Consider the following 72,089-nt stretch of genomic DNA (forward strand, 5'->3'; position numbering starts at 1 on the left):
AGAGATGTAAGAGTTGAGATAATAACCTCTTCAAGCTGGAGAAGAGAATCGGAGCAGCCAAGCAAAGGTGCTCTGAAAAAAAATGAAGAACCAGTTCACAGCTGATGACCCATCTTCCATATGGAAAGGCAAGCAAGTACTCACAAGCTACAAAAGAAGGCCACCTGCTCCAGGAACTGCTGTCTGTTAGCTAACAACAGAGTCTACTGTAGATGTGGTAGGTGTACAGTAATGCTACTCCCCTCCCCATCTCCCCCTGGGTCTGCAGATGATGCATTTATGTGTCATCATTACATCTTGCACCACCAGCATCTTATCAGGTATCCTGTCCGTCGATTTCAGTTCTTCATTCAGTGCGATACTCTGTGATTCCTTCATAGAAAGGTCTCAGCTTACTGTTCTTCAGAGCTACTTTTGTATATTACTATAGGCAACAAATGTTTGAAATATCATTTAGCATCTGATAAGGTAGCAACAGTTGATTGTAATTATATAAGGTGGAGATATCTTCTTTGGTAGTAAATGCAATTTTTAAAACAGGGTTTTGCTCCTCTTCAAAAGTTCAGTGTGCATTGCTTTTCTGGTGGTACATTCTTTATACTGCCAGTAATATATTTAATCTCAGGGCTAATATTTGCCTGTACCTTTCAGGGGCAAATGAGCATTAGAAGAAATATTGACATCCATCGTCCAAGATCAGCCCAACAACTTTATAAAAATATATCTGGAAAGAATTTCCACCAGGCAACTATGTGTTTGATAACTGTTACTTTAAATAAACATGAAATAAAATAAGTACATTTTCACATTTTCATCACACACACTATGTGGTCTGTAGCCATTTTTACAATTATTTTTCACAAAGGATGTTTATGATAGGGGTGGCATGGTGGTGCAGTGGTTAGCACTGTTGCCTCACACCTCTGGGAGCCGGGTTCGAGTCTCCGTCTAGGTCACATGTGTGTGGAGTTTGCATGTTCTCCCCATGTCGTTGTGGGGTTTTCTCCAGGTACTCCGGTGTCCCCCCACAGTCCAAAAACATGCAGAGGCTAATTGGACTTGCTAAATTGCCCATAGGTGTGCATGTGTGAGTGAATGGTGTGCGAGTGTGCCCTGCGATGGGCTGGCCCCCCATCCTGGGTTGTTCCCTGCCTTGTGCCCATTGCTTCTGGGATAGGCTCCGGACCCCCCGCGACCCAGTAGGATAAGCGGTTTGGAAAATGGATGGATGGATGTTTATGATGTTTCAGCAAAGAATCCTGCTATTAGATGTGTCATTTACAAGTGAAACCATCTCATAAGAAATGAATCCCAAATCAGTATTGAGCCATCAAAATCCTTTCTAGTCGACCAATAAGAGTGTTTTGGTGAACATAATGAAATATGACACCTCAAAATGAATCATATTCATCTGCATCTGTAACGCTGGACATAATGGATGATTTGTTCACAGCAGGTTAATTATGACATTTATCTCTTGCATAGGCTGTAGTGCTCTAAACTCTTAATTATTTCAATTATTTCAATTCAATTATTTCCAGATTAGGTCATTTACTCTGGAAATGTTTTCTTTTATAAATAAATAAAAGCTAAAGTATAATGAAACCCAGAGGGTCAGTTTTACCCCCCCATAACCAAAGTGTTGGTAATAGGCCATCATCATGCGACAGACTACAGTGAAGCACTAGTAAAAAGATCACAAGCTGTAAAAACGTACACCCTGCAATCTTCATTATTGTGAGTGTAGGCGAGCCAGATATTTTAATGCCTATTTTTATCTTTATTATTATATTTGTACTCTCATCTGTTTAAATGCCAAACATGCTGCCACTCAAAAAATCTGTTAGGAAAAATATATACACAGAAAAAATTTGTATCCACACAATGATATGAGTATCCATCTAAAAGGAAATATTAGTCCTAGTTGCAGCTACTCCCAAGCGGTCATATAGTTATGAAGGAATAAAAATGAAATACTAATACTATTTCAATGCAAACGGCATTTTGTCATTTATATGATAACCGTATCGCTTCAGCAGTAGTGCAGAAACCAACTGATCCACTTGATTTCTGGACATTCTGTTCATGAGTCATTGTAGCCTTCAGTTTAATACATATTAAAAGGCAAAGCCAAACTGTTTGTGTTTATTGGTACCTATTCACTCATCTGTTCTTTTTTCATACCTGCTAATCCCACCCAGGACTGTGCTAAGCCCTTAATTTAACCAGGAAGCAGAGGGAATCGGGCATCTTAGAGACATGCTGGTTGTCGGATCACAGCAGAACATACACATTCACAATCACACAGTTCGTGTGAATTAGAGACACCTTCTCACATTTCTAGAACATGTCTAGGGGCACAAATAACACCCTCCATCCTGTAGATCTGAAGTCGCCATGCAGTCCCTCGTTTGACTGCATTTATTCATGCCTTAACCCTGGAGAGAATCTGAATTTTAAGAGATGAAGTTAGTATATGCTTTGTAGAATTCAAACTGATTAAAATCAGAGAACCCTGTTTACAGCTATTATCTGGAGAGTGAGAGAATTAGCAATTAATTGTCAAATAATAAAAATAAAATAATAATAAAAAATAATAAAATAAGACTGAAGAACTTATCTATGAATATGGAAGAGCTTCAGCCTGCAGCCTGATATTCTCTTTTGCGTAGGGCTGGGCAACTACCTCAGCAGCAACTGTAGGCTTAATATCTCTTTGGACTCACAAGTAAAATACGAAGCATGGTTTCCAGATATCATAATATATACGGAATCATCATTCGCACGTGGTATGTAAGTGTAATGCAAGGAAAGCCGTATGGCTTCTAGCACTTCGCCTTCACCAGCAATTATTGGATTTCATTCTCGTAGTAAACAGGGAAATGCAGAAACATAGCCCAGCACCACAGTCAGCTTCCGTTTAAGTAACCATTAACGGGAAAAAAAAATCAGTTCCTTTTTCCTCAGTAGTATTCTGTCATAATAGCAGCTGCATTACTTACATCTAACTCTCAATTCCACATCCTCTGAGGACATAGCAGAGTTTGAGGCCATCACTGAATGATAAGCAGCGCATCCTCATTCAGTCATTCTTTGATGGAGTTCTCGTTTCCCATGGTAACAGTATTACCATCATCACTGGTGGCCTGCTGCAGAGCAATGGCCTTGTTTCCAATAGTTACGATATTACCATCACTGCTGGCTTGCGGAAGTGCAGAGGTTTGTTTTTCCCTGGCCCCTTACAGTCATACTATTACCAAAGGATTGTCGTGATATACAGCCCTGGGTCATCATGGCCATGTAATCACATGTTGTGGATGGTCTATCCACCGCCACACAACTACTGTATAATATAATTTACCAGAAGTAAAACTGATTGCCTGCTATGCATGATTCTTGGCCTAAACACAGTGGATGAGACAGTCATAAAGCCCCTGGCCTTCATGTAACTTTGAAATTCCATGGTAAATGATGAATAGCCGGGCTGTGTGCTTGGAGAAGCCGAGAAACCCTATTGAAGCAGACCTGAAAGTCAAGCACAACTACTGCATTTCTGAATTTTACCAGTTAACTGATGCCATGCGTCCCCCAGAAGTAAAAATTGTGGAAATGTATCACCTTGAAACACCTCAGAGACAAACCACACGTTCATAAAAAAAAAGGAACAATTGTTTTTGTTTTACATGCCTATTTCGAGTAGCACAAAGCAGTCGCCCCATTTGTTATTCTGTGTTACAGTCCTTTTACAGCAGGGGATCACACTTCCTGACAATGGACTGATTTCCCTTTGACACAGTCTTCATGGATTTGTCTTTAGCTGCAATGATTGTGAGATTGATTACCTTATAGCCTCTCTTTCATAGCATTGTAAAGGTTACCAGGGGTGCCACCGGCTTGGTGACATCAGTCTGACAGTAGATTTGGTCCTTATTTGGATTATCTGACTGGTTGTGTGTTTTTAGGAATATTTATGTGCGCCTTCCCACAATTTAGTCCAATTAGCTTTAAGCTATCTGCCTTTAAATGCTTGATATGTCAGGTCAGCAAGTTAAGGTCACGGAAATATAAAAGCAGAGCAGTCGATTCTCGCATGAAAAGCCAAAAAAAGTGTTTAAGAAGTTCTGTGCCTTTGTCTTAAGCATATTCTGCCCTCATCAGCATGGACACGCCCACAGCACTTAACCGGAAAACAGAGGCCAGAGAAGCGCATCTATCCCATTAACCATAGAATGGTTACTAATTAGGCAGTGTTCTGCTCAGGTAGTTCCATTGGGGACCCCTGACTTACTGCATGAAGTGTATGTATGTGTGCGAAAAGACGGCCCACACACGGCCCGTACTGGTGCAAAACAGAGAGGAAACATGCGATACACACAGTGCATGTCACTTTAAGAGGAAGACATCCCTGGCTGACCCTCTGTGGGCGGAGCACGAGGACATGCTCTGCGGCTTAGGTTGGCGGGGACGCACTGTTTCCTTTGAACCTATTCTTTGTTCATTTTAATTGAGAGAATTATTTTTAATATACCACTTGTTTAGCTTAATTGATTCGCCTACTAGACATGATGACAAGGCAGAAGTCACTTGAATTCTGCCTAATGGTGATATGCCTGAATATAAGCTGTTGTGTTATTTAATTCTTATATGATTATATGTATTATACACATTCCTTTTGGATCGTAGCATTTATTCGAAATATATAATGGATGTAAAGTTTTGTTACATGTTTTGCTTCCTGAAATCTGCAATATGGCATTTCGCCATGTAGAGGCACATAACTTAATACAGCCCTCCAGAGCACATCGGGAAAAATGCAATTAAAAGCACTTAAGTCAGTGGCAGAAGGTGCAAAGGGGTCATTTACATGCCAGATGTCCATATTTTGGTGTTTCTAAGCCCAGTGTTTAGCTAGCCTAAGTACAATCAAACTGCAGGTTTAAATCTATGGGAGAATATGCTTGGGGGCTAGCATGTGGTTCAGTGGGTTACGACTGTGTCCGGGATCAGACGGTCACCAGTTGTACAGCTGCAGCCCCCCCCCCCACAGCTCCCTGGGTACCGCTGTGGGTTGCTTCCTTTCACTGCCAAGTTTGCTCTCACCTCTGGAGAACATAATGGGGAGTGGGGGGGGGGCACAAAATTTCCTTAAGTGCATGTAAACCCCAGACATTACTTGATAGGCAAATAGGCTTAAGTGAAAAAGTGCACTGCTAAATGCTTTTTAAACGTACAAACATGGGAGAATCAAGCCCAAAGTGTGCATATCATAGCAGCTTCCTCAAAGCTAACTGACAAGGACACAGAACCACTCCAAAACCGTTTATACACTCCCACATGCTATATACATACCGTATGCACGCAGAAACACACGTTTACCGTATTGCTTGTGTTCTTACGTTATATATGTGTGTCGCTTAATATGCAGAGCTATGCTAGTGTTGTGTTGAATCTCTTTCAGGGGACACACCTGATTTTGTTGTACATTTGTGCAATGAAAATCAAAAACGCATTCTATTATATTCTATTCTATTACTCCCCCCACCTAAATCTTTGGGTACTTACTAAAACTCAGAACATCTCCATATATAAGTCCATTACTAAGGCTGTATTGATCATAAATGATTTGTTCTACCTAAAGTGAACAAAATGATCTTGGTGACTGCGCCAATTCCTTATTTTCATTGTTTATTCAACGAAAGAGTCACCTGTCAGTTCATTCCTGACAATTGATATCCTTTCTTTCATCATCCACTGATAATTATGACATTGTAATAAATCATGCGAAGGAGTATCTTGTGTTGTTTTATCAGTAGCAAAGACAGAATCCAAGTGGAGGATTGATAATCAGAGAAAATGTCAGAATCCAAACTGGGACAGAACAATAGCAGAATCATAATCCTAAAGTTGAACTTAAAAGGGCAAAACCACGTGCAAGTTCAGGGCCCTGCATCACAAAGCTGGATTTCATACTTAGCTGGATAACTCGTCAGATTTAAGCTGCCCCAGTTTAAATGGACTTTACCTTCATTCACTTACATTTAGCCAAGGCTACCTCAAATCTGACAAGCAAGAAATCCAACTTCATGCTGCAAATAAAGTAGCAAAGTGAACAAATCAATACATTATTCAGAAAAAAATTCTAGTTATTCACCTAAAAAATGCATTCAGTGAAAAGGATAATTGCCTGAGCGACCTACGCTAACATACCTTTAGCTTCAGTTAGATTACAGTAACATTGACATTGCACCAGTTATGGCTAAATCATCAGCGCTATTATCATTTTAAACGTAGAAAATCTACTTCAATCAAGCTAGGTGCTGTGTTCCTGCTGTAAGAGGCTAGGGGAAGGCTTTGGCACTAAAAATGTCAATAACTATTCTTTGACGTATTGATTTTTCTTTACTCTATGCTTAAGCAAAGTCTGTACTGAAAAATAAATGACAAACAGAAATACATGTTTCACGTGGCTATTAACGACGCCTCTATCATGAATGTACTTTCAGTAAGATACAGTATGAGAGGAAACACACAGAACTCTTGCACGGTCTTTTTCTGTTGTGTGTGTATATTACATAACATACCAGAACATAAAACTGACAAATATCATTTGAAATATTTAAAATGTAAGTAAACTTATGCCCGTTTTTAATTTTTGTTAATTAAGTTTAATTTTTTAAGTAAAATTTTTTAAGTTTTCAGTAAAAAGAAAATTCTGGTCCTTTGCTTAAACCACAGTATGAAAGGCATTATGCGACAGCTAAAAGCACTTCACAAATTTTTTTGACATTTACCACTACTTCTTCACAAGTAATATGAGGGAGTCCCACTGCTCACAGAGCACTTTAGGGGTCTTGAAAATTTCACTTTCCCATGTGCAAATGGTGTGAACTGAAGAAATTACAATACATTGGTCTATGAATCAAAATTGCTTCCCTTCTCCGAGCATGAAGGCCTTAAAAAGTTAAAGGAAGTAGTTAAATTATGTAAAAGTACTGTATGTTTTAGGGAGCAGGAAGTACCATGAAGAAATCAACAGGTGCTTTACTGATCACAGCAAAGCCTTTGGTTGTATTGGTCACATAAAATTATGCAATTTTCTTGGAAAATTAGCTTTAACTGAGAATCTCATTGTACACATGATTTCATATTGGTTAGATGAGTTACACAAGAATGGATTCTGTCACTATCTTTATTATTTATTGTATAAAAATGTAGAATGTGTCTCACCCTGCTCATCCAATCCTCCTGTGTGCCACGCCCCCCCTCATTAACCTCGTGTGGAATCCCAGTGTTTACTGGCTGTTTCAAGTTGTTTTCATTAGTTCTGTGTATTAAAGTCCACGTCAGAATGTTTCCCTCGTTCCGTCATTGTGTTGTTGTATTGTTTCGACACTGTTTCCCCCGTATGCCTCACCATCTCCCCTTAAATCCCCTTTTACCCCAGCATTTACGTCCTTTGGCTGTTTCCCCGGTCCGAGCTCACCGTGTCATAACAGGATGACAGACACTGGATAACCTCTGAATATTAATAGAGGAGAATGAGAAAGATCAGAAGAAACATAAGGAAAATTAAAGATCATTGTGAAATGTTACCTCCCTGCCTGAAAGGTTCAGTATCCCACCTTATCTGCACGAAGCCCCCACCCTTTAGGCCTCTGACGTTCATGGCCCCGCAAGGTTTGCTTTATTACAAAGTTTTTAGTGAATAAATGTATTACCGTAAAACCCATAGCATTCTCTCGCTTCACACTAGCTTCTGGATTTGTTGTCATGTTTTCATTAGGCAAGAACACAAATAACCAAAACACTACATTTAATTAAATTCAAAATGAATTCATGTGTTTGAAAGAGGAAATTGAGAGCACAGAAAAGTAAATTGTGTGCACATTTCAGGGTTTACTTGAGCACGGTTTAGTACTCTGTGGGAGCATCAAATTAAAATGTATGCGATACAACATTCTGTTATTATTATTCTTCTGTTATGTATGTGATAAAATGTGTCCAACATACGCACAGACTGTGACCTTTGTGGTTCATATATACCATTAGTGTGTATGTTACGATTCTTACTGTTATGTAAAGGAAAATGGGTCATAGTACAAATGAGATACGTACAATATAAATATTTAGACATATACAAAATATAAATATCAGAAATAACTGATCCATTCAGTTTTTCCAGATATAATATTGGTTGGAGAGTGAGGATGAGCAGAGCGGCGCAGGTGACAGGGCTGTCCGGAGAATGCAGTGTCGTCCTTTCTAGGGTTATTTGATGAAGGATTTATATCGGGAACATCAATCTAATACAGCCTAGAAAAATAAGGAGAAAAACAACAGCAAAAAAGATATCTACTGTATTAAGGAGAGGTGGAATAAGGGATCACCATTAAGCTATACAATCATCGCAGTCATGGGCAGTAAGGCTGTCAGTAGGGTGGATGGGTACCTCATATGTTCATATTTGTTAAATATTCAAATGTACTGGAAAGAAAAAATAAAATGGCAATACACATTAGGAGCAGTTGAAATCAAAAGATTTCAATGGCTATTCTGTGACAAACAAAAGCTCTGGGCATTCATTCGAGATTTTTATTCATCGCATGAGGAAATGTGCTGAGCGCTCTGCATAAATAATTCACAAATACAAAAAAGGCTCTTCAGCGTGATATAGAAGAAGACGTAGTCTCAAGCACTACGATATGACGGATCACATCGGCAGTTATAGAATAAGATGCGGAAAAAATGTTTACCGTTGCCGGTTTCATAAATATCATTGCTTTGTACCTTGAGTATATGTTGTGGACATGTGAATTATGCCCATTTCAGGTTTAATCATTCAGCTTGAAAAACAAAATAATTATACTAATAATAGCAGAATTTTGGATTAGTACAGTATTTGCATTGCAACCTCGGAGTGGTGTTGCAGGTTAGGATGAGATGCGCGTGGCTGAAAAGTCACCAGTTTCAATCTTAAGATCAACAAAATGATTCCACCGTTGGGCCCTTGAGTAAAAGACCCTCAACCACCAACCGCTCCAGAAATATCGTTTTCCATAATAGTATCTGCTGAGTAAATTAAATGTAAAGTCCGTCCAGGATAAGTTATTAAAAGTTGGTGGGATGATTAGTTTGTAACTGATTATTTTGTTTCTCCTTCTTTTCATTCACTGCTGACATTAAATTAAAAGGGGAAATTGGAAACTGAAAGAGAGAAATGAGAAGACTGACTTAAAAAGAAAAAAAGATAAATATATAAAAAACAAAATACGATTTATATGTTAGTTTACATTTATCTGCATCCTAAACATAAATTTATGTGGCAACTACAGTACTGCGCACTTCTCAAATATTCAGCATAAATATTACATATCGGTTATTCATTCATTCATTCATTTTTCATGCCCTTTTGTCTCTACACTTTACTTGGGGGCACAAGTAACTTAGTAATTAGTGAACAAATATACTGTAGTAACTTCATGAAATACATGAACTGTTATGATTGATCAATGATGAACGAACATAAGATCAATACATTAACACTTTAACACATTAACAGTTTCTGGTTAATTAATACATTAAGTAAGAGTGTACTATTACATTTTTTGTGCCCCCTCAAGTAAAGTGTTACCCTCTTCTCCTCTATCATCCATCCATCATTCCATTTTCACCCACGGGGCATCAGAGCAGAATCAGGATATTCTGTAGGGATTGTGCCTCTTTGCCAGTTTGGGACTGGTTGGGATCCCCCCATCTAAGCTAGACTCCGCGGCCTCGGTGAGGGAAATCTGTCTAAGACCTTCCTGGTGTGCCAGCAAAATATAATTCATATTTGGTCATAAATTTAGCTGTTTTTGTTATAATAATATACACATATCAGCAGCGTTGGACCAGACCAAGATTTTGCTTCTGCCAACCAGTTGAGTACAAAGGATGACAGTCGGTAGAAACAAAATCTTGCTCTGGATTTGTAGCCTCTGGACCTGAAACACCCAACACTGTATATCAGTCAGCATGTAGCGAGCATGTAGCCTGTCCTAGAGGCCACAGGGGGGAAGGACACTCTGAACTGGATAACAACTGGATACCAGTGCACGTATGCATATTATGATCAAATCGAAGACACAAATTCAACCAAACCTCTATGTTTTTGGACGATTTGAGAAAACCTGGACAAAGACAGAGAGAGAACAGAAAAACTCCACTCCAACATACAGTACCTGGGGTAGAATTTTGAACCAAAAACAACAGGCAGCTCCTTCTGACAATACGATTTTGCACAAATAATAAATAAACCGACTGTGGGTTTTCCTTTATTTTAAAACTGATGATAAGGAAATGTGTCCCATTCTAAAAGTTCTGTTTCTGTTCATTATTCCTGCGTCGATCATGAAGAATGTTAAAGGGACAAATTCAGTATTCATTTTACAAGCAGCTGATTCTTAAAATGTTCACAATTTCACCCATAGTTATGTTAGAATGATCAGTTAAAGGATTATCAGATGTACCCTGAAAAACATGGAAATGAAAAGCCTTTAACATAATAAGTGTCCTTACAGTTAACTGTAGCTCATTATTAGCTAATAGAAAAGTTTTATTGTATTTACTGTTTTAACACTGAAGATATCATATTGTCGCTATATCATCCAACATGACAGCAGCGTCATCTGGCATGAAGCATAACGTGGCATAAAATGAGACCGCTTCGACATCCTGTACCTAATCTATGTGATGCATGGCCAAGGGCATTCGATTCATATGCGGAGACCAGCATATGACCAATTTGGATTATAGTCATTAATCAGTTTAATTAAGAAGGTAGGCACTTAACATGTGGGAACCTTATATGTAATTAAAGGGTCGGCATGGTGGCGCACACCAGGGACAGTCTCCTCCATGGTTCTGCATGTGTGGAGTTTGTATGTTCTCCTTCTGTCATTGTGGGGTTCCCTCCCCAAAGTTCAAAAACATGCTGATCCCCCAAGACCCGGCACAGGATAAGCTGGTATGGAAAATGGATGGATTTGTAAGCAAATAGACCTTTAAGTCATTCGTAAAGCCAGCGATGGGAGCTAAAAGCAAGGATCATACTTTCTGCTCCAAGTAACAATTCTAGCTGCTGGATTTTGAGTATTTAAATACACTGAGCAACAATTATTAACTTTTTTTCTGCTTCTGAAATAAAAACAGTGGTCCTCCTAAAGGAATTTCTGCTGCTGAATTCAAATCTGACTTCAGTTTCTTTTTAGCACGTTCAGTTTTTGAGAAAAACGGAAATGAAATTTTATATAGTCAATCTATGAATAGTAATGCATTTTCCCCGGCTTACACGTCTGGAAAAACTGCACAACAATTTTTTTTTAAGTTTTGCTTCCTGGAAAGTTTTTGCTGATTGAGACAGGTACCTGTTGGGTAGGTACAAATATAATTTTGGTTTTTCTGCCTCATGTTGGAAGAGAGTTAACTCTTTACCAGCAATAACGTATTTAATCGCATTTATGTTTCTCCATCCATCCATTTTCCAACCCGCTTATCCTTCTGGGTCACAGGGGTTTATGATTCTCATACGATATTAATTTCAACGTAATCAGAAGTGTTTTGCTCTTGATTTTCATTTGTATTTAATGTCAGGCGCATCACGTTGCAGTGTTAAACAGTAGTCAGGAGAAATATTTGTGCCTGGTGACATTAAACGCCATTCCAACAGTCTGAAAAACAACAATTTGAATTTTGCTTTTGACAGACCCAAATCTCTGACCAGATCGTTTAATTCTGACTGTTATGAGATGTAGATCACCGGATGACCACAGTTCAAAATCCATATCAATGTCCCTGCCAGTTCCCTGCATTGCAGTTTCTTCATCTGGTTTGTCAAAGGTCCATTCCTCTGGTGGTTTCGGAATTGGAAGACTGTGGTCATGTGGTGCGGGTCTCATTGGTGAAGGCAGATTAGGGCATTCAATGGACTGCTTGTTTTTGTCAAAGAAACCAGACACATTAGTCAGGCAGAAGTAACAGTCCGTCGCATGGTCCTTCTCTTCTTGCCGTATCATTGGGACAGCAAACGACATTGTCTTTCCAGCGCCTCTGAGGCAGGGTCTCAGACGGACAGCACACGTCGCACAACTAAGGCGCTCATTACTTACCGTGATCACTGATTTTACAGCTGTACAGATGATATGCTTTCTTCACAAGAGTAGTTGCATATCTCTGAAGCGGAAGCGCATATTCGCAACAAATGTAGCAGAATGTATTGCGGCTATTAAGACATCGATGAGACATATCGAATAACACCAATCATCCCGCAAATGTCTATAGCGCCTACCTTACTTGTTACATTGTTACTGAGACAATACTATATTCTGAAACAATACATACACACTATCAGTTCTATATTAAGCCAATGAGCAGCATCTGTGTCTGTAGGCCACTTTTATAGTCTGCTTATGCAATGTCAAGCTGGCTCCGGCCTGTCCAGACATGCCCAGGCTGAAAACTTCCACAGAACAGCTTACAACCTGGCCTGATTCCATTCTTAGACTGTACAAAACATTGCCGATAGGCCTCTTACAGAAATGAAATTTTTTGGACACAAATAAGATAAAAATGCATGACAAAACTTTTTCATGAAACGGTACTTGATGGGGAAATCTGAATGTGATTTTCGTGATCAGCAGCCAAAAATCTATAAGGAACACCCAACAGTGTTCAAGAAGCAAAAACTTTGTTGTGCAGTGATATCAATATTTAAAGTGCAGCGTAAGCTCCATGACAGGAGAGCAGTAACGCAATCTAACCTGTACACAAAAGCAGACACTTTTTCTCAGTATCTTGGATAATGAGAAAACCCTCCAGCGTGACACTGTTCAATAGCACACCTTTGATACAGCATCAACCTAAGATTTTAATAAGAGGCTTGAATCTAAAATAACACCAAGATCACATGCCAAGTTACTGAGCTAAGAAACGGCAAGACTGCTATGTGGGTCACCAGATTTGAACCTATCCTCCTAGCAAGCTAGCTGGAGCGCAGCGTGCTAACCTGCTCCACCATCTGACTGATAACCGTAGAACTGTGGTGATCAAATAACGGAAATTGGACAAGGATGTGGGAAACATGTATGAACAATAAAAAAAACAGCTTTTCATTTTAACTTTAAAAAATCTCATGCAGTATTTTAATGCAATTCATCACTCTGACCATTTCATCCCATAGGAATGGTGAAATGTAATTTGTAGGTGTCAGTATCGCGGCTCACTTGTTGAAGGCGTGCATTAAAAACTCTCCTTTCCTACATCGGCCTGTTAAATTCCCCACTTTCTGTGGCCTATCTTACATTTGATGACTATGAATGAAGTCTCCTGAGAGTTAAAGTAAGAACAGGGCACAGAATAGGTAGACGTTACAAAAAGATATCATCAAACAAACAAATACTTTGCGCTTTCAGTGGTAATTGTTATTATTTTCCTTGTGTGTTCATTTTTCTGTAAAAACACATTTTGTATTGCATTACATATATATATACAATGGGACACAGCTAGCAACCAGGGGGTGGGGCATGCTGGGCCTACCGTCTAAACTGGGAACAAGCCAAGGGGGGGGGAAGGGCTGTAGCACAATTCAAGTACTAGCATTGCATGGAGAAAGAACAAAGAAATGTGTATTCTCTATTCAGCCCACATTGTGTTTATGAAACAGTATTCAGGACCACAGTTACTCTATTAAATTTTAACCAAGTACTAATTTATATTAGTCACATTTCTGAACCAGCACAACTGTTTTTGACTGTAACAGCCTTTTACTTCTGTGCGGATCACTTTCTTTGTCGCTGCCTGCATGTTTGGTTTAGTGGTTACAGCATGAGATTAGATACTAGGCAAGACAGCCTTGTCCGACTTTGGTGTGTTAGGACTACGGCGAAATCGTCACCATTTTAAATACAACAAGGTGGCGGGTGGCAAGAAAAGTTTTGGGTGGAGAGCAAAAAAAAAAACTATCTGCATCAAAAGATATTTCATGAAAAAAATACTTACTAATACCTAAGTCTGCTTTGCTTAATTGTTAAGTGTATCTTTACACTCACATATCATATATATATACATATATATGTGTGTGTGTGTGTGCGTGTGTGTGTGTGTGTGTGTGTGTGTGTGTGTGTGTGTGTCTGTGTTACATATTCCAAAAATATTCTGAAAAAGGTATACAATGCTGAACTCCTCCAGGACTATGTATTCAGTATTCAGACACTAAATACTTAATATCCTGTTCTGCCCTGTGAACAAACCTCTGCCTCCTGCCTACAGTACCAGGAAAAACTAGAGAATGGCTATTCTGAACAGATCGTCACCTTGTAACAGCCCCCCTTCTATGCAGTTCTCCCTACTTCTCTCCATAAATCTTTCCCCGCAAAGGTCATCTGTCTGCACCCTTGCCTCCTGAGTCTCAATGCCTGCTACAATATCTATAAGGTGTGTTTATTAAGACGTAGCAGAGGCAAATTTGTGCCAAATCTATTCGAATGTAAAACAAAAGCTTTTGTGACTTAACTTCACTTTCTTTTATTACTTGCAAGATAGGAATGCCTCTTTTTTTTCAAATTCAGTCTAAGGGAAAGCAGATATAGAGCATGGCTTACACAAGCACACAGGTGTCATGGCCACCAGGACAAAGGACCCAGGGGGCAGGCACGGTGGAGAAACAAAAGCAGTTATAGTGAACTCGAAGAACAAAGACTAGAAATAAACGGGGTCAAGGGGGATCAAATTGGACGGACTGGGCACCAGCAACAAGATAGTATGACATCACTAACCAGGGAGGACAAGCCAAACAGATGCTTAAATACATGAACTAACAAGGGGTAACAAGCATCAGGTTCGACCCATTAGGCCACATGAGGGAGGACAGAGGAGGGTCAGGCAGACACAGTCGGCAGGATGCAACAGCAGGATGCAACAGCAGGAAGAACTGCATAAACTGCTGTAGACTGTTTTCTAACGTCTGAACTCCTCAAAAGACAAGCAACATGATTTAAGCAATTTACTAATTAATTCACATAAATGAAAAATGCATAAAAATCCATAAACTAATAACTAAATTTAGAGTATTCATCCCACATGCTAAGGGCAAAAATTGTATTTGTGCAGATAATGATTTCTTTTCTTGATTAGACAACTCATCAAGATGAAAGAGCTTGACTTTTCTGGTATTGGAGCCTTATTTTGATCTGTGTACAAGACTGTATGCATTCAAGGAACCGAGAATCAGAACGCAGTCTCTTACAAATCAGCTGTGAAACCCGACTTCTTCCAGCATTACATTTTTACACTGTGGTTAATTTAAAAACATATCTTGAAGGAAAGATGACTATATTATGCACAAATAAATGATTGATGATGCAACCAATGACTGAAATGAATAACTAAATAGCATGATCAGATAAAATGATCAGTAATCCAGAAATCTGGACAGTTGGGGAAAAAAAAGAAAATGACATTCTGTGAAATTCCAAATTCAGGCTATTAGCCGCAAAAATCTATTTGTTTTTTCTCTATTAATGAAAGGTGTGAAAGTAAGGTAAATATCTTTATTAAAATAAGAATATAAACATACTGTAATTATTTGGAGAAAGTGACAAAATGTTTCCATAGCACATGCAAATCAGTTATAAAGATAAAAATTCAGTTTATAGGCTTACAGTTTATTGAATTGTCATATTATTATTATTATTATTACCATAAAACAAAAGATTTAAAAGTAATCTACAGAAGGAGAGGGTACTAAGTTAAATATACAGATGTTATCTAGTGGCTTCTCTTCGAAAAACAAAAGGTGGCAATAAAAAGCAGAAATGCAGGACTCACTTCTAAGCAAACAAACAAACAAATAAAAAGTGCTCCTTCAATAAATGGGCCAGTGCTACTCTGGACTGTCTCATGCTAAAAGGAATTCAGCTAAATATTTCATAACAGGCCAGCAGTGAAATGGTTCTTCTCCCCTGACGGTAACATTCTCCACTTTTGTTTTTCTCATAGGCTTATCTAACTTTTCTGCCATGGCCACAGTTACAAAAAGCAGGTCTCAGTACTTGTAAGTTTTGTAAGTTTTATTCATTGATGGAAATTTTGTAGGTAAATCAAAACTAAGCCACGTGCCTTTGTTCTTTAACTATTATCCCTAGCTAGACTATATAATTCATCAGGTCACCTTGTATCAAGCTATTCAAGATTTACAACATCTTTTTCAGATGGTGAAAGTTCTTGCTTGAGTAAGGGTGTTATACTGTATGTAATTAAAATACAATTCAAGTCAAGGAAAAGGGGATGGTGGTGTGTATTAAGCTACTGACTAACCTGGAGGGAGGTGTGTATTAAGCTACTGACTAACCTGGAGGGAGGTGTGTATTAAGCTACTGACTAACCTGGAGGGAGGTGTGTATTAAGCTACTGACTAACCTGGAGGGAGGTGTGTATTAAGCTACTGACTAACCTGGAGGGAGGTGTTTATTAAGCTACTGACTAACCTGGAGGGAGGTGTGTATTAAGCTACTGACTAACCTGGAGGGAGGTGTGTATTAAGCTACTGACTAACCTGGAGGGAGGTGTGTATTAAGCTACTGACTAACCTGGAGGGAGGTGTGTATTAAGCTACTGACTAACCTGGAGGGAGGTGTGTATTAAGCTACTGACTAACCTGGAGGGAGGTGTGTATTAAGCTACTGACTAACCTGGAGGGAGGTGTGTATTAAGCTACTGACTAACCTGGAGGGAGGTGTGTAGCTACTGTAAAAGCCGCTGTCAATGACAGTTGGAGGGGGTGAGGACATTTTCTTTGTTAGTAGGTGAGACAATTATTACTATAAATTTTGTTATGGGTTTCCACTCTAAAATAAGTCGATTATTTTTACTCTGCTATAGAAGAATTCCTGTCATTATTTATTCATATTAATTAACTATTATTTATTCTTTTATTGACATCACCTGGGGGTGGCATGGTGGTGCAGTGGTTAGCACTGTCGCCTCACACCTCTGGGACCCGGGTTCGAGTCTTCGCCTGGGTCACATGTGTGTGGAGTTTGCATGTTCTCCCCATGTCGTCGTGGGGCTTCCTGCTGGTACTTTGGTTTCCCCCCACAGTCCAAAAACATGCTGAGGCTAATTGGAGTTGCTAAATTGCCCGTAGGTGTGCATGTGTGAGTGAATGGTGTGTGAGTGTGCCCTGCGATGGGCTGGCCCCCCATCATGGGTTGTTCCCTGCCTCGTGCCCATTGCTTCCAGGATAGGCTCCGGACCTCCTGCAACCCAGTAGGATAAGCGGTTTGGAAAATGAATGGATGGATGACATCACCTGGTTGAGAGCATGTCCTTTATCATTTTGTTGACAAAGTTTCAGTACAAAAAGCAAATAACAGGAGTTGCTTACAAACTGGGATAGCAGTGGTCCACAGAAAGATTCACTGAAGTCTCATCAATCTTTAAATATTTTTCCAGACAAAATAATGATTTTGAGGTGGACAGAATTATTTAGTGCTTGCAAACATCAGAAAAACCTATAAAAGTACGAGTTTAGATGTTAGAATATACAGTATGTACTCAAGAGACTGCATTATTTACGCATTTGAAATTTTAATGACACAATTTTTTAGGAAGACAAAATGCATTTTGGGAGGGTCTGTTCCGTCCACTGACCTGGAAACTTGCTGTCCACGCAACTAAGGATATTAATGCTTTTTACAGATGAGTTTAGCATTAAAGTGTGGAATATTTTACAAAATTATTTCAGTGTACGATATTAAAAGGTTAGGGTACAGTAAGCGTCCTCAAAATATAAAAGAAATATAAATAAAAATGCTGACATGAATACTAAAACGTTTCTATAGTAATATTATAAGATTATCACTATTTGTTAGATTTTAATTAAGCTGCCTCCAGATCTGTAACTGAGCTCACCTGGAAGTCATTTCCTGCGTTGAACAATAACACCACCTCCATTCTTCCATTCAGTGTGAGGTATTGTGAGCTTTCAACTTGTCAATGTGTGAATAAAGACTCATTCAAGTAGAACCATGGAAACCAGCTAGTTGTCATTGGTACACGGTTCATGGTGCTATTGTTAATATAATAATAATAATAATAATAATAATAATAATAATAATAAGGTGAAAACTGTCTGGTGCTACAGAGTCCTGAAACAGTAAATGTTGCGCACTTGGATCTCTAGAAAAATTGTCAACTTGTGTTGACATCATGGTCAGTTCCTTAAAAGAAGAAAGAGAAGGACTATGAACACCTGCGTCATCTGCAGGCAGCTTCTGACAGCACCTTTCACTTCACCACATGTGGCCTGGCATTCGATTTGACAGAGGCGACCTATCTGCAAGTGTCCTTTGTTCCTTCCCTTACTGTGCTGTCCGGCAACAAAGCTTGACAGCTATCAATATGAATTCTAGCAGAGATACTGTAACTCTACTGTATATGGGAAGAATTAATCGACGTGTCTATGTAAATGAATTTTATTTTACGATTAAAAGTGTAATCTTACGCATTGAACCACAGTGCTGATTGATTCATGGGAGTTGCTTTCAACAACATATACATTAATTTTCCATTTGAAGCCAGCAGCATTTAAGTTTATCTGCACAACTCAGTGTACTTGGCAGAGTGTGAGTAGAGCATACAATTCATGAGGGCGCATGCATTCAAGTTGCAAAGCACAATGCAGCAGTCAGGAACAACAGAGCTATTCTAAGCCCCTAAATTGATATAAAATCACTGCTTGCCTGTCAGGAACTAGCTTTCAGGGGGAATGATGAGGGCAGTACTTCCAATAAAGGAAATTACCGGGAATTTATTGATGTACTGACAAAGTATGATGATGTCTTGGTCACTGACATTCAGTCATCTTCTCTGTTCTCTGGCATGTCCTATTCCATACAGAATGATTTATCTGCTACTACTGCAGCTACTGTCCTTGTCGAGATCAAAGGTGAGGTGAAAGAAGTTCACTTTTCGTGGCAGGTAGGTGAGACAACAGATATTTCTTGTCATGCACAGATGTCTGTCAAACTTAGGTATGCAGATACTGCTGGCTTAATGCAAGAGAGGTGTGTTGGGCTTTTTGATATTGTAGGAGGGAAGGATGTCCAGCAAGTATTTGATGTATTGTGCAGAGATCCAGAACTATAATTATGGACAAAAAATGTATTGGTCAAACATATGGTGGAGCTCCCGTCATGCTATCTTCGCTTAATGGATTACACTGAAGGTGAAGGAGCCTGCAGAAAATGTATTGTTTGTGCATTTCTACGCACAAAGATTAAATCTCAGGTAGCAAAGTGCTTTTCGCTACACTCTCTGGGTTTCACATATATTTCATCAAACTGACTTAAAGAATGAGCTTCCCAGAGTCATTAGGATGCTCACAGGTACCAGAAAAATGCTGCCAGACATTGGTATTTAGCCGCTATGATTCTCTAATGGACACTTTTTAAGAAATCCTGGATGATAACAGCATATTGGAAGAGGACACCATCGATGGAGATAGAGCTTCCTTTAGGGAAGATTTTGATTTTGTGTTTACGCTGCACACCTACAATCAGATTTTCTCTGAAACCGATGTTGTTTTTGATATTGTACAGCAGAAGGCAGTGGATGTCATTTTTCTGTAAATGCAGGATTGAGGGTCTACTCTCCTTATGCTGTGTTTGCCAAAGGCAGTGAACTTCACTGGGGATCCTGGTCCTCGGAGAAAGTGTCACCAGTTAATCCCATCAGAAGGATCCCGAGCAACACTATAGACATCTCAATATCATGCTATTAGATAATACAAAGCAAGGCCCATAAAGACATGGTTGGGTGAGTGTGATGTGGAAAAACTTAACTGACTTGCACAGAGCTCTGACCTCAACCCCATGGAACACCTTTGGGATGAACTAGAATGGAGACTGTGAGCCAGGCCTGTGCATTAGGGGTACACATGCATATCACATGACCTGACCACCTGACCAAAACACAGAAGAAATTGTTTTAGAGGAATTTGACAAAAGAGTGAATTAAAAAGTCATTTATGAGTATTTAGCATATATTCTGGACCACCTTCCAACAGCTAGAAAAGCATCTCAGGAGGCCACCTCATGAACCTGCCGTAGAGGAGACAGGAGGGTCAGACAGTCCCTGGGACAATTGGGGTTAAGGGCCTTGCTGAAGGCCCCAATGGTGGGATCACTCTGCCGACCCAGGGATTTGAACCGGCAACCTTCTGAATCCCAACCCACAGAGCTGCGCCTCCCCCCAACAAATTATTATTATTTTTTTTTTTTAAGTTTTTGCTCAGTGCATAATCCAAATTTAATAGTTTTGATGTCTTTATTATTTCTTTCTTAATTATTCTACAATGTAGAGAAAAGTATGAATTAATCTTTCTATGGGTAGGTGTGTACAAACTTTTTACTGGCACAGTGTGTGTGTGTGTGTTTGTGTGTGTACAGCTCTGGGAAAAAGAGACCACTGCATTTCGTTATTGCATTTTTAAATCCTGTTTTCAACCTGGTTCTGCTGGCAAAAGGCTACACGGCGGGTTGCTTCTAAATTTCTAAGACAGCAGTACACAAGAATGAGGTGAAACAGAAGACACTGGGAACGACCAGAAACCAGACAGGCACTTCCAGCAGTTTCTCATGAGTTGGAGGATGGCATCAAGTGACCTTCAAAAGGAATGGGAAACATTAAGTGCAGATGTGAGGTGCACTGCAAGGACAGTTCAAATCAGGCTCCTAGAAGCAGGACTGAAGTCCCATTAAGCAAGGAAGCAGCTCTTCATTAAGGAGAAACAGAGAAGAACCAGGCTGAGCTTGATATTGTCATGACCTGCTCGCACGGTCCTCCTGTGTGCCCCGCCCCTTCATCAACCTCGTGTGGATTCCTGATTGTTTTCGGCCGCTCTGCGTTTCCGTCCCTGAGCTTTGTGTATTTAGTCCATGTGCTAGTCCGTTTCCCCAGATCCGTCATTAACGTTTGTCCTGTGCTGCTCCATGATTTGTCAATAAACCCCAATTTTGCAATCCTCATCTCCTGAATCTGCTTCCCCACTCATGCAACTGGACGCAACAGATATAATGTGCATATATATATATATATATATATATATATATATATATACACACACACACACACACACACACATGCAGTCCCATAAATTGAGAAATGAGTGAAACAAAAAACTCTCCTGTGGTCTCTTAATTTTTTCCACAGCTGTATGTATATATAGTTTTATTATTTTCAATAGCTGTTTCAGTAGGCATGGTCAATAGCTGCTTATAAAAAGCTTTCTCTTTATTTTAAGTTGTTTTTAGTGCTGATACTGCCTAAGAGCGGCTGGTAAAAATCTCATCATGAACACAGATACAGTATAAAGGCCAGGCTTTAAAGTAACAGGAAGAGACCTGATCTCCTTCTCTTGAGAGTTTAGATCAGGGGTGGTCAATCTTACCCAGAAAGGCCCGCTGTGTGTGCAGGTTTTCGCTGTGACTCCCTCATTAGATTACTAATTAGAGGACTGATTGGCTGAAGAGTCCTTACACCTGGGTGTTAACAGCTGACCTAAAGGTTATCCCAAAAACCTGCATACACACAGGCCCTTTGCAGATAAGATTGCCCACTCCTGATTTAGATGATTGATCTGAAATGCTCTAACAAAATACAGCTCTGTACGGATTTCTACAGATGTTTTAATTCTACACAATTACATTAAACACTTCAAATACAGGTGTGCTGCGTCTTATAAGACATATTGCTGTTGTCCTGGAAGAAATGAAATTATAAGATAAACAAGGATGAGACAAGTGGGTCACAGAGTTACTGCGGCTTCAAGAGAAATTCCCATGTTCCCTTCAAGCTACCGAACCTTATTTATTAGAACAAAATGAAGGTCTCGTTATGTACATGTAGCAGCAAAATGAATGACTGTACTTCCAGGGGGATGGAAATTTATACAAACAGCTGGATGATCAAGTCTGATACATAAAGAGGTTCCCTGCACAGTTCAAGAAAAGACTTAACAAGATTAATTAACATATAAAACGTTATCAAAAATAATAAAAAGAATCACACACTTGAGAAGTTCTTTCGCAGTTTAGGTTTGTTTTTCCTAATATTGACTAGAGCAACTAGATCAATGTACCCTGCTGTCATATATCGCTAGGCATGGACTGGGGAAGTAGGAGACGGACTCGAAGGATCGGGGAAATAGAGTTTTACTGGGAGAATGGAGAGACAATCAGGACAAGACAGGCAACGACCACACGAGGCTTAACTGATTTGAATTCACAAGACTGCAGTGACTTCAATGACAGGACTCAGGAAACTCGAACGCGGACTTAAATACAGAGGCTTAATGGAAAATGACTCAAAACAGCCGATGACACAGGGATTCCACACGAGGTTAACGAGGGGGTGTGGCACACAGGAGGATCTGGCGAGTAGGAGATGACACCTGCAAGTAAAAAAATGTAGTTTCAGAGTTACTAAACAATCTCTGTGACCCTGTAACTAAAGCTTAGCACAGTGCACACACTCGTACGATATGTGAAATTCATAGACACCAAATTACCACAGCTGCATCTTTTGCTTAACTATGATAGGAAAGTCCATGCAGACACAGGAGAGACATGCCAAGCAGAGCAGCATTTAGAGACAAGTCAAACATGACAGCAATGATCTCCTCTGGCTTATCGTCAAAAAAGGGGGTCATGCAGGAAAGGAAAGCTTTCACTCAGAAAAGAAGAAAAGGCTAACCCAGACTTCAGTGAAAATGCAGGTCAGCATGCTAAAGAATGCTTGAACTGCTTTTTTGTGTCACGGATATATGTGCGTATTTTACCCGTTAAGCCGCTTCACTAAATTTCAAATAATCGTAATAAACAAAATTTATACCTGGTTGATTCCACAGAAATGACAAATTTTCAGCAAAAATCCAACATGGATTTCACAATTAAGTTAAACTGATACAATGCAACCAAAGCTATCAACGCTCTGAGCCTTACTGGCTGGAATATTGAGTGACTGAAAATGAACAAAATCCTGGGCAAAGAGTTTCTGGATTAGCGCATTTGATGGTTGTGTCGTGATTAATCAGACACTCTTTTTGGCCATTCTGCCCAAGGTGAATGCTTCAGCTTCAGCTGAGAAACTTTCCGGCGCTGACCTGGATGATGCCGCTCGATGGTTTCTTTCCTGCGGCCAAAAGCACTGTGGACCAAGAACATCCTCACGGTGCATTCAGAGGCTTCGGGTATTCAGCCATCTCTCTTTATAAAGGAGCTTTGTTTTGTTCCAATACAAAAGGCTAAATAAAGGAGTTGCAATTGAACAGGTCTGCTTAAAATTAAATTACTTCCACATAAATCCTCCTTTCTGTTACTGTCAGCTAACTATGTGCAAAGTATTGTCTGTCTCTGAATAAGATATTTTGAGATCAACAGGACTGGATTCTTAATGCTACCTTTATGGGTACATTTATTCCAGACCAAGAAAGTACATTGTGCTTCTTTTATGAGCTGCTAAAAAGAAATATGGGCTGCATGTTCTTTAACATTATAATGCTTCATTTCATTCCTTCCTTTTCCCTAGCAGCTATTACTGTAGGTGCAGAAGTAATTCGTGATGGACCATCATAGCAAAGGCATGCTTTTCTAATAAAAACGTGTGGTAACTTAATGGAGAGAGAAAATGAATGGTTTCATCTGAACAAGACTTTCTTTAGCTGTATTGTAATATAAATTGATACAATATATAATTAATTTTTTTATGCATTCGACACAGCAATGATTATGGCACAGAATATTTAACGATGATATATACAGGTATCATAGATACCAACCATCAAATGTAATGATTAGAGATGGAACCCATTCGATACCCCACTATTGGTATCAGGCTGATAAATTATGAAAATGCTTGTAGTTTTGGCACAATATACCGTAACAAATGTCGTAGAGTAGTCATATGATGGTTAATTGTTCAGCAATGCACGTGCATCACAAAAATATAAATATCAGGCATGCTTCTATAATTAACATGATCATATTAAATGATCATCTTATACCGATAAATGTGATTTTTAGACGTCGTGTCTTCATGTGGTCTGTACTTCTTTGGGACCCCAATGGCTGCCCACACCTGTCTTTTGGTAAGTCTGCCCCCGAAAGCCTTTCTGTATTCAGAATAGATCATTTCACTGACACTCATTACTTAATTCATTCACTTGAAAAGTTTAATTATTCGATGAGGTATCGATTAGCTGAATATGGCATTTTTATGGTTGAGACAACAATGGGCATATTTGAATGCATACTGTAAATACTAAGGATAGAGGTGTTGATATGGCTTAACCTTCGGATTGTGTTAGCTTTCTGTTCTTATCTCTTATGTTAGGTGGGTCGGTGCAGACCCGTGTCTTAAATCAGCCATAAAATATCTTCTAAACAATTATTTATCATCCATTTGTTTCTTACCTCTTGGCTACCTTGTTAGGTTTCCTTATCCATGAAAAGATTGGGTTTAGTATTTTTGGTGAGGCTTTCTGGGCCTTTATTTTGACAGGACCCTTATTTTGACCTTCATTGTTGTTTTCAATAAAAGAAAATGGTAAAATAAACCTCAAGTGAATTATATAAATAAACTGAACTGGTCTTATCTTGCCTTACATGTATGGGCTTGCCTTGCCTTGATTTTGTTTTAATTTATTTTGTTAAAATAAAGGTACCTGACAAAGTCAAAAAGCCTTGATGCAGTACACAAATTTATGTGGTGTTTTTATGCATTTTAAGCTTGCATGTGATGTCCAGCGATAAGAGAGGAGGTAGCGGTAGCTCACTCGTTTAATGGGTGAACCGGGAGCAAACAAATTCAAAGGGGCAATCCAAGAGAGTGTAACGAAGGCAGGGAGTTGGTAACCAGGGAAGTCAGTCCTACACAAAGGGACGAGAGGAGGCAACGATGGGAAGGGAGGAACGAGGTTGATGGGACAGCAGGGCAGGATGGGGCAGGCAGGCATGAGAAAGCAGGTCGATGGGGCAGGCGTGGCAGGCAGGGCAAGCTAAACAGCTGGGCAGGACAAAGCAGGCAGGGCAAGCGGGAAGAACACAAGACAAAGAAATGCTCTGTACGGCTCATTGAAACAATGGCAACAATACTTCGCAATGAGTAATCAGCTTTGCTGGCTTAAAGAAGTGGGGCGATTAGCCGGCAATCGCCTGCAGGTGTCCGGTCCCACCCATGTGGGGTGTGACAGTACCCCCCCCAGACGGCTGCCTCCTGGAGGCTGAGTCGGGCGACGTGGACAGACCCGTGGTCAGGGAACGGGCTTGGATGGATGGGTGGAAGCCTGGGAAGAGCAATAATCTTGCTAATAAGATTGCAATAGTCTTGCGACACATCTTGGAGAAGCGATCAACTACAGTAAGTATTATGGTGTCACCATTTGAGAGGGGGAGATCGGTGATGAAGTCCATCGCAAGGTGTGACCAGGGATGTGATGGGATTGGTAAAGGTTGAAGCAACCTGGCAGGCAGTTGGTGCGAGGCCTTAAGTTGGGCACATTCAGGACAGGAGGCCACGTATTGCTGCACCTCCACTCTCCATCCTGGTCACCAGTACCTCCGTGCCACCGACCGTAGAGTGGTGGAGATCCCCGGGTGTCCTGAACTACAGGAGGTGTGTACCCACCTTATTACGGCTGGTCTATTTAAGGTAGGCACATACAGTCTTCCTGGGGGGCATCCGCTAGGTGAAGCCGAGTGTTCATTGGCAACTCGAAGGATCTCCTCCAGGGACCAGGAGATGGTGGCCATGAAGCAAGAAGGGGCTAGGATGGGAGTGGTTCAGTCCACTGCTGTCGGGGGGGGTCATATTTTTGGGAGAGTGCATCAGCTTTAACATTCTTCGGTCCTGGGAAGAAAGTCAGTGTGAATTTAAAACGAACAAAGAACAAAGCCGGGGGTTCAATCTTTCTGCGTTCTGCGAATATTCCAGGTTCCGGTGATCGGTAAAGACCTGGAAGGGGTGTCGAGTCCCTTCCAGCCAATGTCTCCACTCCTCCAAAGCCAGCTTGATGGCCAGAAATTCCTGGTCCCCTACATCAGAGTTCCATTCGGCAGGAGTGAGCTTCTTGGAGAAATACGCACAGGGATGTCGGCGAACAGTTACCGGATCTCCATGTATGAGGATGGCCCCCACTCCGGCTTCTGAGGTATCCACCTCCACCTCAAAGGGTTTCTCGGGGTGTGGTTGTTGGAGGATTGGAGCAGAACAGAAAGCACGTTTGAGCTTCTGGAAGGTGAGGTCAGCTTCTGGAGTCCACTGCAGATGAGTACCTTTTTCTTGGGTGAGAGAGGCAAAAGGTGGTTGAAATTTCTTATGAACCAGAGGTAAAAGTTAGCAAACCCAAGAAACCACTTTAGTTCTTTAACTGTACGGGGTCATAGACAATCTTGAATAGCGGCAACTTTCCGCTCGTCCATTGCCACCACCCATGGTCTGATGGCGTATCCCAGAAACTATACCTCTGTCTGATGGAATTCACATTTCTCCCCTGTTTCGAACAGATGATATTCACGCAGCCTCTGGAGAACCTGGTGAACATGGTTAACGTTCTGGGAGAGGGAAGAAGGGTATATCAATATGCCGTCAATATATATGACAACAAACCTGTTAACCATGTCGCGAAATATGAATGACTGGAAGATCGACGAGCTGTTAGCTATGCCATAAGGCATAACTCGGTACTCGTATTGTCCTGTGTGGGTTATAAAGGGGGTCTTCCATTGTTCTCCCTTCCGGATACGTACAGTGCAAGGTTATAAGCACTGCGGCGGTCGAGCTTAGTGAAAACCTTAGCCTCATGGAGCTGTTCCAACACGGAAGGGATCAAGGGTAATGGTTCTCATCGCTTCATTGTAATTGCATTGAGAGCCCGATAGTCAATACATGGATGTAAGCCTCCGTCCTTCTTCTTCATGAAGAAGAAGCCTGCTGTAGTAGGGGAGGTAGACGGATGGAAAATACCTTGCTTTAGGCCCTCCTGAATATAATCCTCCATTGCCGCTTCTTTGGTTATCGACAAGGGGTAGAGCTGACCCTTGGGAAGTGGCACCCCTTCTAGGAGATCGATAGCGCAGCCACATCCCCGGTGAGGGAGCATCTGGAAGACCAACGATTTACTGAAGACATCATTATACTCGGCGGGAATGACAGCGAGATCCTCCAGGTCTGGGCTTTCAACTAATGAGGCGTAACAGGGCAAAGCAACACACCGGAAATCACCTGCAGCTGACCAGGCAACAAGCTCACCAGAGGACCAGTGGATTTGTGGGTCATGTTCCTGTAGCCATGGGAGACCCAATATGATGGGATCCTTGGTGCTGGGGAGAACTAAGAAGTTTAATCTCTCCACATGGAGAATACCAACTCGTAAAGTTACTGGGCCTGTCCGATGGGTGATCTCACCCCCTTGTAGGGGCTCACAGCTAACTCCCAATACCGCAATGGGAGTAAAGAGAGCCTGCAGAGAAATCTGCAACTTCTGAGCTAGAGCTTGATCCATAAAGTTCCAGGCTGTCCCTAAGTCTGTTAGGGCCCATATAGCAATTTGTTCCCCGGCAAATGTTACTTCTATTGTTATGGTAAACTGAGCTTGGGAAACTCCCAGAAAAACTGATTCGCCTACTTTAGCGGGGGGTTCGGGACGAGCAGGGCGAACGGGACATTGCCGCTTCTTCAGTTATGGACAAGGGGTAGAGCTGACCCTTGGGAAGTGGCACCCCTTCCAGGAGATTGACAGCGGAGCCACATTCTCGTTGAGGGGGCAGTTGGTAGGCTAGCGATTTACTGGCATATATACAATACATGTAATAGCTAAATGATGTATGCCTAGCTTAAGTTAACCCCATAGTGCCACCGCTAATGGAGCAGTTAAAACAGAGTGTTACATGCAAAGTGTATAACCTTATAGTTCATTCACTTCAAAACACCGTTACAATTTTCAGAGAAGTTTCAGTTGCTAACACAGAGGAATATCGTTGCTAAACTCAGGGGAGGGGGAAGCGTTTAATTCATTATTATCATATTAATATTAAAGGGTCATATTAAAATAGAATGGTCACTACATAGCAGTGCAAAGAAAACTAAATCATGGATAGTGAGCTTTATTATATTGTCATTTATTGGTTACTATTTTAATATAATTTCCAAATGACAGTGATGACTAACTTTAATATGTCTCACTGAATGTTGAGAAATTTAGACAGAAAAACTACATTTAAACAGTAATAAACAATAACTTACTGATCAAAATAAACAGTAACAAAAACTGTCTCAGAAAACAATGTTGTTTCTGCTTTTTTCAATATTTTTGTTTGTTGCGATTTAGAGCTATAATTTTTAGTTTTTTTAAAAAGTTGTCTTGGACAGGATAATTTAACAATAATTGGCAGAATAATTTATCTGGTGGTTTCCATAATAAAACAGGAACCCAATCAGGAAGACATTTCAAAAGATTGATACATTTGCATATTATTTATTTTCTATTGTGTTTTACTTTGCCACACTGCTGCCTTGTGTCTTCATTTATTTTTAATTATTTTTTTAATGATTGTCGTCCCTCTACAGTAAGGATTTTTCACTCATTGATCATCTTTGATTAACATGACTTGAATCTGTACAGGATTTTTCACTCTATATTTCAGCTTTTAATTGGGTCTTCACTTGCCATTTTTAATTAATGTGCTTGGGCAGGGTAGTTATTACAGATGCCTTTAACTGTAATGCAGCTACTTGCCACTGTCTAATGTGGAAGACGTGACCAATTTTCAAAACGTTCATGTTCAGCTCAAAGGGTGCACTTCAGTGAAGGATGATAAAGTGAGCACAGTTTTATAATAAAAAAACTAGTGAGTCAAGTAAGATAGGCTGCTAGCATAAGTAAATAGGTCAATCAGCCATTTTCTAAAAGTAAGTTTTCAGTTTCCGTTAATCTAGATTTTTCCCAATCAGAAAAAAATGCTAATTTCTAAAGGTTCAGTTTACTTAACATTATTTATTTATCACAGTGTCATACAAACGTAATAAAAGAAATACTTTTAAAGAAAGGAATTCTTGATGTAAGCTTGAAAAATGATTTGATCACATAGTTGTTTAGTGATCTTCAACTCCAAGATCCTTCAGATATAGTTCATGTGTTTTTGCATTACCGATTTTTGGCTATTAATTTGTGGGGAAAAAATATATCAAATCAGAGCAACACATTTGAACATACCTGAAAGGTAAGGCAGTGTCCGTTACTCTACACACGTGCAAAAGATGATTAAATGATTTTAAATGTTGTTTAAAGGATCTTATTGTTTCTGCGAAATTGTAATGTCTCTCAAAGTATGGCAGCATAGGCATTTCCACACACCTGGAAGTCCTAAAGTCACCCCAGCATTTGAGGCAACCATCTAACACAGCCATGGATTTTCTTCACTTAAGGTCATATAGCTAATCGATACCTCATTGACATCAGTCATTAAGTGGAATAAGGCCACACCCAAGAAATGGTCTGTAGCAGTAGAATCGTTCGCCTGACCAAAGACCTATGAACAACTTTCGTCTGCATGCTCTCAAGATACTGTAGTTCAAACTTTGTGTGAATTGGTTGAACGCTTTAGAACGAGTTCGAAAAAGCAACATTTTTACATTATGCAGATCAGCAAAAACTCAAAGTAATAGTAAAACATTTCATTTATGAAGCACGTTTCACTAGAACAAAATCTCAAAGAGTTGACAAAATAAGATACAGTAATACGTACGTTAGTTCATGAGAAAAAATATCATCATCAGAACGTTTTAGTAAAAAGGTTTTTAAGAGCAGATTTAAAAATGGGCAGAAACTGAGTCCAGCAAAATGCTCTGTCCCCCTTTGAGTGGAACTTAGTCCAGGAAACACGGAGGTGCCCACTGTTGTAGGCCCTATGGTTTTGATTGCAAGTTTAGTCAGTGAGAAGTTCTTTGAGGTATGGGGCTGTCCCATGGATGGACTGGGGGGTCAGGAGTGGAAATTTATGCTCTAAAAGAAACAGGAAGCCAGTAAAGTGATGGCAGCACTGGTCTTTCCTTGCCAATGAACTTTTGCTGACTAGGCAAATTTAGACACAGGTACAGCAAATAGGGTACAGCTTTTGTACTGCAGTCTTTCTTCAAAGAAATAGAATTTTTTAGTTTATTATATTTTAAAATATTATTTTATTGCTGTACTTTTTTTACTGTAAATGTAATTGTTTTGCATAAATTTCAAACTTCGAAATGCTGAGTACTGAAAATACAGTACAGATAATCACAATGAAACGAAACACTCAAAAACACTTGAAATGCTTAGAACTTAACATTCAGTCTGTACGTTCCTGACTGTTAGACCACCAGTTCTCGTCAACATCACATTGGATGTTTTCCTTTGCACTGCATCACCGGAAAAAGGTCCTTGCATGGCATATCCATCCCTGGCAATCTTCTGCACCTATACCCAGGCAAGCAGCATTCATCACCTCAGTAGGGACATCTCGTCATATAGCTGGTGATCATGTACCTTCCATGTCAGAGAAGAGAAGAATTTCTCGCTTAGGTTGAGAGTATGCAGGGAGAAGTTGCATCATCATACAGGGCTGTGCTGCAATTAAACTCTTCATTTCAGCAGGTGAGAGTGGAGGGAGACAACAAGGTCCCTAATGATGACATACACCCTCATGACAGACCTCATCTGCTTTCTCTTCCATTACTATTTTTCTTAGTTCCTTATAAGGATTTTACAAGCCATCAATGCAATTCGTGAGTTCTAAAGACTATGTTTTGTTGTATGTGCCAGTCTGTCACCATTGCTAATGGAATTTTTGCAAAACACTAGACAGAATGATCGTTTGATACCAAAATCATAGCTAACCACAACAAAATGGCTTCAGTTGCTAAGGCTCTCTCTCAAAAAACGTACTCAAATTGGCCTAGTCTTGCAACTGAAGACACATTTGTTGCGTATCTGTCAATTCAACAGTCGCTACACCATATATAGGGTTAGATGGTGCAGTTTTATGTTTAATGTAAAATGGACCAAGAAAATAACAGAGAATCATGGATCATCACTGAGTCCAGTGCTGTATCACACAAATTTCTTTATGTGGATGAAGCTGGGTTCATCTGTCCAGGACCAGGAACCGTGGGAGGAATGTTAACAGCCATTGAGCAATAGTTCAGATACCAAAGCAAAGAAATTGAAGTGTTCTTTGTGCAGCAATATCAGACAATGGTCCTGTAGAAAACATCCCAACAGCCAGTCTACAATACTTTGGAGAACTTTGTGCATTCTTTCATGAGCTTTACATACTTCTGTTGGTCGCTGAAGGGAGACTGGGGTCAATGTTGTACAGTACATTGTGTAATCGCATGGCACTGTGTCCTATTCCATCACTCGTCTGCAGTGATGAAGTGGTTTAGAGCTCAACCAAGCATGTCCATCGAATATCTTGCTCCATATTTGCTGTTCCTCACCCCTATTGAGAAGTATTTTTTTCTGCCAGGAGATGGAAGGTTTATGACCACCATCCTTACAACCAAATGCCGCTGTTGGATGCCATGACTGAGGCTTTTACGCCAGTCACAGTATCCAACTGCCAGGATTGGATCAGGCGTGCTTGAAGGTATCTGTCACGTTGAACTGCCAAGGAGAATATTCTATGTGATGTTTACGAAAACACGTGGCACAATATCCAGGACAGGATCGATCGGGCATAGTAGTAGATTGTGATTCTGATTTTCAAGCAAAGGGCATTTTTATTTTTTATTACCTCAACTGTATTATGCATTTGTAAATGTTAGATTTTTCGCTCATGATCAGGTTTGAGTTTGATTGTACCAGTATAATGGCTAAGACAGCAACATTTCATTTCAGTCAATATGCATCTTCTCTTTTTTGCATTTCATTTTGCTGGACCACCTATGTGTACTATATGTTTAGTCAGTGATGTTTATGGTGGATTACAATAAATAAATTCAGGAAATTGAAGTAATAAATTTAAGAAACCGGAGTAGAAACCTGTCAGGGTTTTTCTCTGTGTCAGTGATGTGTGTGGATAGTGCTTTGTTTGTGAATATCCAGTGAATGCTTGGGTGTTACTGTGTTGTAATGCTTTGTGCTACTGTCTGAGTGGATCAAGCAGTTTTGCAGCATGTTTTTTATTGTTCTGATTGGAGTATTGAGTTTTACAGTGAAAACAAAGAGTTTTTCAAATCACATTGTTTTGCTGGTTTCATTGATTGTTAAGAGAATGTGATCACTGTTACCACCACTGTGTTAATGCAATAAAGAAAAACTGTAACACATATGATGAGATGTTCTGTATTGTATGGGCTGATTGTGGTATGTGACAAAGGACACCATCATTGGAGATGGAGGCACAATGACCTCCCTCTCACCAGACACTGTAACATTGGCCCTCTGCCTCATGATGTTCCTTTCATGTCTCCTCACTTTAGAGAGGTGGAAGCTGGTGTGATCCACATAAATGAATTTGTTAAAAGCCCCTTCAGCTTAAAGGTCCATTATTGTTATTAAGAAAAAAGCAAATTCATAAAGCAAATTATTCCAGTTGTGTGTAATTATATGGTATGACAAGGCATTACAATAGCAAATCCTTAATTGTGCATACTGGAGTCTTGCCTTCTTCGCGATGTGAGAACTTCTTTGGAATGGAGGTCTGTACAGCTATTTCATTCCCACGTGGTTTCGTCTAAGGACTCGATCGATAGTAGCTAAACTGAAACTGTTGATGTTTGTTCCTTGATCTGCAATTACTGCTGCCTGGATTTTCGTGCAGTCTGACTGCATTGTTAGCCATGAGCATATCTACAGCATATCTGGCAGCCTCCCGTTCAACACTAAAGATCTTTTCTCTACCACCAGTATGTGGCAGCCTGTGGATTTTATAAAGTAAATGCAAAAATCATTATCGAAACTGGCATTATTCACATAGATGAAACTGATGAAACATCTGCATAAAGACGCAGTTTATTCTGCCAACAGGGAAATGCAGTAAAGCTGAAATACACAGTGGTATACAGTTATCTATTCACTGACAATAGATGCCACAGTGCTCCAAGTCAGAATGGGCCGGACCCTTTGTCCAGCCTCTCGGAAGACCAAGCCATGATTGATGACACGGTCAATAATTGTTACCCGAATTTCATCGGAAACTTGAACTTTGTTTTTTTTTTCTCCTCTTGCTGCAACTCCACCACACATGCAACCCTATTCCTCGGGTCGCTCCGCTATGGCAAGCAAAGCAACAAAGAGGTGGCATCTTTTATAGTTGGAAAAGCACTTATTGGTGATTGAAGAGCCGTGCAAAGGAGTTTAACAAAGATCCATTGGATATTAACAATCACACAAGTGATTTCCATCAGCTGTGAATAGATGTTTCCTTTGCTTTAGCACAGTTAATCCCACAGAGTCCCCAGTCTTTTTATGAGATCTGTGCTATCTGTTTTGAAAAACTGTGTAAAAAATGTGTGAAACCAATGAAGGACTGTTGATGCGCTTGCAAAGGAAGACTTCTGGTGTGATCAAAAGATGGTGATAAAGATCTGGAGGATGCCAGTTTCAGTGAATGTCCCTTAGCAATTGAGAAAAACTGTAAGCATTTCCTTTAACTGCCTAATAAGATATAAAGAAACTTACTTACTGAAGGTACAGCAAACACGCAAATCCATTTCCATGATGTCCAGTCAGTCTATATTTCTGAGAAAATATATAAAAAATCACAAAATGTACAGGCAGAAAAACTGATGATTAAATACATTTTGGTTTGGTCTTCTTGATATTATTTCTACATTGACTCACAAAATCATCACTTTATAGTATATCCTTATATGTTAATGACAGCCTAACCTTTGCACGATCTTGTTTTGATCGTTTCTGGATGCTGTTATTGTCCTTTGCTAAAATTAAATGTACTTATTAAAATTGCTCATACCTTGAAATACCTAAGGGCATTCAAACCTTGTATTCACATTGATTTAGCATATTTGCGATTATTTGACAAAGTTTAAAACTAAAGGTCATTAGAACGGCTTCACTTACTGTACCTGTCTGGTACTTCATAGTTTTGCTTCACCTCAAATCACAAGGCATGCTTTGTGTCTCAGTTATGTCTCAAACATGTGCTACATCCCGGTCTAGGGTCTAGACCAGGGGTGTCAAACTGCAGAGTTGGGGGGCCGGAGCCCTGTGTAGCTTAGCTATTTCCCTGTTCCACCAGAAATGATTCAGCTCAAGAGCTGTGTGGTAATTAGCACCAGGAATTGAATCAGGTGTGTTAAATGAGGGGAAACCCAAAACTGTGCAGGGCTCCGGCCCTCCAGGACTGTTGTTTGACTTCCGTGGTCTAGACACACTCAGATATAGAACAGAACAGGGAAGATGAAGGGAGACAGGACAATGGGACTCGAAGAACAATGACAAGTATATTGCAGCCTTTCTTCAGATGTGCTGTTATAATTCAGGGGAGACACAATAACACCAGTGTGAACTTCGGGAGTGACACGGGCCTAAATAATACACAGAACAGGCGAGCTGAGTGAATCCCTGCTGTCTACCCTGAATCCAAAAGACAAACACTAACCTAACTCAAAGCGATATACACACTAACTAAATGGCAGACACTCCCTACAACATGGGATATTCACACCCTGTTTACAACAAGCAAGCAAGCCAAAACTGGGATCAGAAAGAGGTGGTTGTTAGCCAAAAACTTACTGTACACAATAAATACAATAGAAATAAAATAGACACGATAAAATAGTCACAATAAAAAATAGACAATATAAATACCGAACAACCAAGCCAAAGCGAAATCCAATAGTCAGAACCGAGGTCGCAATATGCAGAATATCAAATCACAATTAATGATACAGAAAATCAAGTCAATAGCAGCAAAGAGCTCCCAAACGGGCTTGACATTTATTCTGCCACAAAGGCAAAGAGGGCAAAGAGCAGGAGACAGGAATGAGGTGCACACAGACTAGCACATGCTTCAACAATAGAGTGCCGCTAATTCAGTCCAAGGAATATCATGCAGAGTTCTATCTGAGAACCTGACTTCCTTTCATTTAAAGAAACAGGAAAAGGCTGTCAACACCAGACAATAAGAACTATTCATCCATCCATCCATCCATCTTCCAAACCGCTTATCCCACGGGGGGTCCGGAGCCCATCCCGGAAGCAATGGGCACGAGGCAGGGAACAACCCAGGCGGGGGGGGCAGCCCATCGCAGGGCACACTCACACACCATTCACTCACACATGCACTCCTACGGGCAATTTAGCAAGTCCAATTAGCCTCGGCATGTTTTTGGACTGTGGGGGGAAACCGGAGTACCTGGAGGAAACCCCACGACGACATGGGGAGAGCATGCAAACTCCACACACATGTGACCCAGGTGGGGACTTGAACCCGGGTCCCAGAGGTGTGAGGCAACAGTGCTAACCACTGCACCACCATGTCGCCCCCAAGAACTATTCAAAATAGAAAAAAAAAAGAATTGTTCAGGCTTCTGGCAGGATCCTATGTCAATATAAAGGGCTGAAACTCAAAATCAAGTCAAAATCTGTTCCTACCATGTCTGTCATGTCCCCATTTGCCCAGATGATGTCGCTGGTCATCTCATCTGCTTCCCTAGTTCCAATCTTACCGTGCGGTTAATTGATTCATTCTGCACACCTGCCCCTTGTTCTACCCCATCACTTGTTGTGTATATGTATCCACCCTTGCTGGTCATTGTGGATGATGTCAATGTTGGTGCTCTTACTTCCTCTTATTTTCCACTCTTGGTTTGTCAGTGTCAATTCTAGTTTTGTGTTACGGTTTGTCTTACTTCAGTGCCAACTCTAAGAATTGTTGCTGGGTTTTTCCTTGAACGTCCTCGGTGCTCGTTCCAGGGATGTCCTATTTTTAACCAATACAGAGTACAATTTGTTCCGTATTTGTTCAGATTGAAAATGGAAACCCTAATTGCTGATGTTTGCAACTGAAAGCACTTGCATTCTTATGTTCTACAATACTTTATGTGTCTTTAGTTTGCAAACATTTTCGAGTTTACAGTACACAGCGTCCAGCTATTGCATGTTAGACTTTACAAATGTAAAAAGTTCTGCCACATGACCAAAATTTTTTTTACCTTGTTTATCCAAAATATCTACTTTTTAAAAGATGTTTTGGCTGCTGAGATTCACCAACACTTGAACTTTCCTGTGAAATACTAATTTCTTCCATGATCAAGAGTGGTTCTGGGTTTTGGGGGGCAGTGCCCTCCCTGGCAACATTCATGGGCCTCTAAATACGTATGCTACTTGGCTTTCAAAAAAATAGTCATGTCATATTATATTATATTATATTATATTATATTATATTATATTATATTATATTATATTATATTATATTATATTATATTATATTATATATAAGGGGCGGCATGGTGGTGCAGTAGTTAGCACTGTTGCCTCACACTTCTGGGACCTGAGTTCGAGTCTCCACCTGGGTTACATGTGTGTGGAGTTTGCATGTTCTCCCCATGTCGTCGTGGGGTTTCCTCCGGGTACTCCGGTTTCCCCCCACAGTCCAAAAACATGCTGAGGCTAATTGGACTTGCTAAATTGCCCGTATGTGTGCATGTGTGAGTGCATGGTGTGTGAGTGTGCCTTGCGATGGGCTGGCCCCCCATCCAGGGTTGTTCCCTGCCTCGTGCTATATATAATAATCAGCTATTATATATAGCACCGGTGGCCTAATAGTCAGGAACATATAGACTGAATGTTAATTTACACAAACATATATAAAATACATTTTGTGCGTTGGGAACAGGTGGAACACAAACAAAAGCAAGTTTTCTTGACAGACTCTTACCATAGATGTGCCATGAGGTTGAGTCCTTGCAGTTGGTGAAAAGAAAAGTTAATGACAGATAAAAATAATCAAACTAATGGAAGCATGTGAGTCTAAAGAAGAAATCAGAGTGAGTTACATATCTGTAAAAACTGTAAAATATGACTGCAAAGCATAGCAGAAATAACATTGGTTTTCAAAATTGTCTTTTGCTTCTCAATGCTGGCAATCTAGTGTAAGTAATATATGGAGGATATTAAGGTCAAATGCATCTGGCCCCCTAACAGAACAACTGGCCCCAGTCTTGCCCCCCCCCCCCCAAGTTGAAATGGTCTTGAACCACCAGCATTCATGATATTACCATAACAGTACTATGTGTTCTGCCCTAATAATTCGGTCGATCTTTCTGTGCATATGATTGTTTGGAATTAACTTAACTTGTGTGAGGTGACAGGCTGATGTGTGCTATCAAGCAATGTTCTTAATCAGCAGTTTATCATAGTTTTTTAGTTTCTTATCACGTAAACTTTCTTATCACGTAAACTTGAACACCTGGGGCATTTTCCTGGGCAGTGACTGGGCATGCAACTCCCTGCCGCACTTCCACAGCCCACTGGAGGTGGCTGCTGGCCTATTGCTGGGTCGTGGGCCAGTGGTGAGTAACACTGCAATGATGGACAATGGGCACCATTTCATTTTCAGATTATGTATTTTTATACATATTTATTAATAATTGCACTGTGTCTATTCACAAACAGTGACTGTAAGCAAGCAAATGCAATTATTAATAAATACATTTAAAATACATAATCTGATTAAATGGTGTGTATTTTTCATTATGATGCAAAAATATTGCGAGAACTCAAAAGGATTTTTATTCTTCTGTACATTTTTTTCACCTCCCATTATGTTATTTTCTTTCCATCCCATGTCTCCTTTGCGACTCCATAACAAATCACAATAAAATCTTCTACTTCAACCCAACCGCTGCTTCTCCACGTCGAAAGGAGCCAGTTGAGCTGGTTTGGACACCTGGCGCAGATGCCTCCAGGGCGGTCACCCGGAGAGGTTTTCCGTGCATGTCCTGCAGGGAGGAGGCCCGGGGCAGAACCAGGACGCGCTAGAAGGATTATATCTCTCGATTGGCCTGGGAACGCCTTGCAATCCCCCCCGAAGAGCTGGTACAGTACAGGTAGCTGGGGAGAGGGAGGTCTGGGTATGTCTCCTGAAGTTTCTACCCCCGCGACCCAAACCCCAAATAAATGGATGGTAATGGATGGATGGTTGGATGTATCTCCGGCGTCATCCATTCCATTGTTAATTAAGATTATAGTTGTATTACAAGCCCAATCATCTGTTGAGCTTCAGCTCTAGTACTAAGATCCTAATGTTCACCTATAGATTTTTACAGGACATTCCAGTTCCATTGGTCCTTGCCACAAAGATCCATACCTAGAGGCACAACAGCAGGACAGGCAAGACAGGCAATTCCCTGGGGTCCCGAGCTGGGAGGGGGCTCCTAAGGGCAGCCAATTGAATAGTACACTTCAGCGACAAATGTGCAGAAATCCCCTTTAAGTACAACATCAACACACAACAACGATACATTCAGAAACCTCCCTAAGAGGGTCCCATTCACAAACATGTTTGTGGTGAGTCTCTTTTTTTAGTAAATGTAATTGGCATGATTTTAATGAACCATGAACAGAATTTAATAAATCTGGAAGCAAAAAGCACAAAAAACAAGAGGAGAAAAATAAAAATAAAAGAAGACTCGATTATGTATGCTGGCATTAATATAAACTTTAATATGAGTTAACAATCTAGTAATTAAAATTAGCTAGTTAGCTAGTTGGCTTGTTTTGTATCCTTATTTACCTATGTCTTGCTATTGTCATGGCAGTACAGAGTAATTATTCTTTAAATTATTTAAGTTGACAAGGCACATGACCTAATTAGCAAATGGAACAGTCCAGATCCATCTACCTCGTTAGGTAACTGTTAATCAGTGAGTCACTGTAGCCACTGCCAAGGGTAAGAAGGAGTTTGGCTGTAAGGAGTTTGCTTTGGTTAGCTTTAGCTTAGATTGCTCACTGTTGGGCTTAATATAACCCAGATCAACTAGGGATTATTGTATTTTTTCTTCAGAAAACAGACTGAGGAAGCATTTTACTGAAAGGTGGAAGTACAATGTTGGTTTTCTTTCTCACTCTTCGCATTACTGAACATCCTAGCAGCACCATATCGGAGGTGTTGGTATGTAGTACAGGGGTCCTGCAAGGAACGATGCAAATCGCTAAGAAAGTCTTCACTCAAATTCCTGAAGAAAAAAAAATCCAAGGAGATTCAACAAAGAAAACTACACAATCATGATGAAAAATGGGGAGAAGATCAGATGATTGTGGTTAGTGTATTTTATCAGTACGGATTAGATTACTACCACTTTTCTGTCATGGCCATGATATTTGAGTTCGGATCATTGCAGGCATGTTCAGTTGCAGTCTTGCACAGTACAGTACCAGGCATGGACCGGCCATTGGGAAGTTCTGGGATTTTCCCGGTGGCTGGTCTGTTGAGTGCTGGTCTTCCCCAGCCCTGCTATTATATAGACTATATACCTGGATTGGCCAACCCATTGGTCGATCTCAGCTTGTTTCCAGGTAGACTGCAGGAGATGATTAATGGATAATGTTCTGTTTCAGTGGTGGCCAACCACCAGTCAGCTGCAAATTCCCTGGCTATTGTTTGTTGCCACCCCCCACCCTGCACAATACTCCTGTATTTTATTATTATTATTATTTAGAAAAATGTAAACTTTTCTAACCACAGACCTTTTGGGTCATGTACATGGTTCTAGCGTAACTAGGAGCAGTACTCTCCTTTACTGCTTTAGCATTGACATGGAAAATAATAATAATAACCCAATTTTAAGGAAGGCTGGAAATCCATAGTCATTACACGGGGATTATTTCTCATTGTGTACGTTGACCTTGAAAATTTTTTGCTAGTTAACGATCCTTGCATATTCCTGTTATTTTTAGATTGAAATAAACACCTTAATTAACCATTTCATTTTTTTTTTGCAGTTTAAGTATATTCCAAAATTAATTATGTGTTTTATACATTAAAGATGCAAAAAAATAATGCAAAAAAAAACTCTTTTACTTGCTTTTATAGACGACCCAGTCTGGAATCACTCGTTTTGGCTTTTTTTTTTTTTAACAAATTAATTCATTTGAAGTACTTGAATACTATGCTGTGTGTAGTCAGTAACCGTTTTGACCATAATTACAAAGAAATAAAAATAACCTCAGTCATCCACAAGACAACCTCAGAACGTATAAGGCGGAGAATCTCCTTTGCACAAAATCACACTTTTACCAGACTGTTATTCACACTCAGTGTCAGACAGACCGGCACATGCCAAGTGGAACAGCATGTCTTTCACTGCAAGCAGTTTGGAAGCTGTCAGTTCCTGACACATTTATAAAACCTTGCCATGAACTCCATCTGGATCGGACTCTTTACTGTCTATTTATACACAACAATGGCAATATGAAAGATAAGCTCCCACAGCTGTGTATTATACGTGTTCAAAGAATGTCATCAGTGCTCATAGCCTTCCTTGAAATAAGTACATAGATTTTAATTGTAGGTATGTGTGTATGTGGAAGCAGAGGTCATGAAGCAGGGCACAGGATGTCAGTCCATTTGTAGGCAGCCACTCATACGTAATTGTGATAGGTGGACTCATCATGCAATGCGGTGGGTTATAAAGAGTAACAAAGACAAACATACATATAATACTACAGTAATTTTTCTGACTGATGCTGGACTTCCTGGTTACTAGATAAGTCTACCTGTCTTTCCACCACTCTTCATCCAAAGATTGCTGCAAAGTAGCAGGTATTTCATTTAATAAATGCTATACGATGCAATGAAAAGTGAAATTCCTGAGAAAAAATTACTTTCTTTTTATTCTTGAGATGTTCAGTCTGGCTTTACTAAAAAAAAAATATTCTAAATCTGAGAGGAGGGTAATCTTTTAAAATCAATATTACAAATACAAACTGGCACTTCATGCTATTAGAATGTTCAGTTTTGACTTTTATTTTAAGAAATGTGGGTAACACTTAAGGTCACGTTTTTAGTAATGTATAACACATTCATAACAAATGATAGTGCATTCATAAAGCATTATAAACATGGCTATAGTATTTATACAAAGGCATAACACATTACAGCCATATGTATTATGCATTATGACTGCCTTATGAAGCTCTCATCCATAATGCACTATGCTGATGTGCACAGATTTAATTTAACACATGGACACTTGGAGTGATTTTTTTTCCCTCTGTTTTTTTGTGGATGGAGCGGTGATTTGGTTGGGTGGTCTGGAGCATTACGTGTTTATATGCTGCATTGATTCTGAAAAGGTTGCTCAGTAGGAGGGAGGGAGTCTGTCATCCTTCAAACATAGAACCCCTGCCTACCACAGTGCCCTGTTAATGGTGCCCTCTGACAATTCAGTTTTTCAAAACGTGAGAGAAGAAGACATGCCTACTCAGGTGTGATCGTTCAGCTTGCTCATGTTTATAATTAAGAAAAGATTTTGTTATTGAAATACAAGAATATGTCGCAACAACAAATTAACGGCCTTTGCTGTTCAGGTGAGATTACATTTCAGCAACCGTGCAAAAGTCCAAATGATTCCAAAGGGCTCACTTTCCTCACTGTGCAGTGATTTACCTACAGCATTTCATCTTACGCTCCCTGATATTTCTTTCAAATCCAAGCAAGTGTAATGAACATGGAATGTACTGTAGATGTATTGTACATTTCCATGAAGCTATAATGCAAACAATGTAAATACTGTAGACTTTAAAGTAAATAGTCTAATCTGGGCATACATCTAGCAGTTGTTAACAGGATTTTGGTAGAAATCCAGAATCCATGCAGTTCAGCAAGATTCATACACAGAGGAACCATGTGATGCGATTAGTTCTCAGACCACAATCAGAGAGAGGAGGTGAGACTTCTCAACCTTCTCATGGCCTTAAGGGAACAAGTATCCCAGCTAATATTACAGCACAGGTGAAATCTGTTAAGTCAATTTGTTAAAATGTTAGAATTTAGTTCAGGTAGGAGTGATCATTAACAGATCTGCGTGAGTGAAACTGAAGTTTAAGGGGGCGTGATAAACCAGAAAATTAATTTATAGGTTAAAATTTATCTGTAAATTCACTGAGCCAGACTCAGCCATCATTAAATGAATTCAGTGCGTTTTACTTGTAATGCTATTTGTAAGTTTCAGTTTATGATTCCCTATCATTATTGAGTGTTCTGGGAAAGCATTTTTATGTTACATATGTTATGTTAAAATGTGCTTTAACTCTCTGACACTGATTCTTAAAAATTAGATGCAGGTAATAAGAAATGGTGAATATATATATATATATATATATATATATATATATATATATACTGTGGGTACTCCGGTTTCCCCTCACAGTCCAAAAACATGCTGAGGCTAATTGGAGTTGCTGAATTGCCCGTAGGTGTGCATGTGTGAGTGAATGGTGTGTGAGTGTGTGCCCTGCGATGGGCTGGCCCCCCATCCTGGGTTGTTCCCTGCCTCATGCCCATTGCTTCCGGGATAGGCTCCGGACCTCCCGCGACCCAGTAGGATAAGCGGTTTGGAAAATGGATGGATGGATGGATATATATACTGTATATATATATATAGGGAGAGAGAGAGTTACAGCTGTAGCTGTACAGCATCTGTTTCTCTGTAGTCACAAATTTATTATTGTATTAAGCTTTTGTAAAATATATTGTTTTTCTTATTTCAAAAAAATGTAATTTGCTATGTGCTTCCAGAGGCAGTACTAATTAGAGAGGGGACCTCTTTTCATTAATGAAAACTTTGATGAAAATCATTTGTCGATAAAGATTTTTAATTGACAAAGAAGAGACGATAATAAAATAAGAAATGCATGATGCCAAACACAATGAAGATACATACAAACACGTTTGTCAATTAATAAAAATGAGACCAAAAGGTTAGTAAGAAATGAATTTGAAACAGATACAATTGGAGGTAGTATCTTTAATTAGTGTTGAATGTAGTTGTGCATGATTGGATAATGTTGATGTAACTGGCTTTAAACATGTACGCCACGCAGTTATGTATTTAAAGTCTGCCTGCAAACTCTTTATGTTTCTGGGTGAATTTTATCATGGGAAACCCTCCCCATAAAGAGGATGTAATGTACCGTAGTAATGTCGCTTTTTAAAATATGGCCAAAATACCGCACACTGTTCTGTAATCTCTATTATTATTTGATATTACTATTATTATGACAATAAAGCAGCCGTACATCGTTTTTCGTTAATGGAATGATGTTGTGGTGTTGCTGAGTTTATTTTTTCATGTAAACTGTGTGCTTTTCTTCCTTTGTGTGTCTAAATTGTGCTACATATGTAAGCTTGCCTTGCCTAAACATAATGTGCATTTCTGCCAAAATGTTCAATGTTAGTCTCAACTGTCTGAATGCAATGACGGATTGATGTTATTACTTACAGTCATCACCAAAGGTTTTGGCAGTGACACAGATTTTGTGTTTTGCAAACTTTGCTGCTTCAGCATCTTTAAATAATTTCTAAAGTGTTTCTATGGTAGATTGAAGCAATTATAAACATTTCATAAGTTTCAAATGCTTTTATTGGCAAATACATCAATTTTATGGAAAGAGTCCATGTTTACAGTGTTGACTCTTCTTCTTCATAACTCTTGCGATTCACTCTGGAATGCTGGATATCAGCTTCTGGGCCAAATCCTGACTGATGGCAGTACATTCCTGGGGTGGGCACCATCTGAGCTGGAGTTCTGGTTCAGTCCCATGGAGGAGTGAGATCGCAATTGGGACCTACGGACTGTGTCATAATAGGTGTAACCTTCAGTGCCACGTTAATCCTCGATCCTTAATCACAGCTTATACCTACCTTTTAGCAAGCAACTCCACTCTTTCCCTTGTCCTATAATGTTAGTATGCCCGGGGGGGTGGGCAGCCAGTTGACCTTGGACCCCCAGAGGTTTTTTTTCTCCTTACTTGGGAGTTTTTGGTTCCTCTCCTCTATTGTATTCTGGTTTTCTTTATTTAATTATTTCCTTTTCATGTTCTGTATTACTCTCTCTAATGATGTTTATTGTATCACAACAGACCCATGTAAAGCACCTTGATATGACTCTCTTGTGAGAGGCGCAGCGATTCAATAAAGTGAATTGAATTGAACTTAGTTGAATTGAATTGAATTTGAGATGTTAGAAAGGGGATTCATCACAAAAAAATTACTTTGCACCAGTCTTCTGAAGTACAAGGACTGGACAGCAGAAGACTGGTGCCAGGTTATTGTCTTTGACGAAGCTCCCTTTTAACTGTCCGGTACATCTGGAAAATCGACTGGCAAGGAATGGTGAATGCTATCGTGAGCCCTGTGTCATGCCAACAGTGAAGCATCCTGAGACCATGCATGTGTGGGGTTGCTTCTCATCCCAGAGAGTGGGCTCACTGACAGTTCTGCCCCAAAACACAGCCATGAATAAAGAATGGTATCAAAACATCCTCCAAGAGCAACTTCTCTCAACGATCCAGACACAGTTGGGTGATGATCTGAGTATTTCCCTGCATGATGGAGCCCCATGTCACACAGCAAAAGTGATAGCAAAGTGGCACAGACATCATAACATTGAAACATTGAAGTCTGAAGCCAGGAAACTCCCCAGATCGTAATCCCATTGTGAAGCTGTGGTCAATCCTCAACAAATTGTGATCAACTCTGAGCACTAACAAGGCGAGAATGGCTCACTGTCAGTCAGGACATGGTCCAGGAAGCTGATAGCCAGCATGTCAGAGTGAATTGCAGAACAGTCAACTCTTTCCATAAAACTGATGTATTTGCCAATAAAAGCCATGGAAAGTTATAAAATGTTTACGATTTCAGTGTACCATAGAAACGCGTAAAAAATTCTAAAAATACTGAAGCAGCAAAAAACTGTCAAAACCTTTGGTCATGACTGTACGTATTTCTCTAGTACATATTGTACATAATTCTCCAGTATAAAATGTCAATGTTTAAACATTCAGTGTTCTATTGGTTTAATCTGTGTACGAAATGCATTCTGTGCCACACAAAGCATTATTTAATGACAAAATCAAGTAATGCCTCCCTTTGTGCACAGAGATCAAAAGGAATATTTCATTTTGTGCACAGAATTGATATCAGCACTTTGCATTTCATGGATAGAAGAAAGTCATTTTGTGGGAAAAATGCATTCCATGAATTAAACGCAATCATTTTGTGGATGAAATGCATTTCATAAATGAAATGTCCACGAAATACAATTCTGTGAACAAAATAAAACATTCCATTTGATTTCTGTGCATTAAAGAAAGTGGACCAAAGCACATGTAATGAAGCCTGGCAGGGAATTAAATCATTTGCAGGAATTAAGACTGTTTCCAGGAGAATACACTTTCAATTATCGCAAACAAAAAAAGAAAGAGTTAACGTATAAAAACGAACACGCCAAATGAACAGAGGAATTGTCATTGGCCAGGACCTCGGTCTAGTTTAAAAACTAAACAAAGTGGGGGTAGGGGTGTCAGAGAAAGAGGGAAAACACTGCTACTTCGGTGTAAAATTGCATTGCATAAGAAAAAAAATGTCATCAGTTTATTATTTAAAGACACCACAGGAGAAAAGGTACAATTTTACACCCAGCTGTGGGCAATTTAGAGAAACCAGTCAGACTAGCTGCATGTACATAGGATTCCATACATTACAGCAAGTACAGGCAAACTGCACACACTGCGAAGTGCCCCAAACCATGGAGGTGTGAGGCTGCAGTGTTACCCAGTGAGGCGATGCCACCTCTGCTGAAACAGAATTAAAATGGAAACAGAACAGTCATAATCATTTCATTGCTTAAGGTACAATCAAAAAAACAAATCTGGTAATTTGCATCACCACTATGCAGTTTGTCTAAATAAGGAGTGGGCAATCTTATCCAGGAAGGGTCGGTGTGTGTGCGGGTTTTCGATGCAAATCCCTAATTAGATTACTAATTAGAAGAGTGATTGGCTGAAGAGTCCTCACACCTGGACTTAAACAGGTGACCTACAGGTTATCTCAAAAATCCGCATACACACCGGCCCTTTGCGGATAAGATTGTCCACCCCCGGTCTAAATCAATGAACTTAATTAACACCCAGGGAAAGCATTGTGATTGAGGAGTATTGGGGAGATATTTTTGGATTAAGATCTTACCCACCTGCAGGAAATTAATATCACTCTATAAAAGCTCAGTCAATGAGAATTGCAGTAGCCAAAGATAATTTGTTTCCAGACACTAAACCCTATTATTGTACAGAAATAGAGCAACACATTTAGCACTTTATAGACCATAGTTCACCATGGGGTATAATAATAATAATAATAATAATAATAATAATAATATATTCTTGTTCTTGTTAATTAAATTGTCTCAAAATAGTTTGACATACCAGCAGAAACAATTTAAACATCAAGAAATGACTTTATTTAGAAACGTAGTTCTGACAAAGTATGTAACAAAGCATAAAAGTAGAATCTGCTGGAGAAACTTCTGTATCAAGGAAATTCATAAAATAGCTACAGATATTGATCTCACTGTGTTGTCGCTTGTGTACAGTCCTGTTAAGGGCTAAAATTAGAGAGTAACTTGGTGAAAAACCGGCTTACAGAAGCCAATAGGTCCACAGATGATGCTGCTAACGTGGTTCTTCAGTTCATCCTCTCATACTTAGATTGTCCTGGATCCTACACCAGAATCCTTTTTGTGGACTTCAGTTCTGCATTTACTATGATCATTCCAGCTCATGGATAAGCCCTCCCAGCTGGGGAGCCAAATTCCACATGCAGGTGGATCACGGGTGTCCTGTCCGACGGGAAGCCGACCGTTCAGCTGAGGAAGAACATCTCCGACCACCTTATCATAAGCACTGGTTCCCCTCAAGCCTGCGTCCTGTCACCTCTGTTGTTCTTCCTGTATACCACCAGCTGCACCTCCAGTCATGAGACCTTCAAGCTACCGAAGTACATGGACGACACCACCCTCACTGGACTCATCTCTGGTGGGGATGAATACATCTACAGGGCGGAAATTCACCATCTGGTGACCAGAATAATGTGGAGATCAACGCACTGAAGACAGTGGAGATGGTAGTGGACTTCAGGCACAACGACCCAGTTCCATGCTCCCGTATATTCTACAGCAGCTGAAGAACTTCAGTCTGCCAAGGTAAATGATGGTGCACTTTTGTACAGCCATCGAGTCCATCCTCACCTGTCCCATCACTGTCTGGCATTCTGTTGCCACTGCCAAGGACAAGGACAGATTGCAGCGTATCATCTGACCTGCAGAGAAGGTGATTGGCTTCAACCTGCCATTCCTACAGGACCTATATACCTCCAGAACCCTGACGCACACAAGAAAGATCATGGCTGACCTATCCCATCCTGGACAGGGACTGTTCAAAAAATGACCCTCCGGCAAGAGACTCTGGCCTAGCAAGGCCAGAACTACACACCACAAAAACAGCTTCTTCCCTTCAGTAGTTGAACTAATCAATAAGCCCCCTGACCCCTGTTGACACAGTCCCTGCCTCTGCCACCACCCCCCCCTCACTCTGCATCCATCTTTTTCACCTACGGGTCACAAAATATTTTCATATTTTTATATTCTATATTCAATACCTCTGTTCCCCTACCATCCTTATAACTATTGTTAGTATATTCCACAGCTTGCACTGTCCACTATTCATTTGATTCCTTTATTCTTTATTTCTACTTATCTGTTTTGCCTACAGGTCGTTTATCTTCTTTGTTCTCTGTGAATGTAAGCACCACCACTGCAAAAACAAATTCCTCGTAATTTTTACTGACATCAAGCCAATAAAGTACATTCTGATTCTGATACATATCATGTGAATGCAAGAAATGATACTCAAAAGTTTGATTCTGATATTAATAAAGCTTGGCATTTCAAAAAAAAAAAGCAATTCATCTCAAAAGATTAGAAAAAGGTAATTTCATGTAAATTAAAAGAACCGATTAGATGTTTTTAATTTTGAAGGTTCTCTGTGTATTCTACAGTTTGCCAGTATTGCACCAATTGACTGTCTTCAGAAATGAGACTATTATTTTTCCAACTTTAAGGAACAGTAAACAGCTTATCAAAGTCACGACAGCACTAAAAAGAGAAGAGGAAGGATTTCTTGTTATGTGTATGTCCTTGATCAAACAAAGTATAATAATTTCAGATATTACATCATCCTCGGAAATATACCGTGCCTAGTTCATCATGTAAATAATACTTAATCTGAAAATTTCAGATTTTGATTTCTCTATAGTACCAAGCACATCAATGTTGTGTTTCCATAGATTCCTGATTCAGCCTGGAAATCATATCTCTGCCTTTTTAATCCCTTTCTTTTTCCTGTCAGCTTCACAAACTACTGTTAAAAATCCTTTCTTACATGTTTATTTCCTAAAACTGGATTTTTTTGCACTTTCAGAAAACTGCTTTTAAAAAACTAGCAAGTTAAATACTGAGTTCAGTAATTTCATTCAGTATTTTCAATATTGTCTGGTCTATTTTTCCACAATGTCAATGATAGAATTACATATATCAGCAGTTTGCTGATCAGTCTAATTGTTTTCATAAGACTTTGCAATTTAATTAGCTTTCTGGATCATTCCGCTTCGGATACCTCTGCCAAAAACCCTTGAAATGCGAAGCGGCATGTTTCATTCAGTTTCTGCGATATAACGCCAATTTAGAAAAATACTCCACCAAACCTGTCAGCCGCTTGGTGCATTTTGTTATTGACGTGGCTTGGGGTTAGGGAGAATGTTAATAATTTAAAAGCTTTTTTAAGAGTGGTGAAGTTGTGCCTTTATGCACAATAGGGTACTTTATATCAGAGAGGCTGCAACCATTTTTTAACAAAGGCATACTTTGAAGTGATAAAGTCATAAAATCACTCTTTTTCCAAAAATCTGTCAGGAAATGTGTTTCATTATAGCTTCATAACTAGTCGCCTACAGCGAGACCAGTCTGTAAACTGGTTTATACTAAATGGCTCAATGGTAATATGCTCATACATACATTGGTGGATGTTGATCTGTTGAGAATGTCAGTTAATTGAAGCTATACCTTCATAGAAATATTAAAATGTCATTAAAAGCTTTTATATGAATTTCATCATACTATTAGAATAAAGAACACAACGACTATTATTTCGGTCGTTGCCTATTCTTTGTTATGTAACATGGACCATGGTATTTTTTTAAAGGAGTTCACTGTGTCTATGGACCATTTCCTCTGAGCCCAAAACAGATAAAAAGACACATAACAATAATAGCCACCGACATGACATTTCACCAGCAGAAAAGGTATCTGCATGAATCTTGATGTCAGCATTTTTGTGTGGCAAGTGTCACCATGTTGTAAGAACTGAGTGAGAAGGACGTCTATTTTAGGCCAACAAAAGCATAACATGTTTTATTGTCTGTGCTGTAAATAGTTATTTTGAAATGTATAATGTGGCAGGAGAAAAGGACCAGGTAGATTGTATAGGGCACGAAACCCTCTGCTGGGGTGTGCTTATTGAGGAAATATGGGAAAGTATAAAACTGCAAGAAAAAAAAAGTATGAAAACTCAAGGAGATTCATTGAGACAGATATGATGGAAGCCTAGAAGTTAAGCGGGGCAAGGCACAGGTGAGACAGTCGTAATATGGACAGTTGTCCTTTGACGAGTAGGCAGGTGAGACAGTAAGTTAATTCTTAAAAATATTGCACTTATTTCCTGCTGCTGCTAGAATCCATATGTTTATCGTTACCTGGAGGCCTTTGACAGCTTTTACATGCCTCCAGAGGCCACACTGTCATTGATTGCCAATTACAATCACAAGGCTTAACATATAAGAGCAGCTCTGCTGTTACCTTGTTGATTACAGCATTGAGCCTGATCCATGTTACCCCTGAAGCTGAAGTCAGACTGCTGAGTTTACATTGCTGAACAGCTCGATCCCTTCACTCTGAGCTCTGAATTTGCTGCTTCTTTTGTGTGCTGGCATCTCATGGCCGGGTTTGCTAGCATCTGGTTCTGTGCAGTGCACTGTGCGATAGACTTAGTGACCTCTGGGTGAACAAACCTTCATGGTTGGTGGGATGATTCCATTCATAATATGCACTATTATGTATTTTTGTGTTGCGCTAATTTTCGAAGTAAATGAACGAGTTTCAGTTGCCGCCCCGAGACTCTGGCCTGACAATAAAAAAATGCATTCAACATTTTGAAGTTATATATATTTTGCATTACATTTGTTTGAGCATATGTTTGACTAAACACGCAGAGGGATTGAAATTAAGGGCTGAGCTCAATAGCCCAACAATGAAATTAAAATTTCAACCACTGGATTTGAAGCACTTCACGTCTTCTTGTAACGGTCAACCAAAAACCATGATGATGAAAAGTTAGTTGAAATCTACATTATATCACTAGAATAATCCCATTTACTGATGAATTGAGATTCGTGGGAGTACCAGATGGGTTTATGTAAGGAGACAGAATAGAGATTGATCAGACATTGGATCGAAAGGAAAGTGAAACATGTTGGTGGGAATAGTCACATCTGGGGTTTTTTGCTTGCTCTAGAGTTGGGCATCTGCAAGTAATTGACTCCACCGTGACCGTAAAAGAAGCATCACTCCATTCTTCAGACATATGCTATACCTTTCAGTTTTGCTATCTGGAGAAAGTGTGTGTGCGTGTGTCTAGTCATATATATATATCACATATTAATGTGATAAAGACCTTTTGTTTTAACCTTGTGCAGACATTTTTTCAGGCCTCACAAGAAGAGACTCAACTTTATAAAAATCTGTGACCACAACCAAAAAACTAAAAATGCCAAAAGTCATGTATTTTGTTTGTTTTCTTATGGTTAAGATTAAGGCTAACACAAAGGGAAACTAGAAATCAAGGGTAAATAAACATTATTAAAAAATAGGGAAGAGCAAGGAAATACGTCGATGAAGAATATAAAGAACCAACAGTCAAAATTACAAACATGGGCTTGTCTCTGGTCAACCTTAAACCCACAACAAAAAAGGGAAGTGGGGAGGACCGATGCCTGCGTAGCCCATTAAACCACATGACGACCCGGGGAAAAAGGATATACTAGGAGCTAACAAACCAGGGAAACAACGGGAGTGGGGCTGACTAGCACCACCTGCTGGTCAATCTGGGAAATGACATATGGACCAGAGCACGACAGGAACCAGTCCAGGACCTGACTGTCATGACGAGACAACTCGGTCAGAACATCTCCGAAATGGCAAAACTTGAGAGGTGCTCATGATCGGCCATAGTGAGATCGGCCACCTACTTTATGCATTATGACACGGTTCATCAGGCCCTGCTACGTATGAGGCTGCACAGACATGGACACATCCCACAGTCCAGTTCTGATGCTTGTGAGAACAGGGGTCAGCATGGACACTTTGACATGTGACTAGTCCCACATCCAAGAGGGCCTAACGTCCTGCTTACTTACATATATATTTTCACTGTTATTATCTATGCTGTATTTTATGTTTATTAATAAAATTTGTTAGTATATTTCTGCATCATATGTCAATTATGAAAATTGATTCAGATACTGCTTTTGGTTTACAAGTTTAAAACTACCATGGAAAAATAGGAAAGTTAAAAGCTGCTGTTGCAACATAAGCAGAACGTACACACTTGAACAAGCCTGGAGGTATGAAGAAACAGTATTATCTAATGCATCACTGTGCCGCCAAGCCTGGTATAATTATATCCAAAAATAATTGAAAATTATGGAGTGGCTCTATGTCTGTATCATAGTGGAAATTTAAGTTGACTAATAATTAGAGTGTTTGAATGTGGGCAAGGCATGATAAGCCATGGATAATTAATAGGCTTCTTGTCACACAGAATTATTTTTATTTTGTTTGTGAATTATATGTGAAATGTATCTTTCTATATGAAAAAGCCATAATGGGAACATGTTAATATACACTCAAAGGATTTTGGGATTTTTATATGTCACATGTACCGTGCAGAGTCAGACTATAACCTCCAGTGAAATGAAAGGCGGTCACCTTCACCACAGTAAAAATGTAGAGATTCGCAACGTAGCTCAAATAAAGCGTGTCGTGCATTTGTAGGATACACTTTAAAAACACCGTTGGCAACTAACAGATTCTTTTCAGGGCCGGTGCCCATCTTACCCTGTCTTATGTGTCCTTTCCCCTTTTGGCCAGCAGGTGTCACTGGTCATTTTGCCTCCCCCCCCTCTGTCTTGTAGCCCTTCAGTCCCTAGTGAGTATCCTGGCTCCCTGGGCTATTGTGCAACTCAATGGGCTGAGCGTGTGGCTAAGAGGCTTTACCACTCCACTTATGAGTTTGAAGCTGGCCCCAGGCTAGCCCCACCTATTCTGTAATTTATAACTGGTTATCCATCTTTGCTTTTTGTCCTTGTTTTTGATCTACCCTGCCTGGTAAAATTCTGTTCTGTTTCTTTTGTTCCTAGTCTTTTCTATTGTTTGCCCTCAGTGTTTGCCTACGTTTCTTAGTTCCTGTGTTTGTTAATTGTGATGTATTCCACCTGTTGCTTGTTCTCCAGTACCTTTATTGATAGGTTGATTTAGTTTTGGCCCACACCTGCCTTGTTAACCTTGTTCTCTGTATGGATTTACATGCTTGCTCTCATCCTGTTCTTCAGTTACTCATTTTGTTAGATGTACAGTATGCTTAGGCGTGCGTTCATTGAGGTTCGATACCTTGTAAAACATTGTCATCTATTTATTTTGAACAAACTCTCCCTGAACCAAACCACACAACTGTAACCAGAGCCATTATTTTAATAATTCTTTTTAAGGAAGACAAGCAAGAGAACACAATTGGCAGCGTCACAGAAAGTGCTGTTCTTATGTTACAACTACGATATCAATTTATTATAGTTTTTAGAAAAATATCCCCGAACAATAACTAAAGCAGATAGTTCATTAATTACCTGAAGCTGCAGCAGAACTTGTCGACAGCGACGTTTCGATATCCTCCATGTCGATGCTGGCTGCACGGATCATTGTCGGAGCAGATGCTGTAGCTGTAGCTTTAACTGTGGCGCTCCAATTATCAAACACCAAACATTCATCCACCCGTAAACATATTTTATGTTTAACGAGGTGTTTCCTGAAGTTCAACGTATTGCCAGCCCCAGTTCTGCATTTCGCGTGGCAAATATTGCGTGTCGCGCTGTTTGCATCAGTGAGCTTTCTTCCCCTGGCAACCATTGTTATGGTAAACAGAACTAACATGATCGCTTAAATAGCAAATTTAAATTTACCTGCATTAAATATCTGTCTATCCTTTTGTAGCTTTAAATGTAAATTGCATTGAAATGTTGAGATTAAGAGGTTTAAATGAATCAACAGCTTTCTCCCAGTTCCGTATGTCCCGCTTAGCTCGTGCGCGCCGCTGCTGACGAGCATGTGAATGTACCGAAATTCGGCACCATTTGCTTTGACATGAACCGATACCCAGTAGTACTGACATCATTTGGGGTACCTTTAAAAGTACCGACCTTGGTAGCCATCCCTAGTGTTGATGTTTGTAGTTTTGATTGTTACTTTTACTTAGCTTTTTTTTTTTCCTGTTGGTTTTTGACCCCTAGTGGTCACTGTATTTTATAGTTTATCCCTTTGTGTTCAGTTCTTGTTAATAAACTGCTTTCTTTCTTGTGAGCCACACTGTTAATAGTCACACTTTATTTTCCGCCTGCGCCATGCAGCACTGTAACAGAGTCCATTCTGGTGAGGTTTTGCATCATTACTGACCAACTGAGTAACAAGGTCATGGCATTTTGGGAAACTCTTCTAAGCTTCTTTTAGGGTGCAAAATAAAAGTTCCCTTCCATTATACAACGTCATATATTCAAAGAAGCACATTTTTCTGATGGATCCAGTTTTATCTAATCATTGTAAAATGAAGACAGAGAAACTAATTCATTTACTTGCATAATCAATAAATTATTGAGATGAAAAGAAGAGACACAGAGGACCTTTGGTTTATTTTAATGAAATGGAATTATGTGGCAAATGTATAATTTGTGGTGCAGTGGTTAGCACTGTTGCCTCACACCTCTGGGACCCGGGTTCGAGTCCCCACCTGGGTTACATGTGTGTGGAGTTTGCATGTTCTCCCCATGTTGTCATGGGGTTTCCTCCGGGTACTCCGGTTTCCCCCCACGGTCCAAAAACATGCTGAGGCTAATTGGAGTTGCTAAATTGCCTGTAGGTGTGCGTGTGAGAGTGAATGGTGTCTGAGTGTGCCCTGCGATGGGCTGGCCCCCCATCCTGGGTTGTTCCCTGCCTCGTGCCCATTGCTTCCGGGATAGGCTCCGGACTCCCCGCGACGGAGTAGGATAAGTGGTTTGGAAAATGGATGGATGGATGGATGTATAATTTGTCAGTATTCCTATGCATATTCATGTGATATAGTGTCATACTTAAGGGGAATATTAACCTATAAAGCACTGAATGGCCTTGCACCAGAATACCTTAATGACCTGCTGATCACATACAACCCTCCACGCTTGCTTCGCTCTCAAGCCACGGGATATCTAATAGTACGCAGGGTAGACAGAGCTACGGCAGGATGCAGAGTTTTCTCCTATAGAGCTCCTCAGCTGTGGAATGGTCTTCCACCGGATGTGCGGGTTTCAGGCTCACTCTCAATATTCAAGTCTAGACTAAAAACACATCCGTTTAGTTTAGCATATAGGGTCACTAGTTCTAGCTCTAACTCCTCACTCCCAGTCAGACCTATAGTGTGAGGTGTAGAGCTGGGTGTGGATCGGTGCCATTGGCTTTGGATAAACTGAACTGTCAGTGCTGTCACTCTAGCTTCACAATCCCTTGTGGAATTGGAGTGCTGACATTTCAGGGACTCCCCATGCCTGCATTCCCACTTGCCTCTCCCTCCTACTGATGCTGCCATAGCCATATCTGCCGGAGCTTGGACTTTGCACTTCATATTGCACTCACCTAGCTGTTAGCACTGCCTATAGCCTCCTCTACTTTAACTAATTGTACATTTTATTTCCCATACTCCTCTTGGGGGGTGCTGCCTGGAGACCTCATTCTACCAAGATGTCCAGCACACCCTGCTACATGTGACATCGCCACTACCAATGATGTCCCTGCATCCAGCTCGCCGTTCAGCCTGTGTCATCTTCTACATCTTATGATTTGGATAGTGTGACTTGGCACTTAACCATCTCTCCTATTTGACTCTCCCTGCCGGCCCCTGGAGGATGGGCTCCCCCTTTGAGTCTGGTCCCTCCCAAGGTTTCTTCCTTCTTGGGAGTTTTTCCTTGCCACTGTCGCCTTTGGCTTACTCACTGGGGGCTTTGGGTGCGGATGCTGTAAAGCGCTTTGAGACAATGTAATGTCGTTAAACTGCGCTATAAATCCATCCATCCATTTTCCAAACCGCTTATCCTACTGGGTCGTGGGGGGTCCGGAGCCTATCCCGGAAGCAATGGGCATGAGGCAGGGAACAACCCAGGATGGGGGGGCCAGCTCATCACAGGGCACACTCACTCCTACGGCCAATTTAGTTACTCCAATTAGCCTCAGCATGTTTTTGGACTTTGGGGGGAAACCGGAGTACCCGGAGGAAACCCCACGACGACATGGGGAGAACATGCAAACTCCACACACATGCGACCCAGGCGGAGACTCGAACCCAGGTCCCAGAGGTGTGAGGCAACAGTGCTAACCACTGCACCACCATGTCACCCCTTGTTAAGGGCTCCCTAACCGAAATTGAATTCACAGTGTTCAACATCTTGATTTGGGTAAAGTTTGAACTTCTAAGAGTGATTATAACATGCATTGTATTTCATTTTCCCTGAATGGCAAAAAATGTATAAATATTGGACAGAGAAGATGACTGGTTCTCGGGGATAATCTCTGGGAGTTGGCTGACAGGCATGTTAAGCTTTCTCTTAGCCTAGTTTTCAAGGTCATTACATTTTTCCTTAAGCCTTGCATTTAAAGTTTGTGACTTATTAATAATAACCTTTTTTACACATGATGTAGTATTAATACATGGTAATAAAAATTGCATGAGAAACTACAGAATCATGTAGAAAAATGTCTAAAAGGTATATGAAGTATCAGAAATGGCTGCTGGCTTCTCCTAGTGGTATGTGCAGTTTTGCACGAAAATATGAGGAGGTGTTTTAAGGAGAAAGGTCTCCCCATCCCAGAACAGCACCAAGACCACCTAACCCAACAAGAAGAAAACAAAGGGAATCTTAATGATACGACAGAAACCAGAGTTTGTGCTAAAAATGCATGGGAGGCCATGGTTTTCGTTATTTTTTTACGTTATTTCGTTAAGTTTAAGACTTCAACATCATGTCATTCATACTTTTTAATTACAGAAGTATTATATATTATATATAACAGAAATGACAACACCTTTTTTGCAGCCTAAGAACCTATTTTTCATGTTAGAAGGTGATACACTGTTTTGTATATAAACCAAATCCCACAACTGTAAATAGAGTATAGTATATGTTAGGTTAGGTTAGGTTAGGTTAGGTTAGGCTCAGTTTGGTTAGGTTTAGGTTACGATAGGTTAGGTTAGGCTAGGTTAGGCTCGGTTTGGTGTGGTTAGGTTTAGGTTAGGTTAGGTTTGGTTCGGTTAGGTTAGGTTAGGTTTGGTTCGGTTAGGCTCAGTTTGGTTAGGTTTAGGTTACGATAGGTTAGGTTAGGCTAGGTTAGGCTCGGTTTGGTGTGGTTAGGTTTAGGTTAGGTTAGGTTAGGTTTGGTTCGGTTAGGTTAGGTTAGGTTTGGTTCGGTTAGGTTAGGTTAGGTTAGGCTCAGTTTGGTTAGGTTTAGGTTACAATAGGTTAGGCTAGGTTAGGCTTGGTTTGGTGTGGTTAGGTTTAGGTTAGGTTAGGTTTGGTTCGGTTCGGTTATGTTTGGTTCGGTTAGGTTAGAACTGGGACCTAGGGGTACAGGGAGAAGAAGAAACACCACCTCTTGTATAAGTGTGTTAGAGGAGTGGAAGAATAAAGGACAGGGACACCCAAGTTCTATTTACCTGCAATATGCATTACAAAGTAATAAGCTATTTTGAAAATATGTGCAGTGATAACTGAATCGGAATAGCCACAGGCAAAGCTGCGGCCAAAACAAAAAGATTCAGTCTCATATCAACGTGCAAAAACTCTCTCTCTCTGCTTTTTTGATCTGCTTTATATTTGCCCTGCTGTCGTTCATTTGGGGAGGTGCTATTAACAAAGGTCGGGCTCTGAAGTACCCCTTAAGCATCATACTCCACCAACCAATCAGCACCACCCACCTGCAGGACTGGGGGAGGGGCCGAGATAAAGGTAGAGAAAAATGGAAACCACAGTTATGTACCCATAACACATAACACCCTACAGGTCAGCAGGTACTTCAGTGTCAAATAGAGAAGATTTAAGATTTAAACTTGAAAAATGTTAAGTTTTGTGTACTGCCAGTCTCATGTGGATGGCATATTCCTGCTCCCCTGCTGCCAGTGATTCTGCATTTATACCCGGACTTAACAAATTGAAGCGTATAAAATGGGATTTTGTTTATATCACTTCCTCTGCTGCCCCCTGGAGGATGGGCTCCCCCTTTGGGTCTGGTTAGGGTTAGGGCTTCCTCTGCCGGCCCCCGGATGATGGGCTCCCCCTCCGGTTCCTCTGAAAGTTTTTCCCTACTGAGTGGTTTTTCCTTGCCACTGTCACCTCTGGCTTGCTCACTGGAGCCATTAGGGTGTAATGTAAACTGGAGCCATGAGGGTAATGTAAAGCACTTTGAGACAATGTAATGATATGAAAATGCACTGTACAAATAAAATTTAATTTAACCGACTATCCTATCTTTGTGAGGAATCACAACAAATCATGCTCAGGCAATCATCACATACTAATAAGTTGGAGCCAAAGAGTAATGAAAAACAGTATTTATTATTAGCTATGAAATACCCCCTAGAAAACTGAAGGCTTAACCACCCATTTCTCAGAATGACTAACCAAATATATAGACAGAGTATCTTCAAGTTAGAACTTATCGTTCACAAGGCTTCAATTGCAAATTTCCTACAAACTTTTACCTAAAATAGCTTGATTCTCATGTAGGGAGGGATTGGGAGTTTTTCATTGCCCAGGTGGAGTTGCAGCTAATTTGGGATATTGAGGCAGTCAACCACTAAACCTCTTGCAGGTAGGCTTTTCATCATTCAATACCAAGTCCCCCTTTTGCAACTGGTTATTAACTTTCCTTTCTGTGAGCACACAGGCCTTACCTACACTGTGCATCTCTTGTAGTCAGTCGATTTTAGAGTAATATTTGCATCATTTGTCACAGCGTACACTTCACGTTCCAAAAGCAGAGCTCCCCATCACTGAATAGACTGTCTCTTCCATGCCCATACTGCAGCATCTCTGTTCACATAATGCAATGGATTTTATAACAGATGTGCTTCTATCCCAGGGAAATACCACTGTCCTGGTGGCCAAATATTTCTTTAATGCAGTTCATTTCATAGCTCTCTAAACTCCTTAGACTCATAGTTCAAGGACAGGCAGAGGTTCGAAAATGAGGTAACAGTGGCTAACAAATCAGAATTGTAGCCCAAAAAAGGCAGAAGTCAATATGGGCAATGTTGGGCAATCAATCAAATCTATACAGTAGAACAAGAACAAGAAAACGACATGAGACATTCTGCTGAGTCTCAGTGAATTGAAGCTTTATTTGCCGTCTGTCCTTAAATTTAAATAACTGACTTATCTTTCCAGAGTCAGCATCAAAAATCTACAGCAACTATCACCCTGCTTATGAAAATGCTACAAGCATATTATATGGCGTTTTCTGAAAGATTTTCTGAAAGACTCATTTGGGATAGTGCTTCAATAAATGTATAATTCAATCTAAAAAACATCTTAAAAAATGGAAAGGGTTTATTTGCAGCGGACATGAATACCCATCCATCCATTTTCCAAACCGCTTATCCTACTGGGTCGCGGGGGGTCCAGAGCCTATCCCAGAAGCAATGGGCACGAGGCAGGGAATAACCCAGGATGGGGGGCCAGCCCATCGCAGGGCACACTCAGACACCATTCACTCACACATGCACACTTACGGGCAATTTAGGAACTCCAATCAGCCTCAGCATGTTTTTGGACTGTGGGGGGAAACTTGGAGTACCTGGAGGAAACCCCACGACGACATGGGGAGAACATGCCAACCCCACACACACATGTGACCCAGGCGGGGACTCGAACCCGGGTCCCAGAGGTGTGAGGCAACAGTACTAACCACTGCACCACCATGCCGCCCATGCGGACATGAACAATGACGCAGAATTAATGAAATACAGGTACATGCATTCTATAGAATCAGAGTTTTCTGCATGTGTGCAGTTATGGTTTGGCTGCATAGGCTGAAATGTTTGTATTATCACACATTTCTGTTTATTAATTTTATTTGCTTGCACATTCCGAACTGCTGATCCAACAATGGCACTAGATGAATGTGGTAGTCTTTCATTGTAGGACTTTGTTTAGGATAAATATTGATAATCATTTACCTGCAACAAAACATGAGAATCCATGTAAATGGCGGTGCATTATATTAAATAATGACACAGAAGAAGAATGCAACCACCTGAAGACTCTGTTTAAGGGAAGCGAGTGTTGAGTTCACTGTAATTGGTAATGAGGTTGGCACCAACAGCACCAGTCACTTATAAAGGTTTGTTAATCTGAAAGCCAAGTGATGACTTAAAGGGATGAAAGAGTGTCTGTAGCTGCAGGTCCACTTCAAACAATAGGCAAACGGTCTGATTATTGAACAATGCATGTACCCCACGGACTTGGGTTTATGCATGTACTGTACGCTACTATCTGTACAAAGTTATGGTTAGAAGAGGGATATGAATAAGTCCATTCATAAGGCCAGTGGTCGCTTTCTTGACGCGTTCAGTAAGGGCCTTCATTAATCAACTGTCTAAATTGCACATAACATTTCATCAGCACCTTGAAATGCCATTGGTCACTGTCACCTAGTGCCTCTCAGCGTGCTTATCTGCCATAGGGCGGTGAATTATCATTCACAGACACTTTGTTTTTTGCAGGATTCCTGCAGGAGGCTGTGGTTGTTTTGCCATAAAACTGTAGAACTGTGACTTAAATATAAACACTCTGGTATGTAATTCTGTCCGAACAGATCAATTATAGGGTTGGCCATTCAATGCAACCTTCTCGGGTTTTACGTCACAGAGTCATGATGTATCTCGGTATGAGTTTAACAAGACGTTTTCTGATTCTAAAATAGTCCCAAGGTACAGCCTCTTATTGAAAGTCAGTTACTGAAAAGCTAAATCGATGATTGGGACTGCTGTCCTTCATGTTTATCTCCAGCCAAAGATGTCATTTCGGAAGGGCACGTGACCACCATGCAGTCCTCCATCCTCTCTCTCTGTGCCACCAACCGGATCTTCTGCACATCCATCGGCTACACTGGAAGATACACTGTGCATTATATACATAATTGACAGGTGCCATCGCAAAGATATATCAGTTATAGAATCAATGTCATTCACTTCACCTGTCAGTGGTTTCAATGATGTGGCTGATTGATCTACATAGTGTCTGAGTATGTAACCAATGGTAATACATGTACAATAATGTACAGAACAGGTGGGGTGGGGGGGGAGTACAAGTAAGTCCCTCCACTGTAATGAAGGCTTTGTATGGTTCAACCCTCATGTCGAATGATCCTCAGCTGAAGAAATACATTTTCCATATAAGCAAGTGTGGATGGCATGACTGACCTGAGGCCGAATCCCCGGAACGAGCTCTGAAAAAAAGTCATAAATTGAAAAGTCTGCTACAAAAACAATGGCTGCTGCAACACAGTTTGAATTACAAGAAATCGTTTGTGGTTGGAGTCCAATTAAATTTCACCTGTTGTATACTTTGAAAAAAAAAGTAAAACATTTTACAAATCTATTGCTACTTCAATAAACTCGCTATTTGTTCAAGAACGTGCCTAAACAAGACAGCTAAACAAGATGCGAGATTATGCCCTTTGTTCAGCTGTTCAAATGTCATCGGAAGAAAGCCTGACAGAATAGATTAAAATAAGAAGTTATAATAAATTCATAAACAGAATACCTGCGTGATACTCTTCTATTACAAATTGACATTTTATTGTCTACAGCAAAGACACTAAATCTTACTGCCTTTATTTAGTTTTATTTTACACATTGTATACAGTAACTTTTGAATGATGAATCCATGACTGAGTGCTGCCCTGCATGATTGTAAATGTGTGTGTTAATCTGGAAATATATATATTCAAAAAACATATTTTATTATGTACAAATAGAAGGTTACAAGTGTGAAGATACAGTGAGGACTAATCCTTTTGGGTTTTATTTGCATAATAAGTGCTTCAACAATTTTTCTATCATTGCGATATCGCCAAGACGTGCTGGGGAAGCAGATATGTTATGCCTTAAGTTAGCTTAACAAATAGCAGGCTCAGTTACCGGCTGTGCTGGGTGACCAGAGGCTCACAAAGAATGTTCTCAGGAGTGCCCTAGAAGGGGCAGCAGAAATGGAGGCTCCGCTATTGCCTGAGTTGGGGCAGGTGTTTGAAAGACCATCACAGCAGCTCTGGGGGGCAGATTCCAGTGCTTCCAGGTGAAGGGTCAGTCCTTGGAACTACACAGCTTGTTCAAGAAATAGCAGGTGGTGGACGGCAGAGAGACGGCACAAAGGAATACAGTCGCCCCTTTGATATCCCTCAGAGTCAGCATATGAAACTGTCATTTTCTGTGAGTTTGCCACAGACAAACGTAAAGGCCAGCACACAATGTACCAAAATTTCAGTAACTCAAAAATGCATAAAATATATGGACGGCGCTGCCTCGGAGGTCGCAAAATGTGTTTACACCGGCATTTATTCCGTCGTTTGCGAATCTTGCAGGCCCCATTCATCAGGTGTGTAATGGGACCACCGCGGCAGGTAAGAATTTCCTGCGACTTGGAAAACAGATTGCCAGCGTGCATTTGACCCGCTCAATTTGACGCTCGTAACTGCACTTGTCCACGCTTTTGTAGTTTTCTCCAAACCACTTACACATTGATGCGAGTTTAGAGGGGTTGGGCACTATTTTGTCGCAGTTGGAGGAGGGCAAGGAGAGGGTAATTGTCTATGCCAGACTGTGCTGGAAGCACCTTTGTATGTCCACCAGTGTAACTATGGACGGATAAGTACAGCATCACTATTACCCGTTCAGATACCCGCTGCCTGGATAGTGAGTGAGAAACTATTAACAGCAGGAGACTCTCTTATATGGTTGTGGGTGAAGGATTTCCCCTTTTTACAGTGAAAGCAGGTATTGCTGTGAAATTCACAGAGGCCCACCCAGGGGAAATTGGCCAACAATGGCGACCCCCTCTATTTCTGCTTCATCCTGGAATAATGCTAGCTCCGCTGTAGAGCTGGTGGTGGGGGGCTGGGTGAAATAATTCATCTGAACTATTTAAAAGCAAATTTCCAAATCTATAAATGTAATTCTATGAATTTATTAATTACATGAGGAGTGAATATGTTTTGTTTCCCAGTGCGGTAACATATGAGGAAGCCTGACTACAGGGGCCTGTACTACGAAGCGGGGTTACTGGCTTATCGGGGTAACTTGTCGGATTTAAGGTAGTCTGGGCAAAATGTAAGTGAATGAATATGAAGTCCTTTTAAACTGTGGTACCTTAAATACATTTAAAATTTATTTAATAAGCCAGCAACCGTAGTACAGGCCACAGGTCTTTAGAAGACACAATAGACAGAGTTAGTTTTGGAAATATGCACTTCAATTCATCAACTTCATTGGCCCCCTGCCTCCCCCCCCGCCAGTCGCCTGACTCAAAGCTGCAATTACTGTAACTGGCAAGACCAGCATTGCACATGTTCTGCACTTTGCAGCTCTGGATAAGCGGCTTGTTGGTTCCCTATAGGTAGACAAAATAACATGTAACGCATCAGTGAATCAGATACATTCCTTAACGCATAAGGTAAGCAGAATGTGGGTATTTTGCCACCCCCCCAAGTGCAAACATCAGACCCCGCTAATGCACAACCTGGACCCCAAGGGGCGATAATGCCAGCCATCTCATCCTAGACTGGTATGCGGGGTGGATTCCTGTGGAGCAGCTCAGTTCCAGCCAACTCCCCCCACTCTGCCCGCACTGTTTTAAGCCAGAGTAAATGGTGATGACAGAAATCTTCACTGAAAAAGGGACCCACAGGAGATTCCTTTTTGTTAGTGTATGTATATTCAGTATATAGACGCTCCTCAGGTTACGATGGTCCGTGTAACAATATTTTGACTTTACGATGGGAATTCCAGTTCCATTTTGGTTTACACTTTCAGTATATTATTCAATAAATTAGATGATATATTCTACACTGGAGTTTGCATGTTCTCCCCGTGTCGTCGTGGGATTTCCTCCGGGTACTCCGATTTCCCCCCACAGTCCAAAAACATGCTGAGGCTAATTGGACTTGCTAAATTGCCCGTAGGAATGCATGTGAGAGTGCATGGTGTGTGAGTGTGCCCTGCGATGGGCTGGCCCCCCATCCTGCGTTGTTCCCTGCCTCGTGCCCATTGCTTCCGGGATAGGCTCCGGACCCCCCGCGACCCAGTAGGATAAGCGGTTTGGAAAATGGATGGATGGATATTCTACACTTTATTATAAAATAGACTTTCTGTTAATGATTTTGCCCAACTCTAAACTAAAAACTGCAATCTGAAGAACTCCTGAAGATGCGAGGAAATGTACTTGGAGGAACTGCACATGTCACCTAATGTAAGATCAAACATCAGATATGATGCACCTGGATAAATAACACAATGCATGCATATTTTTAATGTTAACTAGTGTCAGAAAATGTTGCTTCAAAGTGCTTAAAAATGTAACTTAAGTTTCACACAACAGCGGCAGATATAAACCAGTCAAACAGCCATATAAATGTTAATGGAAAAATGCCAGATAGCAGCAGAGTGGAAACAGAATTCATGTTTTTTTTCATATAAGAAGGAAAAGCTTGGAGGTCCAAGGCCAACTGGCTACTCAATCCCCCGTATTATTCAGAAAAATCTCTAGGTAATATTGGAGCTAAAGTACAGAGTTTAACAGCAGTCCTCTCTTCGGCCTCCTTAAAGAGCAGGCAGTGATACTCAGCAGGTCCGCAGGGCAGCCTGCTGTATCACTGTACCTGTGCAGTGTTTCGCAGTTGGTGCAGGTTTATGGCTCATGCTCTGTGGATGCTTGCCCCAGGCACACCCAGCACCCAGCAATGCAGGAAAACAGAAAATAGCAGGTAGCACTCGTGTCTCGTAAGCTGGGCCGACTCAAAGGTTCACTGCCAAAAATAATTAGCGCTTTTTTTGAAGAATTGCAAGAAGGACTGCGGTATCCGAGTACATGGCCAAACATCCAATGACAGGCATGCAGAATTCATCTAAATGTTTTATCCATATGTAAAGTCATGAACTTCAACTTTTCAAACATTTACTCCTATTTTTTTATTGCATTCCAGCAACAAAAAGTCTGAGTCTCATGAGGGCAGTGATTATGTTAGATGATGATGATGATGATGATGATGATGATGATGATGATGATGATGATAATAATAATAATAATAATAATAATAATAATAATAATAATAATAATAATAATAATATTAGGGGCGGCATGGTGGTGCAGTGGTTAGCACTGTTGCCTCACACCTCTGGGACCCGGGTTCGAGTCTTCGCCTTAGTTACATGTTTGTGGAGTTTGCATGTTCTCCCCATGTCGTCGTGGGGTTTCCTCCCCACCGGGGTACTCCGGTTTCCCCCCACAGTCCAAAAACATGCTGAGGCTAATTGGACTTGCTAAATTGCTCGTAGGTGTGCATGTGTGAGTGAATGGTGTGTGACTGTGCCCTGCGATGGGCTGGCCCCCCATTCTGGGTTATTCCCTGCCTCATTCCCATTCCTTCTGGGATAGGCTCCGGACCCCCCGCGACCCAGTAGGATAAGCAGTTTGGAAAATGGATGCATGGATAATAATAATAATAATAATAATAATAATAATAATAATAATAATAATATGGACTACATTATTATTTTCCCAACTTAAAATTTTAACTTTGAGACATAGGGAAACAGGGAACACATCTCGTTGAATTATTTCTCCATTAGCTTAATGTTTATAATTAATTTTAATGATTTTCTGTTTTATGTGTGTGTGTGTGTAGATTTGTTTGTTATTTTTTACTTCTTTATATTCTTGCATATGTTTTTTTTTTACATTTATTTAATCATATTGGCTTGTTACACATAATGTAATAAGTGCACAAATTACAATAACTACACATAATGTAATAAAATAATGTAACAAAAAGGCATTATGCAATAGTCTGCTAAAAATGTTTAAAAAAATCAGGAGTGAATATTGTACATAACTTATTGCAAGTTATTATATTATGCACTTACTGGAACCTTTTTCTGTTCTTACATTGACACGTATTGTAAGTAGTAAAGGAAATTGCATGCTTTAAAGTCCAGTACTGTATGTGCGATTTTTACATAGCACCATCCATCCATCCCTAGCATCACTGCATGGCCTGCATGCTCCACATTTCAATTCTCCCCCATGTATAGAAGCATTGTGTAATTGTAACCCTTAATTCTATTGAACCCAAAACAAGTGCAGGGTACATATAGGGTCCTACAATCTCTTTATATAGTTTGAGTCCAATCACTGGGGTTTTTGAACAGAAATGTGATGTGGACAGTCTTACTTCAAAGCTATTTTTATATAATATTCCGACTGGCCAGTCAGTCTAACGTAAAATCCCAGTATATAAAACAAGAACAAAATCTTATATTATTTCAATAATTAAGTCTACAAAAAGAAAAAATACATAAATTATTAAGTCACAGGAATACAAACATATTAAACACGGTATCAACAGATAATGGGGTCAGGGCACGTAACACCACAATATCCACTAGTTGAGGCTGACAGTTACCTTGGTTTGACAGTAGAAGTGTGTGTGCATGCATTTAAAATTTTTATTTTGCATTTAAAGGTAAACACTTGTCTTCTTATTAATATTTTTGCCTTTCTCCGCTGCGTGAATGGAAACAATGTGTACAGCATGATTCAGAGAAGACTGGGATTGTCAGCAATGGCAGACTGAGTTGGACTGTTGGCAGCGGCAACGCCTATCTGCCTGAGATTTTATTTGCAGCCTCTCATAGAAAGAGAGGATAGTCATTATGTCTTGGCAGGCTGACACAGGCAGAAAGGGTCACCTGAAGAAAACACAACAGAAAATAGCAGATTTGCACTTGAGACTCAAAGAGGCTCAATTTGGCAAGCAAAAATCAATTCTATCCACCATTTTCTGTCTCATTCTAGCAGAATAAAAACAGATCGCTCCATCAGAATTTGAGTGCGGCTGTATAGAACGTTGGGGGAAAAAAAATCAGCTGTGACTATTTTGGGGAAGGTTTTTATGTTGATTGCAGAACTATTGAGTATGTACAGTGGCACACTGAAAAGGAGAATATTCAAATGAGTAGGATACCATCCGTGTACAAATGCAGAGTGGCAAAAAATAACAATAAGTGACAAAAAGAAAGATTCACATTACTTTTAAAAAGTACAAAATTGTAGAGAACTGCTTGCCAAGGGGGCTGGACTTAAGGCTCTATATACATAGTATCTAAATATCTAATTAATGGCGATAAATAATGCAGCAACAAAGAGCAGTAGGGCAATACAGTGGTGTCAGTAACTGACATTTAATAAAATGTAAACTGGCCAATATCTGTGAGTCGTGTGGCTATTTTATGCTACAGTGGGTGGTAAGGGGGGCGGGGGGGAAGCAAGGTGTGGAGTGTCCTGACAGCCTTGGGGAAGAACCTGTTTCCGATCCTGGCGGAACTGGCTCAGATTAATCTGTAACTTCTACCAAATGGGAGCAGAACAAATAGTCCATGGGAACAGTGGGAGGAGTCGTCCACAATGCTAGAGGCTTTCCTGCTCCAGTTTTTTTTCCAAGCCATACAGCCAGTCAATACATTCTCTCCGGTGCCCATGTAAAACACGGTGAGAATGGGGTTGGAATAATCCGCAGGCCCTGCAGGAACTGCAGATGGAGCACCTTCTTGACTAGGGTGGAGGTCCCGGAGAGATCTTCTGCCAAATGAACCCAACAAATTTTGTGCTCATGAGTCTTTCCACTGCAAATCCCTTGAAGGGCAGTGAGGAGTGGAAAGTGTTGGATAGTAACAGGCTGTCACTGATTCACTGGCTACAGAACTGACAGGTGCATTAGGTGCAGCGTATCTCAAGGTTTTTTTAAAGCAATAGGTTGGGTACTCAACCTTCTGTAGAGAGAACAAAAGTGTTTCCTCTGCATGTTGATACTAACATTGCTAACCCTGATAAATAAGTTCCAGGAAAAGAAATCAAACACACACCATACAGCATTCTTAGTTCCATTGACTCTCATTGTGAGCAGGTGCTTATAAGTTAATCCATCCATTTTCTGTAACCAGTTGTCACATTCAGGGTGGCAGATCCTATCGGCACAAGGCAGGAAACTACCCAGGATGGGGCACCATCCGATTGCAGGGCACACTCACACATGCACACCTCCAAGTCCAATTTTTAGACTGTAAGGGGAAACTGGGGGAAAACTGGGGGAAAACCCCTGATGACATGGGGAGAACAAGCAAACATGGAGCCATGGTGAAGATGTGAACCCTGGTCCCAGAGGTGTGGAGCAACAGTGCTAACCACTGCAGCACCATGCCATCGCATGTATGCATTTGCTGATGCTAAATTAACCATGCTTACTATATCGCAGTTTACGTTGTAATGGTTTCCAGAAGATGAAAAGGAACCTTTGCATGCAAAGCCAGCTGCTGAAGTTACACATTCACAGCACGGGAATGAGGACTGACACAAGTGAAAACTCTGTTCAAGGGGACAAATTCTTCACATGTGGACTTGGAAAATGTGGCAGAGATGGCAGAAATGGTGCAGCTGAAGAAGTAGAGTAAGATTCCTTGAGGGCACAAAGAATATACAGCACATATACATAAACATATACAGCATGTATATACAGCACAGCAGACCTGCGTATATACAGCACAGCACACCTGCGTATATACAGCACAGCACACCTGCGTATATACAGCACAGCACACCTGCGTATATACAGTACAGCGCACCTGCGTATATACAGCACAGCACACCTGCGTATATACAGCACAGCACACCTGCGTATATACAGCACATCTGCGTATATACAGCACAGCACACCTGCGTATATACAGTACAGCAGACCTGCGTATATACAGCACAGCACACCTGCGTATATACAGCACACCTGCGTATATACAGTACAGCGCACCTACGTATATACAGCACACCTGCGTATATACAGCACAGCACACCTGCGTATATACAGCACAGCACACCTGCGTATATACTGCACAGCACACCTGCACATATACAGCACACCTGCGTATATACAGTACAGCGCACCTGCGTATATACAGTACAGCGCACCTGCGTATATACAGTACAGGACATCTGCGTATATACATCACACCTGCGTATATACAGCACAGCACACCTGCGTATATACAGCACACCTGCGTATATACAGTACAGCACACCTGCGTATATACAGCACAGCACACCTGCGTATATACAGCACAGCACACCTGCGTATATACAGCACAGCACACCTGCGTATATACAGCACACCTGCGTATATACAGCACACCTGCGTATATACAGTACAGCACACCTGCGTATATACAGCACAGCACACCTGCGTATATACAGCACAGCACACCTGCGTATATACAGCACACCTGCGTATATACAGCACACCTGCGTATATACAGCACAGCACACCTGCGTATATACAGCACAGCACACCTGCGTATATACAGCACACCTGCGTATATACAGCACAGCACACCTGCGTATATACAGCACAGCACACCTGCGTATATACGGCACACCTGCGTATATACAGTACAGCACACCTGCGTATATACAGCACACCTGTGTATGTTCAGCAACAAAAGCAAAGAAAAGAAGTGGCTGGTGGGGTCTGTGGGCCGGTCTTTGTCTAGGGGCCAGAGCCACTGTTTGCGAAACATCATCTCAGAAGAACCTGCAGCACAAGGAGCTCGAAGGGTGATCACTGCCCATCAGTCACTGGTGTTGTTTGTATGGTTGTGCTGTTTTATTCTCCCGTGAGTCTTCGCCAAGGGTAGCTTATTGTCCTGGAGCCATGCACACTTCAAATTCAACACATCGATTTTCTTTCTTTTTTTCATTTCAGGGGATCTGTCCATCGGTGTGATGCTGCATCAGCATGGAGGAATGTAGTCCAGCGCGCTTTCTGCCCTGCCACAATATGTATTTCATATTTAGATGTTATAATAAAACAAGAAATTGCTTTTGCTGGCCAACCATAATTTGGGGACTTGGGTTACACAACCAGCCCTTGGAAAGTATAAAAATGTGATCAAACCCAGCTAAACTGTGGTTTCCCTGGATATAGGGGCCCAGTGGAATCATAAAATCACCTTTGTAAGTCTGTAAAAGCCATAACCTTACTAACCCTAACTGTGGCTTTTGTTGGCTAAATCTAATTTTGGGACTGAAGGTGACACAACAGGCCCTTGGACAGTATGAAAAATGTTTTCAAACCCAGCTAAATTGTGATGTCCCTCAATTTGAGGGCCTGGAACTTCAATAAAAAATCCTTTATATGTCTGTAACAGACATAAACTTTCTAAAGCTAATCCTAGCTTTTGTTGGCTAACCTTAATTTGGGGATTTATGGTTACACAGAAGGCCTTTGGAAATTACGAAAAATGATTTTAAACCCAGCTACAATGTGATTTGCCTGGATATGTGGGCAGACAACTATCATAAAAACTCCTTTCGATGTTTGTAAGACCCAAAAGCTGTCTAACACTAACCCGAGCTTTTGTATGCTAACCCCAACACTCATGCACAAACAAGGGAGAAATGTCCCCACAATGACAAAAAAACAGGTTTTTATCACATTGTGGGGACATGTGGTAAAATAAGGTAATATAAACATAATTCACACAAACGCACAAACACACAAACACAGGTGTGCTATTCATATCCTTGTGGGGACTCTCCATTCATTTAAATGGGCATAACCCTAATCTTAACAATGAAATCCGTCCTCCTGTTACATGTCGATTAGCTGTTTGGCCGATGATGCAAGCCTTTACATTAAAAATATATATACAAATGTTTTTTAAAAATGTATGTTTCTATTACTTATAATTCTTTAATAAATTTAACTTGAGAGCGTAACAAACATGTTTTTGTCATCCTTTAAATGATATACTTCATTAAATAAATACATCAGACAATCAAATTACAAGACGATACAATACAATGAGAAAAAAACAATAAAATATCATACTGAAATAGGTTACTGCAACAGACACGATGCAAAAATGTATTTAGGATATGCACAAATCTGAACTGCAAGGTAAAGCCAAAAGACATAACTAGTCCAGATTAATCATCACTGGTCTATTATGGACAGTTACAGTTATAGATTATTAAGGTAAGTATGTAAGCACTGCTACATTCCCCAAAGTAATGTAACAACTGTGAAGGGCTGAGGTCTTTTGTGCTGCTCTCAGCTCCTATAATCTCTTTTGTTCCCTGCTTCTTTTCCTTATTGGGTATTGGTCTTCCTGTCCTTTGTGTCATTGGCCGAGGTCTGAGCCCCTGCAGCCAATGAGTGCTCTCCAGGTGCTATATAAACTGTTTGATGCTGCACTTCAAGTCCTTTGGCCATTCTGGGTTTTTCCACCATGTTTGTGCTCTCTGTCAGGCTGGTATTCTACTGGTTAGGTCAGGTTTCATGTGTTTCCTGTAGCTGCTGGTCACTCAGACACTGACTCACCCTTTGTGTCCTTGTTTTTCTGTTACCTCTGCCAGAAAAAGCTTGAAGGGGAGAACCTGCCATTTTAGTTTGACTAATACTGTATTTTTCCCCTCTGTTTTACCTTGAGTTGTTAGCAAATTGAGTTGTATGTTTGCAAGCTCTATTTTGTAAGTTAGTTAGTTCATGGTCATTTTTGTTCCAGCTTAGAGCTGTTTTGTTTCTTGTGTTGGCCTTGGCTCTCCCTGAAGTCCACTAATGCTTTCTCTGAAACACCATGGCAATAACAAGCAATTTCAACTGATCCAGTCAGTCTTCTCATCTACTCCATCTACTGCAATGTTGCTCCCCTTACCTATAGGGTTATGCTTGGGGATGTAACAACAACATTATATGTACAAAAACTTGAAAATATGATGTTAGTTGGCAGTAATATGACAACATTTTATGTAATCTATCACTTAGTTAGGATGTGTTTGGGGTTGGATGGTCAGCAAAATGATTTCATTCCTGGGCCCTTTAACAACGCCCTTCGTACCCAACTCCTCCAGCAGGTTTCTGTGACTATATGTTATATATGAGCAACACAGAATATAATAATTTGTGAAAAAAGGGAAGCACTCGGTGTGGATTTAAATATTTGCAATTCCAAGGGGAATTTTAGGGAGAAATGCCTCAAATACACGCACACACACCTTGTGTTAAATAATGAATACCTCCAAATTTTCATACGCACAATGCAGATACATAAACGGGTGGTAACAGACATACCAAGGCTGCCATTTATTCTGCCTCTATGCCTCTGTCTGGCTCCTGCTACCTTCACCAAAGGAGGCCTCCCTGACTTTAGAGTAGGCCTGCAACGAGGAGGACCTTCATGTTTTTCACAATGTCTTCCCTCGGCTGGGTGCTGTCTC

This window comes from Brienomyrus brachyistius, chromosome 18 (assembly GCF_023856365.1).
Source record: "Brienomyrus brachyistius isolate T26 chromosome 18, BBRACH_0.4, whole genome shotgun sequence".
In the NCBI taxonomy this organism is placed as follows: Eukaryota; Metazoa; Chordata; class Actinopteri; order Osteoglossiformes; family Mormyridae; genus Brienomyrus; species Brienomyrus brachyistius.